Consider the following 70716-nt stretch of genomic DNA (forward strand, 5'->3'; position numbering starts at 1 on the left):
TGACATTTATTTAGATTTCCAGTGAAAAGCTCTATAAAATACAATAAATAATGTGGGCTGTAAAAGGTAGACATTCTAGCTGCATATGTTACAGACAGGATACGTATGGTCCAGGTCATCAGAACCGCAATCTTTGTAATCAGACATGTAGACTTCAAATTCCAAAGGTGAGACAGCTGCTCTGGATCGGAAATAACCCCACTTCCTCCATTTCTCCGCCGTGTCTTACGCTGCTTCCAGAGTTTGTCCAGCGGGTAACAAATGAGTGCAAACGGGACTCTGAGCTATTAGTGTCTGGGTACTGTGAGCATGCAAGTTTGCTGTTGCTGTTATTATAAGTAAAAGTCGAACATGAGGTCACACTTTCCCATCTTCTGTTTATACACCAAATCAAACTTCTCGTTCATGGAGACAGTGAAGATGTCCTTCCACAGCCCGACTCTTCCTAGAACACAAACGAGCAGAATGTGCTGAATTCACTTGCTGTCAGGCCAGTTACCAAACCACAGGAAATGGATCTGGAAGGTTCCAGATCTATTCCCGGACCCCTCTGAACCTGGCCTATTGGGGCAGGATGGGCCATGTGGACTACAGACCAGCTGAACCCTCTTCCCTGAGTCTGGTCATCCCGACGCGCTTTCCGCCCAGCACCACAAGTGTGCAGAGCTGCGGGCCTTGCCCATCCACCACTGAATCCCCAGCCAGGCACAAAGCGGGTGGGTCACAACACCCCAGAGGACAGACAGTGTCTGTGGGACAGATCTGCGGCTCCGGGCACCACGTGGATCTGGGTCCTCGTGACACCACTACTCACTCACAGCTCAACAGCTCCACCAAGGCAGGATTTGCTTCTGGAGAATTTTAAAACGAAAAAGAAAATCATCCAAAAAGGTAGAACATTTTATGGTGAGCAGGAAGCCTCCTGACCAGGTCAAGGGTGAAGATTTCGAGAAGCCTGCTCGTGCATCGTCAGGGAGGAATTTAAAGGGAGAAAACGTCGGAGCTCCCAACTCAACATCAAAAGGAGCCCCGGGCCCCCGGCCACTCCATCGCAGCCACAGCTCAGCGAGGCTTGGTCAGAAAATGAGACCTCCGGGCTTCCCTGGTGGCGCAGTGGTTGAGAGTCCGCCTGCCGATGCAGGGGACGCGGGTTCGTGCCCCGGTCCAGGAGGATCCCGCATGCCGCGGAGCGGCTGGGCCCGTGAGCCATGGCCACTGAGCCTGCGCGTCCGGAGCCTGTGCTCCGCAACGGGAGAGGCCACAACAGTGAGAGGTCCGCGTACCGCAAAAAAAAAAAAACAGAAAAGAAAATGAGACCTCCTCCTGGCAGATGTGAGGGAGCCTGGAGAGTGCAGACTGAGGTGCAGGCACAGGCCCACCCATCCCTTTATGAAGGGAAGAGAGAGCTCAAAATGATGAAAACTGCTGAACCCACTTTCCTTAACTACAAAATCTTCAGTTGTTCTGGTCACATATGAATGGCGACTGTGAAGATGTCACAAGTGGGGGTCCCGCCCTCCCACCTACAGGAGCTGTGAACGCATCACCCGGAGAGCTGGGGCTGTGCTTTTATATAGCTGCCTCGGGGGACTGAAATGCCCATTTAGAATTCTATTCACCGTCAGCATCTCTGAGATCAGAGCTCTGACCGTCTCCAGCAAACATCCTTCGTTAGCTCTGTTATTAACAGTCGTCCTTGTCCTCGCAGGACCTCACATATGAAACTGCAACCCTGCAAATGCTGTGCTAACAGATCCAAAGTGGCAAGGATTTTCTCTTCGGTGATGAAAAATTATATGTCAGTGTTGGAGAGGAAAAAACTGTGCTTGCTACCCTCTAATGATACCTAAGGGACAAAACTAGAAGCTTCTAGACCAGTCACACCATAAATATATTTTTCCATGATTATTTTTCTCAGCTGAGGCAGCTGAGAGCTCATCAAAGGAGTCACCCACCTGGTTTAGGATTTGGAATCAAGACAGTGCAATTTATGCTGTGATATGAATCAAATCTAAGCAATGCAGCTGGCTACTCAAGCCCCTGCATTCTCACCAACGCAAGGAGGTCTTCTGAGCAAAGAGGCAATATGCTAAAAGAAAACAAAATCAAAGAACTGAAATAAAGCAAAACCAAGGTAAACGATGATAAAGCAAACACATCGGAAGGAGCATATGGGCACGCAGTATGTTCTCGACAATTCTTAACCACACAAATGAACCGAAAGGGGGGTTCTGGAGAAGGTCACACCCAAGGATAACAAAACACAGTGAAAGCAAAATAAAAAAGAGCAAATAAATTTTAAATAATAAACATTTGTGACGATGCAGCCAGGAATGAAACGGCAGGGTGAGGCGGCTTGTTAGTGTCTTCTTGGAGAGCGGCCCACCTGCCTTTACAGGAAGGCGCTCGCCCCCTGACCTTCAGAACAGCCCCGGGAGCCAAGCGGGTTGGCAGCCCCGACCCACCCTCCTTAGAGGAAGGACAAAAGGCCAGAGAAGCTCAAAGGCGTGGCCCGAGCTTGGCCAGGCCAGGCCGCAGCCCAGCTCTTCTCTCCGCTCCAGGCAGCTGCCTGCAGAGTCCGGCGTCGTTTCCGGGCCCTCCTCTCGGCACCGGCACCACCCGAGGGAGCTGGGAACCGGCCTCCGGTCCACAGCACCGAGTCAGGCGCGACTCTTGCTGAAGGGGTGCTCACAGGCCTGGGCCGGCACCCAGCAGTGCCGGGGAGTTTAATGCCCGAGCTCTCCACAGTCGAGCAGCCTCAAATACCACAAGCCCTGAGGGCACGGAGAGCAACCCAAGTGGGCCCGGGGAGGATTCCTGCCTGCAACACCTGCCTCACCTCGAACTGCTTCACGCGCAAGACACAGCTCTCGCACCAGGAGGGAGCGCCAGCCTCTGTGACGGCCGAGGCCTGCACCTCCAGCTCGCGCACGCGCTCTCTCTCTCACGCACACACACCAAACACACACCACACACACACGCGTGCGCACGCGCGCACACCACACACCCCTCCCCCGACGGGGCTGCTCCTCCCAGGCTGCTAGTTCCCCGGGGGATGGAGGGAAACGGCCCTTCCGCACACGGACTCTCTGCACCCTCTTCCCTCGACTCCCACGGGCCAGCTGGAACTCAAGGAGGCCACGTGCACGCGCTGCGCTTCTAAACATGACAGCCCCCAACCCATCCCCAGGGTCTGCCCTGTGGGGCATCTGGGAAGGCGCCCGCCTGAAACACCTCTTGCCCACAGAGCCTGAGACATCCCGGCAGACACACCCGCAAACTCCGGCACCGTGTGCGGGGTGACAAGACCAACTCCAGCAGGGACCTCCAGGGAGCCTCAGCAACACTTCGTGGGTTACCTTCCTGCCCCTCGAAGAACACAGGGCTCCGGAGAAATGAGGCTCAGGGCAGCGGAACCCTGACATGGGGGGACTGTGGTCCAGAAAGCGCGAGGACACCGGCAGGAAGGGGGAGGAGGCCCCCGGGGCCCCAGGCAGAGGCAGAGAGAAGGAGGGTGGGACAGGCGGGCGCGTACCCCGGCCCACAGGCAGGGCCTCGGCGTTGCAGCACTGGTCCACCAGCTGGTGGCAGTGCTCGATCAGGGACTCCAGCTGGGCCTTGTCACACGACACCCCCAGGAACCGGGCCAGCTGCTCCACCATCGTCACCAGGTCCTGGAAGACAAGAGCAGAGCGCGGGAGCCTGTCGGAGGTGGCGCCTTTACAGAACACGACTTCAGGGACTGTATCCACAGCCTTACTTAGGCCTCAAGACAAGCCTGAAACCGGCCTCGTCTGGAAATAAAATCCGGGTTAAGAAACTGCCCAAGGGCACTCAGCTCTCAAGTGGCAGACCTGGGATTCAAAGCCAGGTCCCACGGAGGCAGACGTGAGGTCCTGATACAGCTGCGGTCATTCTAAGCAGCAGCAGGAAGGAAAAGCACTTCGGAGCTGCGCCAGGAGCAAGAGCAGCTCGCTCTCTCCCGCCCGCCCCGCCCCGCCCCGCCATCGGCTGGGATCTCGACTGGCACTCGGGAGAACTGGGAGACCCCGGGACCCCAGACAGGCCTCAGGGCCGGCCCACCCCACCGGACAGGCGGAGCTGGCTTGGTGTGAAGCAAGATTCAGCTCTACTTGACTCGCTGACATAAAGCCACCTCTGGGCCCCATCGCCGCACCATTCCTGAGAGCGGAGCATTACGGGCGCAGCCCAGCAGCCTCCGGAGGGGCCCCGCCCACCTGCTCGCTCTGGCCCACGTCCCTCTGGGCAGACACCCGGACCCGCACCCCGACCTGCAGGGCCTGACAGCCGGGACCACGCTGGCTTCCATGCTGTTCCTTCAGCCTGTCAGGCAGGTTCTTTCTGGAACTTTAGTTTGCTGTGTCCGGTCTGGAATGTTCATCTCCAGGTGTCCACATGGGTCACTCCCTCACTTCTTTCAGGTCTCTGTCCCCATCAGTGCCGCTTTTCCTGACCTGCACCTAAACCTGCCACCACCCCTCCCCAGCACTTCCCTTTTCTGCTTTATTTTTCAGCATTTATCATCATCCAGTGCATTTCACTGTTTGTGTTTGTGGGGGGGGGGCGGGAGGAAGAGGCAGGGAGGCTGTGAAAACGCAGGCCACAGTGACACCGACCTGGACCAGGGAAACGGGGGCAGAACTGGGGAGAAACAGTCAGATAAGAGAGACGTTTTGAAGGTAGAGCCAACAGGATTTGGAAAATGAAGGCCAGGTGTGAGAGAGGGAGAAGTCAAGGATGAGTCCAGACTTCTGCGTGAGCAGCGAGGACAGAGCCGCTGCCCTGGATGCAGACGGGTGAAACTGCGGAGGACCCGAGGGGACACCTCCGGAGTTCGGTTTGGAGACGTTAAGTCTGCGATCTGCACCACACACCCTGGCAGAAAGGTGCAGTGGGTGGACGGAGATGAGCCTGGAGAGGGTCCAAATCGGACCTGGGGGCCCGAGGCCCGCCTGAGGCCACCAGGGGAGGGAGTGTGGATGGCGGAGACCAGAGCTGAGGTCTGGGGGCAGAGGCAGGGCTGCTGCCATGGAGGAGTCAAGGGGAGCGTCCAGGGATGCGGGGACGCAGGACCAAGCGTGACCGACTGCCTGTTGCCTGCTGCTAGGAGGGCGGGACCGTGGGACCCAGACACATGGGGGTCGTGGTGACCTTGACAGAGTAGCCTGGGGACTACTGCCTGGAGGCAGTGTGGCTGCCTGGAGGGGCTCAGGAGCAGAGACAAGTCTGAGGTCCCTCGGCAAAGAGGAGCTGAGGAAAGGGAAGGACGTTGCGGGGAGGAGGGCTGGGCTGGGGGAGGTTCGCACTGTCGCCCTGAGAAAGGAGGGGCATCAGCACTTCTGCGCGGGCAGCGGCAGGGTTCAGACCCGGCAGGGGGCAGCGGGGTTCCGCACGATGGTGCTGACACCGAGGCGGGACGGGACGTGCCGGCCCCCCTTCCAGACCTCGCTTTCCCGAGGGCACAGGAGAGGTCCTGCCTCGCTGCCCCAGCACCACCGCCCAGCCTGGCACATGCACTCAACCACCACCTAGTGCCCGTCACCCTCTGTGCCGGGCACTCAGGAACTCGTCACAGGAATGGATTCACAGGTACACCCGCCGGGGTTCTCAGCACTTTGAGAATTGCCACCCTAAGGCAAACAGGCTGGGACAAGAAATTCGGACTCTGCCATCTCAGCCCTTTGCCCCAAGCTGGTCACCTACGGAGAGGGTGCTGGGTGGCAGCAGGGTGAGTCCGGCTATCACTCCACTGCTGTTGAAGCAGAAAAACAATAAATGGGCCTCTCGAAAGCACCACATGCCACCAACCCAGAAGCTGTGCTTGGCCAGGGGCCAGGGCAGGGTAGAGGCCTGGGGGGCCAGCACCGGCTAGAGGCGAAACACTGGTCAGGGGGACCCTGGGCCCTCCTGGAACTCCTGAGTCCAGCTGTCACCCCTGATGCCCGGGGTCTTGGCGCTGCAGGCCCCGCCCACCCGCCCGCACTGGGGGCGGCGGCTGTGAGACTGAGGGCGGTGCCGGCAGCTGCCTCCCGTGGCGCTCACCCCCGTGGCACCACCGCTACGGCACTCACCCGGTGCATGTCTTCGTACTTGAGGAAAAGCACGTTCGAGTCCATACGGTGCTCCCAGAACTCCTGCACGTGCTCAAACCAGGAGCCGTAGCCCACTGTGGAGACAAGGGGACAGGTGACCAGTCACAGGGAGGGAGCGGGCATGTGTGAGGCGGCCTTGCTCCCCGCCTTCCCTGCCAGAAGGCTCCCCTCCTCTGCCCAGTAGCTATGTTTCAGGAAGCCCTGGGCTCCTCCAGCAGCCCCCCAGATGAGCCACGTGCCCTGGCCTCCTGCCCAAGCTCGGCCCCTGCCTCCCGGATGCCTAGAAGCCCCGACCCTTCCGTGGAAGTCTCTGTTCTCCGGGGGTACTGACGGTACCCGGCACCCACGAGTTCCTCTAACAAGGGGTGACCAGGAAGAGAATGACGCCCAGAGGAAGTGGGACACAGGACCCGTGAGTTTTGCTGTCGGGGCTAGGATGGGGTGTGGGAGGCTCCAGACAGAGCTGCGAATGGGGCTCGCCAGGCAAACGCGTCACAGCCAGAATCCTGGAACCAGGCAGAACCAGGAAGGCGCGGGGATGAAGGCGGGCAGCGGGCCCCGTCCTGGCACATGAGGTTGGGCCGGACGGGACGACAGGTCACACCCACACCCCAGCCCTCGCATTTCCCACGCTCCTTAGGGCCTTGGTGTGCGGTTGAGGTCACACAGGCAGAGACAGATCAGTGTGGCCCAGCTGCTTCACAACATTTTTCATAAAAACGATTGATTCTCACTGCCGATTCACACTGGTGTGCCCATCGCTGTGAGGACATCTCCCGAGGGGGCTTCCACATTAATCAGAGGAAGGTCTCGGCTGAAGAACATGGGGGCCCCTGGGCCTGCTGGGCATCGGGAAGCAGGTCCGGCTGCATAACAGGGGCCAGTCAGGGGTGGTGGCCCTGCTGCCTGTGTCCTCACTCGCCCGAGCGCCCGTCCAGCTCGCAAGCACTGGGCCCTGCAGTGGAGCTCCCGGCCTGGCGGCAAAGCCCCAAGGAGACTGGCACGGCGACATGGAGTGACCGGCACTGGGAGGGAGGCCCCGCGGACACGGGCAGGCCTCGAAGGATCAGTGAGGGCTGGGCAGGCAGCGGAGGGGAAGAGGCAGCAGGGGAAACGGCGCACAGAGGCAAGGCCTGCAAATGGGCCTTAAAGACATAAGAAGTGGCCGCGGGGGCCCGCGGAGCGGGTCAGAAGCAGCTGGCAAGGTCAGAGGGCGGAGGGCAAAGGACAAGGGCTCGGGACAGAAGCAGCCGGCCCCTCATCTCCTCGCTGGCCGTGAGACCCGGCGGGCCCTGAGCCTTTCTGCCGCCCCCCCAGGGCTGCCGCGGCGCGGAGAGCCCTGCGTACGGGAGGGCCTGCAGGGGCAGCGCCTGTGCGTCCTCCTCTCTGGTGGAAGGTTCCACGGGGTGGGACGGGCAAGGTGCCAGCGAGGGTCCTACTTGTAGCGCTGAGGCCCCTGGGTGGCAGGGCCGCTCCCGCCCCCGCACAGGCACACCTCAAGGTGCTGACAACCTCTCACACCTACACGCATGACCAAGGCTGGGAAAACGGGTGACCCAACGCCTGGGTCCCAGGCAGCGCGACCCGACAACGTCAGCCTGCCATCCCGCCAGCAGGTGGCAGCACAGCAGCAGCCTGGGCCCCGCAGCCCCACGAGAGGTCCTGAGGGATGGAGGCGCAGGTCAGGGGTCGCTGAGGGGCGGGCCCTGGGGACCAGATCAGAGCAGAAGGCCCTCTTCGGGCCAACTAGGCGCCCCTCCAATACTTCATGTGGAACGAAGGGGGGGAGCTCTGGAAGGGGAGGGGTAAGGGGACGGAAATGAACCAACACAGGGCAGGCTTCAGCCAAAGACCTTGCTGGGCGAATCCTGGCCCTCTCTGGGCCCCGGTGCTCCCACGGCAGAGTTCTAGCTGCGGGGCCCTGGACTCCAGGCCTGGCACATCCCCGCTCCGTGCACGCACAGGGCAGGACATAACAGCCAGGCCGGCCTTCCCGCTTTACAGGACAAGAGCGAGTCCAGAGAAGGAAGGGACCTGCGCAGCTCACGGACAGGCTGATGACCTCGGGGCCCCGAGCGGAGTCTCCCAAGTCTGGGCCCACAGCTGGCACGCAGACCAGGTGAGCCGCGCCCCGGGGCCGAGCAGTCCATTGGGCGTGGACACGGAGGTAAGAAAACGCCACTCCTTCCCAGAGAACACTCGCAGATAGACGGCCAGGGCTGCTGGGGACGGGGACGGGGGAGGCTGGACGGGCGGTGACTCGGGGACCGCGAGGACGTGAGGACAGGGTCGCTCGCACGGGGACAGGGGTGACAGGACAGTGGTCACACACAGGGACTCCTCCACCCTGCTCCTGTCCCCCAGGCACATGGCTCCAGGGCCCCCCAGCCCTGCAGTGCGCAGGTCACGACCCCCAACACAGGGCTCGGGCAGCGTGTCCTCGCCCTGTTAGCGAACAGCATCATTTCACTGCCCCTTCCGCACTTCATTCTTCAAGTTCTTCAGAACCTCGGACAGAGAAGGCAAGCCTCCTCGAGAGCCGGAATTGGGTGGGAGCAGAGAGTGAACAGGACTGGGGAGGATCAGTACATGGGCGCAGAGGCCTTGGCGGGACCACAGCCAGCGTGTGCAGCCTTGAACTTCAGTGCCGGGCAGTGCTGTGACCTTCACAGCGCGGAGAGGCCTGTACTAGACAACTTGTAACGGCTCTGGCCCGGGCAGGAGGCTTTCAGCCCTGCACCGCAGGGCAGTCTGCACTTGGGGGACACTGCTATCTACGACAGTGTCCCCATGCAAGTGACTGCTTCTACAAAGGCAGGGATGCACAGTGGGCCTCAGAAATATGGCTCTGGGAACCATGGGAGTGGCTTGCTCCGAATGCCTGGCAGACCCCGAGGGGCCTGAGCCAGGCGGTGGGTGGGCTGGGGGGAAGGGAGGCTGGACAGAGGCCTTCAGCAGGCGCCAGGGGCCTTAGGGTACAGCGCTGGGGCCACCGACGCCTGTCCCCTCGCACCGCCCCCCCCCCAGTCCCAGCTGAAGCAAAGACTCAAGGGCAGGGAAGAGAGGGCCTCCAGGCGGTGCGGGCGGCGCACCAAGGAGGACCTGGTCTTCAGCCAGGCTCGGGAGGCAGCTCCAGTCGGGCCACCCATTTAAATTTGGGGCGCTGTACTCCTGGACCGCCATTATGCACCCTACCCCACCCCGTCCCATGACCTCACCGCAGAACCCCTGACTGGGTTGGACAACAAATGGACCGCGAGGCTGAGGGTTACTTGAGCGCATCTGTACACTCCTCGGGTGCAGAGGAGTCTGGGTGCCGGTTTAATCAACAGGTACGTAAGACCCCTTTCAAAACCCTCCTGGGCGCAAACTCTAAACAGAAGGTGCCCAAAGAAGCCAGGGTTGGCGATGGGGGAGCCACCTGGGGGGTGCGGGGAACAGAACCGTAGTGAGGAGCTGCCAGCCCCACTGCCAAGGGGACGGCTCCCTCCCTGGCCCACTGCCTGGCCCACTCCGCCCCGGGGAGGGGAGACGTGGAAGGGCCCCGGCTCGCTCGGCCCAGCTCGCCCCTCTCCCCTGGGAACAGGCATCCTGCCCAGAACACTGCCTTCCCCCTCCCCCAAAGTGCACCCCGCCTGTCACACGGGCCTGGGGCTGGGGGCCAAGCCTGACCCGCAAGTCCAGCTAAAGGCCCACAGGGCTCTCACATGAAGCCACAGCCTCCACTCTGGCCTCAGGCACCGGTAACAGTGGTACCTGGGCCACTGTTTTCACTGCTCGGAATCTAGGCAGGAAGAGGGATGCTTCTAATGGGGAAACTTCTCAGAACCCCAAGGATGTGGCGAGAGAGAAGGGCTTCAGCGTTGGACACCCACTCTGTCTGGCACTAGCTCGACCTCGGACAAGCTTCCTGACAGCCCTCAGCCCCAGCTCCTCTGCCCGCCAGCGGGAAAGCAGGCCAAGCCCGCGGTTACTGTAGAACTGGGGGCACCGCGAAGGACACGCGGGTGCTCAGCGAGCAGTGAGCACCCCCGCTGTAACATCTCGCAGACACTTACACTTGTCGTTCATGAACCTCCGGCAGAACTCCTGGAATGTGCCTCGGTAGCTCATGGTCCGCAGGGAGCGGTGGAACTGGTAATAGGACACCACCAGGTCCTTGGGGTTCCGGGCCATGTATATGACCTGCAAGAGGGAGTGGCGGGGGGGACAGAGGGACGGACGAGGTCAGTCTGCGATCCTCCGTCCCAGGCAGGCCGCCCTGTGCAGGTTCCACGGACCTACAACCCACTCTTTTGACCCCGTTTCCAACAGCAAGGTCAGCCCCTCGTGCACCAAGGCGAAACGCTTTTTCTCTATCATTCCGTCTCAGCAGAGATGCACTCGTGCCCACGCAATAGCATCAGCTGGACAGCTACTTGAGTGTTTTAGTATATTTCTCTTCTCTAGCGCTCCTTTTTTTTTTAATCGAGGTATAGTTGCTGTACAATATTATATAAGTTACAGGTGCACAATATAGTGATTCACAACTTTTAAAGGTTATATTCATTCCATTTACAGTTATTATAAAATATTGGCTATACTCCCCAAGTTGTACAATATATCCTTGTAGCTTATTTTATACGTAATAGTTTGTATTTCTTAATGCCCTACCCCTATCCTGCCCCTCCCCGCTTCCCTCTCCCCACCGGTAACCACTAGTTTGTTCTCTGTATCTGTGAGTCTGCTGCTTTTTTTATTATACTCACTAGTTTGTTGTATTTTTTTTAGATTCCACATAAAAGTGGTGTCAAACAGTATTTGTCTATCCCTGTCTGACTTAGCATAGTGCTGTCCAAGTCCATCCATGCTGCTGCAGATGGCAACATTTTGTTCTTTCTCATGGCTGAGTAATATTCCACTGTCTACATAACCCACACTTCTTTATCCATGCATCCGCTGATGAATGCTCAGGCTGCTTCCATGTCTCGGCTATTGTAAGCAGTGCTGCTGTGACACTGGGGTGTCTCTAGCGCTACTTTAAAATCAGCGGAAGACAGAAAACTTACAGCCCTGACCCTGGTGATGAGAATTATAGGCCTCATACGTCTAATGCAGTTGAGAAAAAAGGAAAAAAATCAGAGACAGTGAAAGCAGCCATGAGTCCTCAGGCCTTCAATGGGCAGAGGCTGGGCTCTGGCTGGTCGAGTTCAGCTGTGAGGAAAAGCGAAAGTGAGAGGCATGGATCAAGTGCTAGAGACATGGGGCCAAGGACAGCCTCTCCGGCGCTCTTAGCACACCGAGGTTGTCTGGGAACTTGGGCCTGTGACAGACCACCGTTTGGACTGGCACATGGGCCGCTGGTTCCGGGAGCAGCGGGGAGCGGCGGGGCGCGGAGTTACCTTGGAGTCGCCGCTGTGGAGGTCTGAGGGCAGGAAGCGGTAAGGGAGGTGGCTTTTGATGAGGCGGGGGGACGTCAGCTCCTGCAGCAGGGCAGAGGGGAGGTGCTCAGAGGACACGCGCCCTTTCTCTGGGGCCCAGGCGGACAGGGCCACAGAGAGTCAGGACCGGCACCACCTGCACCCCGAACAACCTTCTCACCTGAGACAGGACCCCCCAGCCCTGCCCAGGCTGGACCCTGGGGGCAGACACGGGCCGACGCGGTCCCCGTCCTCGGCCCCCGTGGCCTGAGTCACAGTGTATCGTCAGGGGTCTGCTCAGAGGACGTGGGCCGCGATGGCAGCCCGGAGCGGTCGCAGAGAGGGGGCCCCGCAGTCAGCCTCAGCGCAGAACTCCTGCGGCTCCTGGACCGAACCGGTCCCTCCCTCGGCCAGCGCTCCGCTCCCAGGCCGTGACTCAGACGTGCCCCCCGCTCCCCGAGAGGCCCGGTCCCGTCCCACTTTGCTCCCGTCTGGCGTGGTCACCCTTCAACCACTAGGACTCTCGGTTTTCCTGTCCTGGGGGCTCCCTCACTGGGATCTCAGCTCTGTGAGGGCTGTGACATCACGGTCAGTTCAGTCCTCGGCGGGACCCCAAAGCCAAGAGCAGGGCAGCCCGCGGCAGGGGCCCACGCAGCTCTACTGGAAGGCTCAGCGCTGGGTCAACACGGGCTGCAGCACCGTGGCGGGCACAGGGGCGGGAGGGGCTGGACGCAGGTGGGCCAACGCTGGAGGCTGGGGTGCAGAGACCGGCTTATGCGGGACAACGACCCGGTGGTGGGGGGCATTCTCAGAGCTTATTTCAGGCTGCTCGTCTAGTGGGAGAAGGGACAGGCGGGCCACGCAGGAAATGAGGCCTGAACGAAGAGGTGGCAGAGGGGAGGATGGAGAGAAAAAACTCCAGATCTGTCTGAGGAGTAGAAAGGATGGGACTTGGGAATATGTTTTTTTCACTCCTGACACCAAATGTTCGATGCAAACACACCCCACCCAGCCCCCTCAACAGATGGGATGAGCCACAGCGGGAGGCCCCTCACCCCGACACTCCCCCCCATCTCCCCTACTCCTGGCATCTGCCTCCTTTCCCCCTCCAAGCCACCCACGTCACCCACTGGTTCAGTTCCAGGGTCACTGCCACCGGCTCAGGCCCATCAGTCTTCCCCCCTCCCACCAGCTACCTGGGGGTCCCGGGAGCTCACTGCTCTCCCTCCGCCCACAAGGCCCCCAGGAACCCCTCAGGAGCACCCGTCACTCAGGGTGCAACCGTGGAAAGGCCCCAAGTGGGCCGTGTGGGCTGCTGCCACCCGCCCAGGGCCCACCTTGATAATGTCCAGGCCCGGCTGCGGGTACTCCAGGACCGGGAGCTGCTCGTCGATGTTCATCAAGCCGATCTCATCAGGGTCGGCCCCCTGGCTCACCAAATAGACCACCTCCTGCAGCAGGCTGGTGCCTGGAGGGAGAGAAGCCCAGTGAGGGGCGCCCAGAGGAAGCCCAAGGGCCAGCCCCACTCTTGGGTCAGCACCTGCCACCCAGAAAAAGGGCTGAAGGGCCGCAGAGCTGGGGGGCGTGCAGCGTCCCAGGAGTGCCTCGAGTCTAGTGGAAGAACACCGGCCTAGGCGTGAGACCTTGGCCTGAACGCCACCTCTCGGGGTGACCGCGGGTGAGCCAGGTTTTCTGAGCTCCTGTTTTCTTGGCACTAAACGCAGGCAGGAGATTTCTCAAGGCTGTTGTGAGGAGTGAACAGGACACACAGTACCTGCCTCCCCAGGGCTCGAGGACTGTCATGAACGGACGATTCTCAGTCCTGGGTTTCCAGAAGCTGAATTTTCGTTTACCCAGGAGTGATGAAGGTCCAGGGGAATGACTCGCCAGCCAATAATGATTTACAATGAAAACTATGTCTACTGGTACCTGCTAAAGTGAAACACAGCTATGCCCTGTGACCGGAGAAATGTACAAGACAACACCGACAGACACGTACCAGAACGACCCTGCAGCGTTACTCAGAAGAGCAAACCTCGGAAACATCGGTCAGCAGCAGAATGAATAAGCCAGGATACTCAGACAACGGGACACTAGGCAGCAGTGGAAGCCAGACAGCAAAGGGCGTCTGCTGTGTGATTCTGCACGTCCCCATTCCTGTGGGTTCCGGAATGGGGAAGTAAGATGCAGTGACAGGTGAGGACAGCGCTTCTCCGGGGGAAGCTTATCGACTCAAAGAGGACATGAAGGAGTTTCTGGGGTGCCGGGATGGCTCTTTGCCTTGGTCTGGTGGCAGTTACATGGAAGTATGCACACACAAGGTATAATTCAATTCAAAGGAAACACCACCTGTCTGCCCAGCACTGTGGTCAGCAGAACCTGCTCCCCAAGAAAGATGGAGGGGGCCCAGCCAGCATGGAGATGGGACAACTCAGCCCAGGGACACCCTAGACCCTCAAAGACGGAGAGAGGCCCTCCAGGGAACAGGTGCACTCGTGTGTGTCAAGGGCGCCTCCCCGGCTCGTGGGGCCGCAGCTGCAGCCCTGCCTGCCAACTCCTTCCTCTCAGACCACCCCACGGGCTGTCCCAGCAACGCGGCTTGGACAGGTCCCCCATCCAGACTCGAGGACAGCCCTTCTGTGCCTTATGAACAGCGAATTTCAGATTCAGGGTGGATGGCTCCCAGCCTAGACCCTTCTGCAGCTTCCCAGTGTCCATACACTGGAGTCCGGTGGTCCCTTCACCTGTACTCTGCACCAGCCCCCTGGGGTGCGGGTTCCCCTCCCCCGGAGGCTCCCTGCTGGCCCTCACCCTGCAGCCCGTGCACAGTGGCTTCAAGTCGTCTCCTCCAGCAAGCTGGCCTTCCCGGACCCCCACGTCCCCCATTACTCATCCTCGCCCGGCGCGAATTGCTTACGACGCTCCCAATTACCACACCGACTGCAAGGCCTCACTCCAGAGGCGACAGCGCCGTCTCCCCGCCAACACCCCCGGGGCCCAGCACACAGGACACGGCAGGCAAACCCAACATCTCAGCATCTGTGCAGGAAGGAAAAGCAGGGGCCTGGGTCAGGACACGCAGTGGGCCGACCCCACAAGGGCAGAACCCCAGCAGCACCCTGGGGTGGCAGGAAGGGAGCCTGGGGAGAAAGGCAGCTCTCTGTGCTCCCCCAGCCCTTGCGCGGCCCCACTCCGTCCAGGCTTTCAGCTCCACTCTGGGACCGCGGCCAGCCAGGGCCTGCCCGGTCATCACCCCATCTGACCCCCCAGAAGAGACACGCTGGCCAGGTCCTCCTCCCCAACCACCCTGGTCCCTTCGCTTCGGGGGAATCGGTCTCTGCTGCTGATTCCTCATCTCCCCCCGCCCCCTGAAAGTGCTGCCCCCTCGTCTCCCAGCTGCACACACTCCCCCGGGGCCTCCAGCAGCCCCACCCCGAAGGCCAGCTCCACGCTGACCCCCGCACGCACCGACCCACATGGAACCTGCCGCCCAGCTCCCCGCCGGACCAGGTGCCCCTGCCTCCTGCCCCCCCAAAGCCCGCCTCGCCCACCTACCATCAAGGTGAGCGCAGAGCCAACCCTTCCATCGGGGGCGCTGCTGGAGGCCCCGCAGCCCTCTGCCCTGCTCAGCCTCCTTTCAGTCCAACAAAAGCGGCCAGGACCACCCGACCATCCCCACAGGGACTTCCGAGGGCTCCCCGCCCCTCTCAGGACCCCGCAGCTCCGAGGACCCTCCGAGGAGCAGAGCAAGGTCTTCAACCTGGCCTGCGGGCCTGCCGGCCACACTCCACGCCCCATGCCCGGCACCTCTCTCCCCGCCTCTCTTCCTTTTCCGAGCTCCTACCGGCCTCCTGGCTGGTCCCGTGCCCGGAGCCCTTTCCTCACTCCCTCAGGTCCTTCAGGTGTGAGCGCTCCCCTGACCAGCCACATGACGAGCACACTTCGCCCTGCCCCGGTCCCCACTGCAGCGACAGTCCGGGAACAGCCTGCACGGTCCTCTGCACGGTCCTCTGCGCGCTCCAACCCCGCCGCCCTCCACAGGGCACGAGCACGGTCCTCTGCGCGCTCCCACCCCGCCGCCCTCCACAGGGCACGAGCACGGTCCTCTGCGCGCTCCCACCCCGCCGCCCTCCACAGGGCACGAGCACGGTCCTCTGCGCGCTCCCACCCCGCCGCCCTCCACAGGGCACGAGTGGTTTTGTCTGGCTCTTTGCCGGGACAGCCAGCACATGGCCAGGCTCAGTTCACATTTTCTGAATGCACGAACAAACCCTGGGTTTGTTCAACGGGATATGTCGATCAAGGAAGACTCCTTGAGGAGACAGCTTTGCAGCAAAGGCCCTGAAGGAAGAAAGTGTTGTGGCGGCTCTTCAATCAGAAAGAACTTCTGTCCATCAACCACAGGACCCTCACACCAACCTAAGAGGTGGGGACCACCACCCCCATTTACAGATGAGGCTCCTGCGGCCTAACTGTACCCAAGGCTACAGAGCCTGCCCGCTCCTGCTGGTGAGGCCCGTCCACCCGGCAGCTCAGGGCAGCTGCACTGGGCGGGTCCGTGCTCTTAGAAATACGACTGTGCGAAGAGTTTCCACCAAAATAGGCCTCTCCCAGGGAGGTCTTCGGGACGCCCGCCCCTGCAGCCCCTGCAGGTAATGACCCAGACACACCTCGTTAGTATGTCTTACATCAATATCGACATGCCAGTTCCACAAGCCCCATCCACGCCTCCATTAAATATCAGCAACGGAAGACCAGCCTCGTTAGAGCCCACAGGAGGCGCCCTACCTGCGAGGCTGCACACGGCAGAGGGAGGGTTTACAAGCACCCCCGCATGAACAAGGAAGCTCAGAGATCAGGTTCCAGTGCAAGGTCACAGAGCCGGAAAGGGGAGCGCTACCCCGGAAGGGGAGCCCACATCCCCACCTCCCTACGCAGCCTCCCCAGCACCCCCAGGGAAGGGGGGACGGGTGGAGGGTCCTGTGCGAGGCCGTCGCGTTGCTGCAGCAGGACGCTGGGGGGCCTCCCCTCCCGCAGGTGCGTGCGGGCGAAGCGGGGCCTCAGCCCCCACCCCACCATCCCCCTGCGTCCGAAGCCCCTGGGGAGAGGCGCCCGGGAGGCCAGCCCGCCGCCCAGCAAGTCCGAGGTGAGGCGGGGCACAGCCAGGCTTTCAACCCGGGAACACACAGGGCTGCCGGGTGGGTGGGACTGCCTGGCAGGGAGTAACACAGGCCACACGCTTTCCAGCAGCTCGTTTTCAACTCAACAGACGTGACGCAATCCTTCACGGACCTGCTTCTGCTGACAGCAGTGAAATCACTCCCGGTGGCACCTCAGCGTCGGCAGTGACTCTGACACCAGCCCTCTGAGGCCAAGACCCGTAGAAAACCACCGGGGTTCCGGGCGGAACTCCCCCGGGATCCAAAGTCCAGTCCGACCTGCCACAAGGCTGGGGTGGAGCCCATCAAAATTCCCACCAGAACTCTGGGGACGGGGACGCCAGCACTCTAGGGTCAGAACCAATCAGAACTGAGCCCCCGACCACCAGGATCCCGGGGCTGGAACCCTTTGAAATTCTTTTTATTATTATTATTATTTATTTTCAGCTGTGTTGGGTCTTCGTTGCGGTGCGCGGGCTTCTCATTGCGGCGACTTCTCTTGTTGCGGAGCATAGGCTCTAGGCGCGCAGGCTCAGTAGTTGTGTTGCACAGGCTTAGTTGCTCCACAGCATGTGGGATCTTCCCGGACCAGGGCTTGAACCCGTGTCCCATGCATTGGGAGGCGGACTCTTAACCACTGGTCACCAGGAAAGACCTGGAATTCTTTTATTTTCACTTTTATTATTTACCAAAGTCACACGTGTACCTAGTTTAAAAGTCAAAAGACTCAGGACAGAAAATCCAGGTCCCCTCCCAACCCCACTCCCACGTCCAGAGCAAACCCTTGCTGATTCTTCGCTTACCCTCAGGTTTCTGACGGGCTTACATCATTGTTTCACGATCTGTGTGTTTTCATGGGCTACTGATTTCTGACTGAGCAAGACGACGACCCAGCCACGTTCCCTCCTGCAGGCTTCCCTCCCCGACACGGTCCCGGGACAATTTTCAGCCTAATTCAAAGTACACCGTGTAGTGACTACACTGCCTCTTTGCACAAGATTTTGTGTTTCCTTCGCTTGCTTGTTAGTGTTCTATGGACCTATTAAGAATTCCTTCTCCAGCTCTGTGGCAAACCCTCTCCGTACGGCCAAACGCAGGAGGTGTGCTCTAATCCCATTTATCTCTTGGGGTGGTGCCCCTGCCCCTCAGCGCCCCACGACTGTCTTCCTGCAATCTCCCTCGGGCTGGATGGACTGCGTCCTTGACCCGTGTGCCCCTCGCTGGTGTCCATGCACACGGTGGCAGAGTCCACCCCGAGGTGCCTCCTGACTGTGACAACTGTGTGGGACGGTATGTGACTACAAGTGCCTGTTTCTACCTCACCCGGGACCGGCAGTTGGGCTGGGTATGGAATTCCAGGCTGGGGACCACGTCCCTTCAGAACCCTGAACGCACTGTTCCCGTCGTCTAGCTGCCCATGCTGCGTCGAGAACTCTGAGGTCCTCCGTTCCTAGTCCTTTGAACGTGGCCGTTCTTCCGGAAGCTTTGCAATCTTCTCTGTATCTCAGGTTTGAAATTTCACAGCTAAGTGCTGCAGCAGGGTCTCTTACTCAATCACGGTGCCTGGGGGCACATTCAGACACAAGGGGAGTCTTTAACTCCCTCCTGGAGTTCTGGAAATCCTGGTTTCAGTCACTTTCTCTCTCCCATTCTCCCTGTTCTCTCCTTCTGCAGCTCAGATCTTCCACTTTTTCTTCTCTTTTTGCTCCCATTTGTCATCAATTTGTAAAAATTTTTGCTCTACTTTCTGGGATATTTCCTCTGCTTGACCACCCAAACCTCACAACTGAGTTCTTAAAATTTCAACTACAATACCTGTCTTCACTCTCTGACGACATTACAGAGTTAGGAGTGCAGGTGGTAGGACTTCCCTGGTGGCGCAGTGGTTAAGAATCCACCTGCCAATGCAGGGGACACAGGTTCGATCCCTGGTCTGGAAAGATCCCACATGCCATGGAGCAACTAAGCCCATGAGCCACAACTACTGAGCCTGCGCTCTAGAGCCCACAAGCCACAACTACTGAGCCCGTGTGCCACAACTACTGAAACTCACACGCCTAGAGCCCACGCTCCACAACAAGAGAAGCCAACGCAATGAGAAGCCCGCGCACCACAATGAAGAGTAGCCCCCGCTCGCAACTAGAGAAAGCCCGCGTGCAGCAACGAAGACCCAACGCACCAAATTAATTAATTAATTTTTTAAAAAAATCAATCATAGTCCTACATACTAGGGATTTGCAACTAGAAGCAGAATTTAAAATAAAAAAAAACAAAGGAGTGCGGGTGGTGTTTTGTTTTTCGGTTTTCTTCTGCTCTGTACATTGTCTTTGATTCCGCCAAGCTCCTTTTGCTGCTTTTTGTTTTGTTCGGTTTTTGCAGGTCTCTGTCCTTCACGTTGGAGACGTTAAGATCTGAAGACCTTGAGTCCATCCACAGGTTAAGAACGAGCCACCGGACGCAGCCATCTGCGTCCAGGCTTGTCCAGGACAAGGCTTGTTGACTGCAGGGCTTCATGTGTCTGTAAACACAGCCCAGCCTGGGTGCCCTCACAGCTGAGATGGGAGATGCCCACACGCAAGTATTTGTAAGTCTTTTCTTTGGGGTCAGTTTCTCCAGAGAAGATGACTCCACTCTCTGTCCTGGGGGACCACAGGTATCCCAGAAGCCAAGGAGGGGAGGGCGCTGGGAACCTCCCTTTCAAGCATGTAGCTTTCATTCGACCCCCATTTCCAATTCAGCACTGTACCCCAGCCTGTAGCTCTGCATGGCATCCCCAAGCCCACAGCTTCTCTGGATCAACTTCCCCCAAAGAAACCCGTCTTTGTAACAGCTGCCTGCTCTCAGCCTCCGCGTATCACGGCGGCCACCCTGAGGGGCATGATTCCTGGGGCCCTGCAGCGAAGGGGTTCACGTGCTGGCTGCGCTGCCCTCTGCTGGCATTAGGTTCTCTACCTGCTAAGTCAGCTAACACTGAGCCACCACATCTGAGCTTCCAAACAGTCACCACCTCTCCTTCTCCCTGGGAGGAGGGCCTCAGAGCTTCCTACTCCTCGAGCGTCACGTAGTGAGGTTTGAAGAGGAAGCGGCGATGAGCAGGCGTGCTCAAGTCTGCCCCACGGGCACTCTACAGGCACCGGACGTCAAGGTGTCACAGCCGGGGTCAGTCCAGCTCCCTCAGAAACAGCAACAGCTGCGCACCTGAAGCTGCAGCCCACGGAGCTGCCAAACCAGCCGGGCCTGGGGTCCTGCAGGCCCCTCACCAGGGGTGGGATGTGCTAACCCAGCAGACACTGAGAAGGCCTCCAGGACGCGCCCCTTGGAAAGGAAGGAGCAAAGGGAGCTGCTCTCCTTGAGCACCTCCCCATCCTGGGAACATTCACAGGGGCTGTCTCAGCTCCCGAGACAATCCTGACACTCAGGGGACACGGAGCCCAACAAGGACGGGCACAGCTCCCGTCTCAGGCTGCAGTGGACGGGAACCGGGACAAGAGGCCCAGGCTGGCTCACACGAGGCGCCCTGCAGGCCCCCAGGGACAGCTGAGGACAGTGCTCAGCGTGCCAGGCGCTGTGCCAGGAGCTCACACGGCCCCTCCCCATCTGAGCCACACAGGCCGCTCAGCGGCCTCTGCCGCCACATCTCACACACGACAAAGCAGACTTGGAAGCGAACTGCCTGGGGCCACAGACGCGAGTGGGCTGTGAACCCAGGACCCAGAACAGTCTGACTCCAGAACCAGAGTGCTTCGACACACCACACCACACCACATGCACGCACGCACACACACACGCCACGCCCATGTGCCCCCCACACACATACACACAGACACCACACGCACGCAGCACAGACACCACACCCATATACCATACACACCCCACACACACGCACACACACACCCCCCACACATATACACACACACCACACACGGCTCACACAGCAAGTGGGCAGCAAAGCCAAGGCCACAAGCCACACGTTCTCATTTCCAGGCTGAAGCTCTAACCGCAGACCCCACCACTTCCCAGCTGCGGATGGAGCAAGGGTGAGACAGAGGGAGGCGGGGCTGCACCCTGGAAAGTGAGCCTGGCCTGTGCTCTGTGCCCTGCTGGACACAGAGGGGAAACAGACTTGTCTACTGGGTGTGACTGTCCCTCCTGTGGGGCGATGCCAGATGCTGTGACACAGCTGGACTGACGGCGAGGCTGCCCATCCCCAGACAGCCCTGGCTGCCACAGTCCCTGCTGCTGACGCCTGGCATCTGGGGCCCACATTCCCAGCCGCGCTCTGCAGCGACTGGGGGGGCCTGACGAAGCCACCAGGCTCCAGCCTTCAATTTCCTTAGGGTGAAATTCTCCCGGGCCTTGAGCTCTCGGGTTCCTGGGTTCAGAGATGCGGACACACACTCAGGACCCCGCACACAGCCCCCTACCGAGAGGCTGCTGATCCCTCAGGCAGAGCGGGCGGCTCCCCCAGGAGGGAGAGGCCCCACCTCCAGGAGGGTCTGGCAAAGTCTGGGAAGGCTCTTCTTAAACAGCAGCCTTCGACCTGGGACCCAAAGGACAGGAGCACGGACCAGCGAGATGCAGCGCATCAGGGAGGGGCTGGGGGTACAGCGGTAGGAGCCCCAGTTCTCCACCCTGCCCCACCCACACTGTCTCCCTGAGACTTCACAGCCCCTCCCAGAAGAGGGTCCCCACGATCGCGGGCACGGCAGGGACTGGCTGTAGCCAGGGAGGCGAAGGCACAGAGCTTTGCACGCTCCCACTTGCTCTTCTGTGCTTCTAGCATTGCCAAGGGAAGGACACTCCCAGCCTAGCCTCCTGGTCCAGGGACACCTGATGAGAACCGCCCAGCCGCGACCAGCCTGCTGCAGGGCCCCCAGGCAGCCCGCAGATGCACGGGCTGGGATCAGGACGGCGGACCCTGGGCTACAGTAATAACCGCTGTCTTTAGGCGCTGAGTCTGGGCGGTCTCTTACACAGCCACAGGCAGAAAATGCTCCGGGTGGAGCCGGAATGAAAGAGAAGAAATGAAATTAAGGGCTAGCAGCGTATCAGGCTTTCCACGCCCATCATCACGTCCGGTCCTCCCAGCAGCCCAGAGAGACACCACCCCATCTGAAAAGGAGCACACCGAGACTCAGGAAGGCTGAGCGCCTTGCCCCAAATCGGATTCAGGCCTAGGTCATTACAACGCCTCCTCCAGCGGACCCTGTCAGCGCCCACCATCCCACCTCGGCGCCCTGGAGCGCGGTGGGCAGACCCCACACGAGGAGCTCCTGCACCCGCTCTCCCTGGGCCCCAAGCACCCTCCACTGCTGGGAAGCGGGAGCTGACGGATGAGGCCCGGCCCCCACCTCTTGAGGGAGACCCCCGTGCTGTGCCCACCCGTCTCCCGAGGGTACCGCTCCTGGCTTCCTCTTTGCCGCACCTCCTGAGACCACCTCCCACCTCACTCCTCCACGCCGAGCCTCGCTTCCAGGTCTCCAGGCCCCAGGCTCACGCCCTCCTCGTGCCGGGCCTCGCCCCTCCCATGGGGGAGGCAAGACCACATGGGCACGAGCTTCAAGAGGCCACATCTGAAATCCCGGCTCGGCCGCTTCCTGAGGCCTGGACCCCAGGAAGACTCAGCCCGTCCCAGCAGGTCTACCCACCACACCCCAGGGGAGGACCGCCCACGGATCAAACGCCAGGACCCACGTGCTGGGGTCCCGGAGCCAGCCCCCGGGGGCTCTGCCCCCAGGACCCGGGCCCGTTTCTCCTCGGGCCTCAGTTCCTCACCTGATAAGGGACATCTCTGGCCGTGAGGCTCTGAGGATGACAGGACACCCCCCCCCCGCCCCCGTTCCCGGCACAGAGACGGGCCGCGCTCTCAGCTCCCAGTCTGCCTGAGGCTTGAGAAGGATCAATGCAGACTCGAGCATCTGTGCCATCACCCCGCCCACGGCCTGCCGCTGGTGGGAGTGGGGGCCCAGGAGACCCTGGCTCATCCCAGGCTGAGCTGAGCCTCATGAGAGCCACCTGGAAGCCCAAGCCTCTCTGGCTCTCCAGCCCCTCTGGGAATGACTTGTGTAGCTTCCGGAAACCCCAGGAAGTCTGCAAAGCATGTTTTGGGGGGGCTTCTGCCTCCTGACGGCCCCTGCACTTGCCCTAACGTGCTCCAGAAGCCCCAGCTGGATCCCCACCCCCTGCTAACAGCAGAGCATCACTCTGTCCAGACCCTGTCCGACCCCCCAGAAGCTGCAGACATGCCCACCGCCTCACCTGACCATCAGGACAGCGGGAAGCAGTGCCGCCCCAGCCAGGGTGCAGAGAGCTGGGAGGAGCGCGGCCCAACACTAACCGGCAACGGCCAGACAAGCTGCCAGGCCCCACCCGACTCAAGTCCGTCAGAGAGCTGAAGCTGCGGGGCAGCCAAGAGGCTGGAACCCCAGGAGGACGGGCCAGGGGGAGGAGAGGCCAGGCGCCACGCACGCAGGAAAGAAGAATCCAGCTGGAATTTCCCCAAGGTGCAAAGGCTGACGGCGGGCTTGCAGAGCAAGAGACACAAGGGGAGAGCTGGGACCAAGCAGACGCTCTTCTGCAGACCTACTAGGTGCTCGTGAGAAGGACAAGGGGTGGCAGGGTGGAGACAGCGTTCCTCAACATCATGGCTGCAGGAAAAGGAAAGAAACCTGCTGGGACTCTTCTCCTCTATGGGAAGAACGCATTAAGCCACTGGGGGAGGGGCAGCAAAACCTGTTACCCCCCAGGGCGCTGGTGAAGACCCAACACGCTGGAGACTGGGTGAAAGAAAAGAACTCTGCCCCTGCGGGAGAGGTAGGAACTTGCCCCTGGGCTCTGAGACCCCCAAATGCTGAAAGAGGAACAGGAAACTCTTTCCTGCGCAAGACCCACCATCAAAGCAGAGCTGGCTGCCACTAAGGGCGTCACTGAGAAAGCCCTACCAAGACCCAGGAACCCAGGGCCTGCCTAAGGCTGCAGCTGGACCAGGTGACAGAGGACCTCCCCTCTCAGCCAGCAGCAGAGCAACCAGAAACAGCAGTCCACCCCTGAGGTAGGGGACAGGGTGTGGGGAGAAACCCCTCTGAGACTCAGACCAAAAGCTGAGGGTAGGGCAGAAACACTGAGGAAAGACCCTCTGGAAATTCAGCTTCCCACGCGAAGCACAAGGTGATGCTATAGGAATTAAAACCAGTCGTCACTCAAGTGCCCAGAGGGACAACAGAATCCAAACACAGCCCTCCTCCTACCAGACTGACTCACCACCTACACTAATGGCAAGAAAAGCCAGGCCCATTTCCAAGCATAAATACAACTGACTCCAATCTCTAATGTGGGCACACTGTGTCCAGCATTCAATCAAAAAGTACTACACATTAAGAAAAGGAAAAAAAAATTATATATATATATATATATATACACACACACACACACACACACACATATATATCCCAGTCAAGAAACAAAACAATCAACAGAATCAGACTTTAAAATTAATCTGATTAAAATGTTAAAGGATTTCATGGAGAAGATGGACAAAATGCATAAACAGATGAATATTTCAGCAGAGAGATGGAAGCTACCAAAACAATGAGATACTAGAGGAAAAATAAAAACACAGTAACAGAAATACAGAATGCTTTCAGTGAGCTCATCAGTAGACCTGACACAGTGGAAGAATCAGTTAACACATTACTGACTGGGGGATTTTTGCAGAAACTAATGTCTGTGGCCATAATACACCTCTGGTCAAAAATGTGTTGAGCTGAAGATTGGTCAACAGAAATTACCCAAGCTGAAATACAAGGAGAAAAGAAGGGTGAAAAAATAGAATATACAAGAGCTATAGGATAGTATCAAACAATCTAACACATGTGTAATTGGAATCCCAAAAGAAGAGAAGACAGAAGAAATATTCATAGGGATAATGGCTGAGAATTCATCCAAAAGTAGAAAAGGCATCAAACCATAGATCCAAGAAGCTCAGAGAACCCCAAGCAGAATAAGCATCCCCCTCCCTGAAAAAATACATACCTAGACACATAATATTCAAGTGCTGAAAATCAAAGATAAAGAGAAAATCTTGAAGGCAACCAGGGGATAAAAAGGGCCATTCCAAAAGGAACAAAGAATCACAGCTGACTTTTCAACAGAAGCGATGCAAGCCAGGAGACAATGGAGTGGCAGCTCTAAAGTGCTGAAAGATAGGAGGGAGGCACGGGAGGATGTTCAGTCCCACAATGAACTGATGAGAGGAGCTGGAAAATGGGAAGTCCTCATCAGGTAATCAGAGGGAAGGAAAAGGAGAGGAAGAGAGGGGAGCGGAAGAGCACACCAGACAGAGGGAGAAAGACTGGAGGGAAGAAGGAAGCAGGCGTGTTCAGACAGTCCTATGTGGCTGGTGAGAAAGGGGGCAGAACAGGTGAAATCAGACCACAGGACGATGGGCTACAGAGTGGAGTTTACCGTTGACTGAAGGCAATGGGGGGGGGCAGTGAAGAGGTGTAACGAGGGACTGCCCGAGGTCAGGTTTGTGTTTCTAAGAGGTCACCTCCGCTGCAGAGTGAAAGGTGAACCAAGGGGGGAGGCCATGCAATAGTCCAGGTCAGACAGGAAGGGTCCCATGACTGTCTCGAGGGCTGAGGGCGCAGACGGACCTGAGAGCTTTTACTGGGTGCAGGAGCCACAGAAGCAAGTAACAAAGTGCACGTGGGGGCGGAGGGTGGGGGAGTGCGGAGGAGCCGTCACTGTCTGGGGGAATGAGAAATGAGAAGCCCGGATGAGACCCTGGAGCTTAGAGTGGGGCCGGGGGTCTCTTCCTGTTCCACTGGTATCAGAAAGATGCTCCTCCCGGAGGCCCTGCTCCTTCCTCCAGAATCCCCATACAGCGATGAGAAGAATGTTCCCCTGGCCAACCCAGGCGCTTGGACTTGCCCCCTCCTTCCCCAATTGCAAGCCCTCTTCATTATGTGCAAACATGCTGAGTAAGAGCGAAGGGAAGGAAGGGGGAGGAGGGAGGGAGAGGGGAGAGGGGAGAGGGGAGAGGAAGTCGGCAGTTGTCCTGCTCACACCTCCTGGTACCTCTTCAGGCGTCTGCACGCTCTCCCGGGGGGCAGGGAACTGAGCGCTGGGTTGGGGAGCACTCATCACCCTGTGTTGCTGGAAGGGAGGGACGGTCACCCTGATCTTGGCACAAACGTGAGCTCAGGGTGGGTGGCAAGTCCCTCCCTAAAACCTCGCAGGCTGCTTCCTGATCCGCATTTGAGACCAGGCTCCTCCCCAGACTGTGGGAAAGTGCAGTGCAGTAACTGCATGTGAAAACCTGGGGAGCGTCTGGCACAGAATGCATGCTGGGTGGGCGCCGGTTCCCATCCCCACTGTCCCTCTGCCAGCTCTTCCCGTGGCTGCTTCCTCTCCACCATCTACAAGTGAAAACTGTACGCTCACATGCCGATACCACCCTTTCCCCTCACTGGGCCTGTTTCTATCCAAAAAAGGAAACAGTCGCAAGAACACAGGACTGTTCTGAGGCTCAAACAAGGGAGAGGGAGTAGCTGCGATTGGTAATCCCACCTGCCCTCGTGGCCGGCTCCCTGCCCACCTCCTCCATGCAGGCCCCCAGTGATCCTCCTCCTGCCTGGGCCCCTGACCTGACCCTGGGAATGACCACCCTGGCCTGTCAGACGGCTTTCGGCATCAGGGGCCTGGCTTCCCAGTATCACTGCAGGCTCCTTGAGGACAGCATCACCTCATTCATGACACTTCCCGAGCCCCCCTCTCCTGGGCATGGTGACACACACAGTCAAAGAAAACGAAGAGCTCTTCCAGCCTGGGGCCTGTGGGCCTCCCCGCCCCAGGGTGTCTTAACATTTAAGACTTACATGAACCCATCAGGCCCAACCCTCTCATATTTCATGAGCAAACGGCAGTCGCACAGTGACAGGGCTAGAGCTGGCGCCAGATGCTCCCCCCTCCCCAGCAGTGATGCGCTGCTTCCCTCCTCATCAGTGGCAGGAGAACGAGGATGCACTTCAAGACAGGTGGGAACCAAAAGGAAAGGGAAGTCAGGAGGTGGGCGCTCTGGCCGAGCCACGGAGCATGTTCCAGAGCCAGTCTCCACGACCTCGGGGACCCCGGGGGCAGACACAAGACGTCTCCCAGACACAACTGGGTTCAACACTCAACATCCTGGGACCAAAGAGGCTATAAGAACGGATGACGACCAACAAGCGACAATGAGAAGGGTCCCCCTCAGAAGGCACAAGGGGCTCCCACTGCTGGCATTGCGGTGTGAACCAGCGTGAGGATGGACATAGCTGACATCCGTGCTGTGCAACACGAGAGCCACTAGCCATGCGGCTCCTGAGCTCGTGAAATGTGGCGACTGCCACCGGGGAACTGAATCTCTAATTTTATTTCATTTCAATTCATTAAACTTCAATACCCACCTGTGTCTAGAGGCTCCTGTATCAGACAGCACAGTCCTAACCTGTCACCCGAGCTCAAACGTCAGAAACAGAAAAAAGTTCTAGAAGTAGTGGAGTGCTGTGGGAAAAAAGCAGGATCCACTTATTACTACCTTTACCACCAGACGTCCCCTGCCCTGTGAACCCCAGTTCCCCACCAGAGGGGGCAGGGTGGACAAGGGACCCTGGGGCCACCTGCAAGTTCACTAAGACCTCCTAGACTTGGGCACTGGAAACCCAAGGGGCCCCGTGGTCCCCTGCAAGGCAAGGAGGGGCCTCTGCTAGACCTGACTACTCACCCCAGTCCCAGCACCGACCACCCTACAGCTGCCTGTCCCCCAGCGGACTGAGCGCTCACTGAGGGCAGGCACCAGATGGGACTCTGCTCTGCACCCCCGGCACCTAGGAAAGCGTCTGGGCACCGCGGGCGCTCAGGGAGTGAAAGCTGGCATCAACAGCACGAGCCTATCCTGTGCTTACGGTGCATCCGGGACGGGACGAAGCCCTCGCCCATCATCTCACTCATCCGCACAGCCACCCGGCAAGGCGCTGAGGTGGTCTCTCCTATCCCCGAGGAAAGCCCAGCTCAGAGGGGTGATGTCATCTGTCCGGGGCCATCCAGCAGGTAAGTAGCACAGCTGTGTTCAAACCCAGGCCCTCCAGCTCCAAAGCCAGGCTCTGAGTCTCTCAGCACCAGTGCCCCCTACAAATCCACCTGGTGGGGAGGAGAAGTGGGGGAGGGAAGGGACGGGAAGGGAGAGGAAGCGGGAACTGGGCCACCTGAAGTTCACTGACTCAGACCAGTGACAAAAACCCTAACATCCCAAAGTGCCCTGCGGCTTCCATCCCAAAGCGCACAAGAGAAGGTGGGAGCCTCCCTCCGCCTTGAGGCCCGAGTCTGGCTGTCCTCCTCCGGAGGGGAAGGGGCAAGGCTGGCTGCGGGCCAGGGGACCTGACTAGACTGACTGTCCTTCAGCAGCTGTGTGACTCTGAGCAAGTTCCTGCCTTCTCTGAGCCTCTGGATTAACATGGCAGAGCACCTGGCACACGGGACTCGCCAAGGGGCCGCTTCATTGTTCCTAGGGCATCCCAGGTCCCATCGCAAAGCGTGAATGGCCTGTGTTCAAAGTAACAGTCCCTCCAAGGATCCCAGAGCCAGAGTCGCCTCTGCAGCTATGCAATTTATGATGTGGATTTCACAGCAGGGGAAGAACGGGCTCAGAATCACCCAAGGGCGACGACTTGGGAGAACCCAGATCCTGCCCCCGCAGACCGCCCCTCCTGCTGCATCAGCTGCCGCTGGAGATGACTTCCAGGGCCCTCGTCCTCTGGTTGAGAGAAAACCTTTCGGGCAGATCTTTGGGACCAATTCTTCAGTCCCCTTCATGATCATTTCGTGTAATGAACTTTACAGGCAGTGTGGGTTGGGGGAACGGGGGCTCTTCAGAAGCACTGGTTTCAGCTAGTGCAGGTCATCCTTCCTGAGAAAACTTCTCACCTATCCTGTCACCATCCCACAAACTGGATGAGAAGGATGGACTGGGCCAAGGTCGAGAACCAGGAAGAAAGCAAAGAAGGAACAGAAGATACTGGCCTACACAAAACCCAGGACTCTGCTTCTCCTTTACTCCTGGGCTCGTGGTCAGCTCAAACAAGCCTCATACCGGGCACGTGAGCTTGAGCACGTAACTTCACCTCCCAGAGGCTCCGTGCCCGACCTGTGAAAGGGGAGACCACCTCTGATCAGAGAGCTCTGAAGCGAGTTTGCTGCGATGACGAACACACACAGAGCGACACAGCACGGCAGGCAGTCAGCTGTGCAGTTACTACTGTCATTTGCTCCTGGCTTACGTAGTTCTAACAAGGGAGTCTTCAGGTTGCCCAGCCCTCAGGTAGAAGGTAAAAGATAAAAGGAGCAGGCAGGGGGCAGACGGACAAACAACGAGGGCCTGGAAAGGCTATAAGGTCTGTGGAAAACATTTTTTAAGTTTTAAAAAGGAGGCTCCCTGGGGCTCTGTGCAAAGGGACCCCACACAAGGATCTCTGGCCACCGTTGGATTCTCCGTCACCAAAAGAAAGAGCCACATGTTTACTCTCCTTGTGAAAAACTCTAGGATATGTTTTTGTTTGTCTCTGAAAGATGCAAGTTACAAACAAGATGTGAGTTTTGGTTACCTAGAAAACTTCCTTAAACCTACACCTCATTCCCCATCGAGGTGCCCAGAAAGAACCCCAGCAGGCCCCCAGTGCAGGGCCCCTCTAAAGGATCCCCCAGAAGCCCCAAGTACATGCTTTTCAGCTAAGCTCTAAGCCTGGTCCCCCCGCAACCTGCCAGCTACTTAACTTCTCACCCTCCATCTCCTTGCCATGAAATGGAGGGAGGACACAGAACCACAACCGCTCATCTGCAATTCCGAAATCCTCAAGAACACCCCACACCAAGTTTCTCACAATTCATGTGGAGGCAAACCCTGCCCTAAACTAACATGAGACAATTTTTAGTCTTTATTGATCCCACTTAACGTGAGGGTTCAAAGTACAGCCCCACCACACCCAGCTGGGTGGGGGGGTGGTCTTACATGTAGGAATGGTATCTGTGGCTCTAAAATCTGACCAATTCTGAATCCCCATACCTCCTTCCTGTCCTTCTTCCCAAGGCTGGCTCAGCAGCACCTCCAGACTTTTCCCCACCCTCCACTGACAGCCCCTTCTCCAAGCTTCCTCGGAGGACCGGGCGTACTCCTCGGGTGTCTGGGACCCTGCACAGCTGGGACAGCCAAGTGTACAGCTCTTCCCGCAACCTACCACCCTGCTCCTCCAACACGACCTCCAGGCTGCCCCCCTCCACACCAGGCGTCAGACGCACTGCACTGTCTGGATTCAGGCGTCTCCCTGCCTCTCCAATGCAGCGGCAGCAATCGAAACCCGCAGGAACGATCAAACAGGAAAGCTGCTTCTTTTCCCTACGAACCTCAGAGGGCAGTACACGATAATGTCTTATATCAGGTCCCGGGCACAGACCAGCCTGGCTTTAAATCTCTGCTCTGCCACTCATCAGCTGTGTGACCTTGGGCAAGCAACTTCCCCTCTCTGAGCCTCAGTTCCTAGACTGTAAAGTGGGGATGATCACCTCTACCTTACACGACTGTCATGAAAATGACATCAGTTAATGCTGGGACATGTGAATGCCCTGGGTTCTGCCCGACACCAGGGTGATGGAGGCGGCCCTGAAACAAGGGAACACACCAGGCACGCATTCCGGGCACGGCCAGTCCCATCCCCCACCCGGTGCCCACGCAGGAAATGAGGGACGCACACAGCCCTGCTGCCCCTTTTATCCCCTTCCCCAGATCACCACCAGGACTCTGCACTCATCAAAGGCTGAACCGGGCCCAGGAACAGAGAGGTTAAGTGACTGTCCAAGGTCACACAGCCAGCTGGACAACGGGAGAGGAAGCAGGGAAGGGTGGTGGGCCTGGGCCTATCCTCCTGGCAGCTCCTGCCAAACCGGCTCCATCCCCACGGGACGCTAGCTGGCCATGGGCACCGGGGCCCACCTCCAAATACTGGTTTCCCCAAACGCTGGCCGACCACCCCCCACCCCGCCCGGTCGGGTTCTGGGCACCGCGCCCTCGCCCTCCGCCCCCGACGGGAAGCCCCCGGCGCTGGCGCATCGTCTACGCGGGCGCGCCGCAGAGCCGGGCGGGGTCTGCCCGGGGCTCACCGGACTTGGGGTAGGTGACGATCCACACGTCGCTGGGCCGCACCGGGAAGTTGGCGATCTCCTCCATCTTCCCGCGGCAGAAGGGCGGTAGCCGCACGCCATGGAACTCGAAGTACTTGCTCTCGAACTCGCCCGGCGTGCTGGGGGTCTCGGCCTCGCTCTCCGCCATGCCGCCGCCGCCGCCGCCGCCACAGCCCGGCCCCGCAGCCGCGCCGCCCGCTCCCGGCCCGCGCCCCTCACCCGCGCCCTCAACCGCGCCCGCCACCCCCAGCCGCCGCGCGGCGCTCTGCAGGCGTGACGTCACGGCGCCGCCCGGCCCGCGCCCCGCCTCAACCGGCGCTGGCGAAGGCACTCCGTGGCCGTGACGTCACGACGCCGCGGCGCCCAAGCCGGCGTGGAAGCTGCGCTCCGCGGGTATGACGTCATGGCCCCGCCCGACGCGCGCCGGCTGCCCTCCGCAGACTTGCGGTAGTGGGGCCTCCGGGCCCGACCCGCCCCACACCCGGCAGCAGCCACCCACCCGCCCCGAGGGCCGACCAAGACCTCAGTCCGCCGTCCTCCTCCCAGCCCTCCGTCCACATCACCTCCATCACGCGTACATTCACTAACCTAGTGACTCCGTCATTCAGCAAGCGTTCAACACAGAAATACTCCAGCTAGAAGTGACCTTGAAGATTAATTCATTTATTCAACAAATATTTCGGGAACATCCGATCTGTACCAGACTCTGGTCGAGGTTCGCGACCAGTGAGACTGGCTCCTCTTGGAGCTTACATTTGTGAGCAACCGAGATAATTTCAGATCGTAATGGGAGCTGTGAATGAGATGCTTCACAATATCCTGAGGGCGGAAAGGGGGCTGTTAATTGCAGATTCCCAGGGCCAAGCCGCAGACCTCCGGCTATCCAAGGCTCTTGGGATCGTGCCCCGCAAATCTGCATTTCAAAAGTACTTCTTATGCAGACCACATTTTGAGAACAAGAGGATTCTATAGAAGCTTTAGTACAACCCCTCAACCATTCAGTCAAGAAACAGATGCAGGCATACCTCATTTTATTGTGTTTTGCAGATGTTCTGTTTTTTTACAAATTGAACGTTTGTGACAACCCTGCATTGTCAAATGATGGTTAGCAATTTTTAGCAATAAAGTACTTGTTAATTAAGTCATGTACATTCTTTTTTTATAAGAAATTATGCTATTGCACATTTAATAGACTACAGTACAGTGTAAACATAATTCGTGTGACTAGCTTTATGGCAGTATTCACCTCATTGCAGTGGTCTGGAACCATTCCTGCAATATCTCTGAGGTATGCCTGTATTAAGCACCTACTGTATGCCTAGGGGAACACAAAGATGAAAATGATAATGTCCTGGTCTAATTCTCTGAGGTTCAGTGTCCCTGGCTTTGAAAAGGGAACAATAATCTCTACCCCTAGGTACTGTAGTTGAGAGGACAGAGGAAACTACACCAGCAAGGATCCAGAGCAGAGCAGGTGGACAGGACCTACTTGCTCTCTCTCCTTCTTCCCCTGGACTGAGACACTTGCAGTCTGGCAAGGGGGCCACACACGTGGGCTGAGAGGCGTGGGCCACATGTACACGGTGGATGGAGAGAACAAGGAGATCATTAACTCACCCGTGCCCCCTGCAGTGGAAGCGCAGAGCCCTAACCACTGGACCGCCAGGGGAAGTCCCAAGGATGTCTTTACAAAAATGAAAGAGAAGATTCCAAGCACCAAGACACTGTTAAGAACAATTAGGTAATGGCACAAAGACAGGTAGCCAAAGGCTAGAGGAATTGAGTGAATGAATGAGCTGATGTCTCAGGTGAGGTTCTCACTATGGAAGAGCGAGGGAGGACGCTTGCTCTTTCTAGATTGGGGTCTCAGGTATTGACATGAATTTATTATTTGAAAAACTATCTATTTCTTATCTTTGCTGAAAAGGACTTTAGGTTCTGTATTCCAGCAATAGTAGGCACAGTCAGTGTCCAAATCTTGGTTTCTAAATACTTCCCACCAAAAGGAACCAGGATTTCTTGGAGAAAAGACTAATTCCACAGCTGGGCAAAGAAAGTGCAAGATGAGCCTAAAATATCTTTGGGGCAAAAAAAAAAAATAAGAAACTGTTTAAAATGATGGGAATAGGTCAAAAGAACGCAGGAGCTAGTCTGAAAGATCAAATGAGGAGCACTTTGCACATGTTAGAAAAGAATTGGAAACAATTCAAATGTCCATCAACATTAGGCTGGATAAATTGTGATGTATTCATACAATGGAATTCTTACTACATAGTAATTTAAAAAAAGAATTACTGGTATATGCAACAACACAGGTGAATTTCACAGTCAAAATGATGAGCGAAAGAAGCCAAACACAAAAGGCAATATGTTCTATGATTCCATCCATATACAATTCAAGGACAAACAAAACTAATCTACGGTCAGAGGTCAGAAAAGTGTTTAATTTGGGGCAGCGGGAGGGGGTTGACTGGGAATAGACATAAGAGTACCCTCCAGAGTATTGGAAACATTATATCTCGCTCTCAGTGATGGCCACAAGGTGATATACGCATAAGTATAGATGAATATAGATGTGGATATAGATACAGATGCAGACACAGGGTCTGCTTCATGGTCATGCAACCAGGGGAGTCAGAAGGGCCCTGCACTTGGGGTTTAATGCTCTGTGTGTGGTCAGCATCTTAAAATTCTTAATAATTTTATCTTGGAACTTGTGCTTTATAAATGAAGTCTGATGATCAATGAGGCATGTGCCGAGGGCTTGGAGCCTTGGCTCATGGGAGGTCCCACCTCCTGCCACCTTCCAAGGTCTTGACTGTTCACTTCTCTGTTCTCTAGTGTCCCAACCCCATGGCCATGGGGACTTGGGGCCAGCGCCAAGAGGGTCAGGTCTGTTGTTGACACCCCATGGCATCTCAGAGTGGGGCATGATAGAAACCATCCCTGTCTTTCTCTGTCCTAAACTGGCGGCACCCTGGTACATTTGGTGGGTGAATCAACAAAGGTGAACCTCTCTCCCACCATCAGTTCAGGTATCCATTCCTCTGGTGGGGATGTTGCAATTCCCTTGGGACATCAGGCCAGTGGGAAGGGGTGATGCCTGGCTTGAGGTCTTCGCTCCCAGCCAGGGCAAGATGCCTCAGCCCCACAGCTGACAGGAGGACATGGACAGCCAATGGGCTGCTCTGGAAGTCATGGGCTGGGTCCCCCAGGCTCCTGTGAAGGTCTGCAGGTACCCCATGAGTACTCCGGTTTTGGAGAGAGTGGCATTAAATAGAAATTAAAAACACCATGATAGGCTGAGAGATTGTGGAAGAAAGCAAAAAGTTTTATATTTTAGTAATTTTAATGGCATGTTTTAATGCCATTACATTAACGGCTCTACATTTTAATCTTGCACTGGGACCTGCAAATTATGTCCTATAAAGTTGTACATGTCAAAAAATTATTGAGGCGTACACAAGATTTGTGTATGTACTCTGTACCTAAATAACAATTTACTTTGTGTATGCATATCTGTATTTAAGCTAAACAAAAATATTTTTAATGGGTATACGTTAAAATGAATTAGGAAAGGAACAGTGGGAAAAAAGAACTTCCATACTGAAACTAAGAAAAACAAATGAATGAATGAGGAAAAAAGAAAAAGGTCTTTTCAGTAAAATGGCAACTAAGAAATATAGAAGGAATGATGGAGTTATAAAATCACCATTTTGCAGTCATAATAATAATAATGAATCAGATAAGTATATCATGTGAAGCGAAAACCATCAATGGGTGAAGGATCGTCGGGGAAAATGTATCTTTCCAATCTCAGCGCATCTACCCACATATTACTTATCAATAACAAAGGAAAAAGGATAACTTTATAGAGAAGAAATCTGGCAGACACCATGTTTACCAAATGATCAAAATTAACATCATCAGTTTGCATGGCAAACTGACACCTGTGCCTCCTGATATGATGTACTGAGAAGGACACAGAATCACTTATGTGGTTTTCCCACCCAAAATTCATATCCTGAATCTAATAATGAGGACAAAATACAAGACCTAAGCCAAGGGACAGTCTGTAAAACAACTGACCAGTACTCTTCAAAAATGTCGACGTCATGAAAGACGAAGAAAAGTTGAAAGAACTGTTCTAGATAAAAGGAGACTAAAAATAATCGACAAGGACGTTCCTGGGACAATTTGCAACATATGAATATTGACTCTATATTAGCTGGTAATATTATATTAATTTTAAATTTCATGAGTTTTGAAACTGTACTGTGGGTATGTAAAAGAATGTTCTTTTTCTTGGGGGTTACATGCTGAAGTATTTGGGAGTGTATAATTATGTCTGCAAATTATTTTCAAACGGTTCTGCCGAAAAAAAAAAAAGTAACAATTATGACACTCTGAGTGCATGTGTATATATACATTGAGAGAGAAGGAAAATGTGGCAGATGCCACAGTTGGTGAATGTAGGTGATGGTATAATTTCATTGTTGTATTAGTTTTCTATTACTGCTGTAATGAATTACCACAAACTGAGTGGCTTAAAACAACACGAATTTATTATCTTACAGTTCTATGTAGGTCATATGTCTAATGCACGTGTCACTATGCTAAAATCAAGGTGTCGGCAAAGCGCCGTTCGTTTCTGGAGGCTCTAGGGATGAAGCCAGTTTCTTGCCTTTTCCAGCCGCTAGAGGCCGCCCACTTCCTTGGCTCGTGGTCAGTCCCTTCCTCCATCTTCAAGGCCATAAATGCCGGGTTTAGTCTTTCTCACATCATATTACTCTGATACTGACTCTCCTTCTATCTACCTCTTCCACTTTTAAGGTCCCTTATAATTATATTAGGTCTACCCAATAAATAATCCAGAATAATCTATTTTCAGGTCAGCTGATTAGCAACCTTAATTCCATCTGCAACCTTAATTCCCTTTGACATATAGCATATTCATAGGTTCTGGGCATTGGAACATGGACATATTTTGATGGGGGGAGGTTTTATTCTGCCTACCACGGTTGTATTACTTCTTGTACCTTTTCTTTGGGTTTAATTGTTTCAGAATAGAAATCTAAAGAATTTAACGTAGAAAACCCTGTTTTCTGTTAATGTAGAAAACCCTGAGAACTCTACCAAAAAAGCTACTAGAGTGAATAAATGAGTTTAGCAAGCTCATAAGACACAAGGCCAACAAACAAAAATCAATTCTATTTCTACATACTAGCAACAAACAATTGAAAATCGAAATTTTCAAGATACCATTTGCAATAGCATCAAAAAACATTAAGTGCTTGGGAATAAATCTAAGAAAACGTGCAAGATTTGTATAACAAAAGCTGCAAAACATTGAGGAGATAAATTAAAGAAAACCTAAAGAAATGGAGACATATACCCTGTGCATCAGTTGGAAGGCTCAACATTGTTAAGATGCCTGTTCCTCTCAAAATTCATGTACAGAGTCTATGCACCCCCAAGCAAAGTCCCAATGGGCTTTTTTGTAGAAATTAACAAGCTGGTTCTAAAATCTATATGGAAAAGCAAAATAATTAGAATAGTCAAAACTATTTTGAAAAAGAATAGCAAAGTTGGAAGGCTCACACTACCACACTACCTGATTTCAAGACTTACTATAAAGCTATGTACCTTAAAACTATAAATCAAGACAGTGTGGGATTGGCATAAGCATAGACATAAATAAATGGAAGGACGGAGAGCCCGGAAATAGACACACATATATATGATTGATTCATTTTTGACAAAGGTATCCTTAAAGAGCAGGAAATAGAAGCTTCTTATGAGCCAAAACTGTCCACCAAGGCCTGGTCTTCCCCATGGGTAGTGAATGTCCCTTATCAGGGGGTATTTAAGAGGCTGGATAGTCTTTTGTCCTGCAGAGACTCTTCCTAAGTAATATGGATCTGGAAGTTCCCTGCCCTCTGAGATCCCTAAGGCTGCGGCTGCAAAGAGGCAGGGAAGCCGGCGCCGGCCGCTGTCCGCGGTGCTGAAAGCACCCAGCTCACCAGATCCTAACGCCCTCCCAATCTGGCACTCTGGGTAGCCACAACACCCAGGGGCCCTGGTTGTGCTTTGTTTTATGTTCTATGTTGATGCATATTTTCCTATTTGTATGCACTATCAAATCTTTAAGGTTACGTTCTCTTTTATTAAGGAAATGTCAAACAAATACAAAATTAAAGAGTATATTACGATGAACTTCTATATCAATGTGTACCCATCACCCACTGTCAACTGTTACCAACTCAGGTTTCATCAGCTCTCACCCACCCCTCCCCACTCAGATTATTTTGAAGCAACTCATGTATTATATCACTTCTTTCACAAACATTTTGACAGAGATCTCTAAAAGATAAGAACTCTTTGAAAACACATTCCCAATACATTAACACAACTAAAAAGCAATGATTATTTCTTAACATCACCAAATATCCAGCTAGTGTACATTCTCAGATTTATGGGTGGGATGCTAATCTCAGAGGGTTTGAGGTATCTGTGGATGCCTAACGCGGCCAGGATTTAGTGCTGGGGCAGAGGTCACCCACGAGCATCACGTGACCCCAGACACAGACTGGCACATACCAGCCTGCTTGCCACAGGTGACATTAAGGAAGTCTGAGTCACAGGGTGACTGGCTCAGGCAGGTGGTCATACCCACAGGATGGCCCCTGAGGACACCAGTGCCCAGGGACTACAAGCTCCAACCACATTCCTGCCCAGACAGGTCTAGTTCAAGATCAGAATTTCTGCAGAAGAATCTTGAGCACCAATATTTCTACCCAGCATTCTAGTGTGAAGACAGGATGGGACCACAGCCTGGCCTGGGCTAGAACTCTAGCTCTACCACTGACTTGCTGTGGGACCTGGGACAAGGCACGTCACAACTCTGAGCCTCAGATTCCTTGTCTGTTTAACTTGCTACCCACAACCTGCCTCTGCATCTGCAGTCCCCACTCCTGGAATGGCTCTCTGCCAATCTAAATTCTAGGCTTCCGTACAGACTCAGTTCAGAAACCTATTTCTCTGTGGCTAATCCCCTCCTGGAATCATCTCTCTTCCCTCTGACCACAGTGGTATTAACTGTCTATGTTATGGGCTCAGAGCAGAGCTGGAAGCCCCTTAGAAGCCAACTAGTGATTTTAAAGACAAAGAAATGAGGAATTGATCGAGGAAAGAACTCGCCCAGCATCGTAGAGCAGGTGCACAAGGAAGCTGTGTTGCTCCAGGGATCTTTCTGCTGTCTGGAGCGCCCTTGGACATTTCCAGCTCTACCACTTACCAATGCACATAACCTCTCTGTGCCTCGGTTTCCTCACCCATAAAATGGTGGAGAATAATGCTTACCTCCCAGAGGTGCTGTGAGAATTAACTGAGATGATTGGCTTGAAAACTGTAAGTGGTGTGCACATGTGAGGGTTAGATTCCCTATTACCTCCACAGATACAGCAATAGAGGCATGTGAGCTCCTCGGGGCAGAGATCTGCCTCAGGCATCAGGACACACACAGCAGACAACTGGCATTCAGAAAGCCAGGGCGGGGGGCTTGCAGCCAGCCCAGAAACGCGGCTCAAGAATGGAGCCACACGGCTCTACCAGGCCCCAGGGCCCTGAGAGGTCCTTGGCTGGGACCCCAGGAGAAAGAGGAGGGTGGCGGCCCCATGACTTTAGCACCCATGATGGGACACCATGGTGCAGGGTCCAGGAGGGCTCTGACATCATAAAGGTCCTGGCCCCCATCTCAGCTCCCCTGACTTTTGTCTGGACTCTCCCCCACCCAGGGGCAGTATGAGGTACCAAGGGGGCCCAGAGGTCCTCCTAGTCGGATGCCTAACACAAAGCAGAAGTGCAGCTAATGCACTGTCACTCCCTGCTCTCCCTTTCTGAGCAGCAATCCCTCCCATATGATGTAGTCCGCAAGGAGCGTTTAATTTTCTCAAGTAAATATTCCACGAGGTATGTGCTGTTGTGTCCATTTTATACAGGGGGAAACTGAGGCTCTGACAGGTAAGGGGATTTCCCTAGGTCACTTCAATGCTAAGCTGCAGACATGGGACTCAAACCTGAGTCGACCTGAATTCAGAACCCAGGATCCCTCCTCTGCTCTGTAACACCTCAGGGCTGTGTCAGGAGGCCGTAAAGGTAACGAATCAGGGAGCTCTGACCTGGATCAGCTCCTGGGCTGTCTGCTTTGTCCGCTGAACCATCTTTAGGCTAAAGGAAGAGCAAAGCACTGTTGGTGGATGGTGGCCCGGTGAAGTCCACAGGGGCTGCTCAAACCAAGCTCACTCATTCTGAGGCCACATCAATAGGGTGCAGTGACCAGGAGGTGGGAGGTGAAAGGCGATTCAGGCCCGGCGCTGGTCATATCATACTGAGGGCAGGGCTGGACCCCATGTGCCTAGAGGGACTTGGACAAGCAAGGGGCTGGAGCTTACTGAGCAGACTGCCTGGGTTGGGGATGTCCCTGAGGAGTGGTTGTAGGACATGGGCTGTTCTCCATGGGGAAGAGCAGCCTCAGAGGGACCAGGTCACCACCTTTCCATCTCTGCCAGGCTGCCCCCAGGCAGAGGGTGCAGGCAGGGTCCATGGGCTCAAGAGTGCAGAGCTGGGATCCATGGGGAAAGCCACATGAGACAACGTCTAGAGCTAAATAAAAGAGAAAGCAGGAGAGTCCTTATGAACTGTGAAGTACCATGAGTGATGCTTGGGAAAAGTCTCTGCAATTTTCAAGCTGAGAATAGATGACCTTGACACATGAGCCACAAATAATAAAGACCAAAGAGAAGTCCTCAGAGTATTATAAGCAGCTGAGATATTCAGCCAGGTAAGCCAGGAACACTTAACAACATGCAGCTGAGTGAAGGAGGATGATGGAGCGGAAGGTGGGATTCTCTCTCCCCGTCTAAGACACAAAACAAAGAAATGGGGACAAAGGTGGCCCCAGGGCAAGCCCCAAAGAACTGACGAGAGAGGGGGTAATGAGGGGAGGCCTGATGCCCATGGGAATAGAGGCCTGTGTCCTTGATGGGGACAAAGGACAAGGGAGCAAGGATATACTCAGAGGCCTCCTGAGGCTCTAAATCCTTAACCTGGAGACCCACGTGGCCAGGCCTCCCTCTCCATTGGCAGAGGAAATCCCAAACCCAGAACGTGGGAGTGGGGACAAAGCACACCAGCCCTGGTCAGAGAGGACCGCCAGGGCCCGGAGATTACCTGACTCGAGGGGGGACAGCCCCCTTCCTGCTGCAGGGGTGAGCACCTGTGCCTGCCCCCATGCAGCTGACAGCAGGAGGGGGAAAAGGCCAGCGCAGGCCCCTCGGCTCGTGGAGACGGGTTGGGAGCTGGAGACCCTCCTGCAGGTCCTCACTCTCCGTCCCTCTCCTCTCTCCCTCTCACCTCCACCCCCATCCCCAGGCCCTCCTGGATGCCACTCACTCTTCACTCACCTTCTTGTTTCTCTGCTCTCGACCCTCCAATGACTGCCCAATCCAAACCCCTTATCACGGCGACGGTGCCCTCCATGCCCCACCCACAGTGCACCCCGTCACTCTCATGGTCCAGCTACACTGGCTGCTCGGTTTCTTGAACAGACCACCTTCATTCTCAACCCAGGGCCTTGGCCCTCGCTGTTCCCTCTGCTCGTAAAGCTTTTCCCCAGCTCTCACTTCTCATCTCAGGTCTCACCTCAAATACCACCTCCTCCAAGAAGCCTTCCCAGACCACCTGGTCCCATGTTGCTCCTCCTGAAAACCTCCCCACCGTCATTCTCAGCCTCCTGTCTCCTCACAGCACTGCCACTCCTCGGGATGATCTTATTTTCCCATTTTCCCATTTGCTGTTTAGCATCTGCTCTTGCACCCAAACCAGAATGTAAGTTTTGTTTACAGCTGTGTCCCCAGAGCCTATAACTCATTAAGTGTAAGTCAAGTGCATGGATGAATATGTCTTTTGCTCACATATTTACCCCTTTGCTCCTTTTTCTCTCACACCCGCCTGCCTTTCTCCGCCCTCCCCACCCCTCCTCGGGCTGAATGTCTCTACAGAGTCTGGCCAGGGGCGTAGTGTGGGCTCTGCTCTGAGGACAGGAACAGCAGCCACTCCTAGGAGAGGCCGGAGGCGTGTGGGCCCCAGCATCCTCTGTGCCCGAGAGGGGGAGGGGCGGGGCGGGGCTGGAGGCACTGCTGCCCCCTAACCCTCCCTGAGGAACAAGGGGCGGGGAGCGCTGTGTGGTGGCATCCCGGGGCCTTTGGAACCCCAGCAGAAGCACACGCAGCTGGGATTCTGAGAAGATTTTAATCCCTCTCTCCTCCCGCCCTCTCGTCTCCAGTCAGGGGTTCCCTGCCGATGGACCCAGAGGAAGTCAGAGGTCAAGGTTTCTAGAGTGACGTAGACCATGGGTCACCCCCGAGGGCTGGTGCAGGACAGAGAAAGGATGTGAAGGGAGGCACACCCCACCCCATCATTGCAACCTGCTCCCCAATCTGATATGAGCACGTGGCATTTTTCCATCTTCTGTGAAGTGTCTTGCAAGCAGCTCTACAACGGCACCCAAAGCCCTCTTCTCAGGAGGTTCCGCCCCCAGCGCCCCCATATGGAAATCCCAGAACCAAGATGTGTGTCTCACCTCCCGCCTTCCTTTCTCCCACTGATGACACAGACGCAGGGTGACCTGGGCACATGGCGACCCGGGGTGGACTGAGGCTGCACCTTGCCCAGAAAAGAAGTACCCGGGGCCCCAGGAGCGGGGGCTACAGAAGGACTCGGGGGCCCTCTTCCAGCCCTTGGAGGCCAGCTGCCCACAAGGCCTGGGACAAGAGTCTGTCCTCTCGGTCCTCCATGTGGCTGACAATTCCAGTGCCCACCCTGGGCTAGGGGCCAGGCTCTGAGCTCAGGAGATGGGTCAGGACTCACGGACTCAGGGCAGATGTAGGCACAGGACCAGGGCCACGATGGAATTCAGGAGAGGCCAGTCACTGGGCTGGTCCAACTTGGTCTCCTCAGGCCTGATGGGCGGGTCTGGGCTCCTTGGCCAGGTCCTTGGGAGGAGCAGCCTCAGGCTGGAGGGGGCTGGCGACCAGTAGCTGCAGAGGAAGAGGATGTCGGCGAATGTGGTTTTCAGAGCTTGGGGTTGGGTGAAGCCTGGATCTCTCTTCTCCCAGACCTTGCAATAAGCCCTTTTTCTGGCTGAGCGGGGATTGCAGAAAGGTTCCAGGGTGCCACTCCCTGGGAGCGCTGCACTGATTTCCACTGGGTGTGGGAGGACTGCCGGGGTCTCCAGCCAGAAGGGAGGGCAGGTCGGGGAGAGGTGGGCAGCCCCAACCCAGACCCCACACAGGGCCCGTGGAGATGTCTGGAAGGATGGCAGAAGGACCGGTGGGGACCTGGCAGAGCAGGGAGATGCACTCGTCCTCCGTGAGCTCAGGCCGTCTCTGTGAAGCAGGCAGAGTGACTCCCCCCAGACTGACCGATGCGATGGGTCAGCTGCTGCATCTAGCCCATCACAGGTCTGGCCCACAGCAGGGACCAAACACGCGTGCTGGGGGCTGCGCGGATGGAGGGACAGGGAAACGGATGGTGGGACTGCCTGTCCAGGGTCCGGGGAAACAGCTGGCGCCTTCCCTTCCCAGCTCAGCCACTCCTGTTCTGCCCCGGTCTGCCCGTCTCACCTGCCCGGCCTGAGGAGCTGGTCCTTCATCCTGGAATAGACTTTGAGGACCAAGTTCCTCAGCAAGCCCCGCATCCACCGCAGGTCGCCGGCATGTCGGGCAGCCACGTCACCACCCTGGAGGGAGAGGCGGCCACAGCTCCACCACCCGGCCAAGCCCAAGCGAGCAGCGCCCCCAAGCCCACCGTCCCCACGGGTCCAGAGCAGAGCCGGGGGCCCTGCAACGAGGCGCCAGGGCTAAAGGAAAGGGAAGGGGGTGTTGGCTCCACCGCAGAGCAGGCTGAACACAGGCACCTGCAGAGGCCTGAGGGGGCAGGGACTGATCCCCGATGAACTCTGAACTTGGTGGAGGCCGCTGGGCCCTTTGGGTCATCAGCTCCACAGGGCACAAGTGGGAAGCCCAGGGGTGGAAAGGGCGGGGCTTTGGGGTCAGGCTGGCTTGGGATGCAGCCCGCTCCCCTGTTCATCAGCTGTGTGACCTGGGTGGGTCAGGGAACCTCTCTGGGCCTCAGTTTCTCACAGCCAAGTGAGGATCATTACCTCACCTCCTCCATGTTTCTGTCCCTTCCTCTCTCTCCTCCTCAGACCAGCCCCTGCCCTCCATCCTCCACGCCCCTTCATCCACTACCCTCTCGGCAGCCAGCAACTTTCTAGACACACATCTGACCTTGGTCCTCTCTTGCTCAGCGCCCTCCCATGGCTGCCGTGGCCACTCATGACCAGCAGAGGGCAGCATCATCCAGCTGTGGCTGAGGGGATACCTGGCCAGGCACCGTCTCAGACTTACTGGACACTGCAGGGCCTCCCCTCCCAATGTACTGCCCTTCAAGGGGCCTCTAAACCAGGGCCTCAAACTGGGCAGACAGTCAGTCCACAGGGTGTAGCGTCACAGTGGACTGTCCCCTCATTTGTTCTGGACCTTCTGCCTCTATTATTGCAGCCTACACGTTGAGATTGTAGGTTACAGAAAATACCAAATATGAATTTCCCTGCGGTCTGGGCGGGCCTCCCCATCAATGCTCATAAGTGGATTTTTTTTAACTGCAAAGGCTAGCACTTGCATTTATCCTTTTTGATTTCAACCTGTGGTTTCAGTCTAGAAGCTCTCAGCATAAGAGAAATTCATGTCAGCAGAAAGCTGTCTGCCAGCTTTGGGTCACCAGCAATTTAGACAGCAGGGATGAGCTAGTCATTAACTCAGCATGGAGCAGGACAGAGACCTGTGGCTCACTGTCGTAGACCTTCTTGTAGGGAATAGAGACGTTTTACAAATACAGATCTCTCCATGACACTTTCCTGCCCAAACCCTTCACTGCCTTCATGCAACCATCAGGATAAAGACCACACCCCTCACCTGGCTACAGACTCCTGCCTGTCCAGCCCTTGCCAGCCTCCTCAGCCCCACCTTGTACACACTCCACATTTTGGCCCCAGCCACAGCAGCCCCCCTTTCTGTTCCTCAGATGAGCCTTACTCCCTTCTGCCTTCTGCCCCAGGACCTTTGCACGTGCTCTTTCATCCATCTGGAACACTTTTCCCTTCCTTCTTTGCCTAGAGGACTCTTACTCATCCTTCAGATGATAGCTCAAAAGATATCTCCCCTAGGTAACCTTTCCTGACCAGATAGACCCTCTTGTGAACTGTCCCAGTTCACAGCCAGTGTAGACCTCTCCTAGGAATCTACAGCCAGGGTAGACCTCTCTAGGTATCCCTAGGCACAGCTGGAGCGCACAGGGGAATGTGTGATGATCGGTGGGCTGTGAGCTCCACAAGGCAAGGAACTGGGTCTGAGTCAGTGCTGCCTCCCAGCTCCCAGCCCAGACTTGGCCCTTGGTAGACCCTCAATAGCTATTGATGGAATGAACGAACAAACAATGCAGAGTGATCCATTAACCAACAGAGTTAGAACCGTTAGTGAGGGCCTAACTACAGCCAATCTGCCCTGGAAAGGCCTCGTTTTGTAGAAAAGGAATCTGAGGCCCAGAGAGGTCAAGATACCTGGCCCGGGCCACACAGTTAATCTGAGGCAGACCAGCCCCTAGAGTTATCCTCAGAAACATCACATTTTCTCTGAGGCTCTGACAGGTGCAACAGTGGGCCAAAGATCCTAGAGGCAGGAGGGGCCAGGCACTGACCGGGCGGCCCTGTTTCCAACAGATGGATGGGTCACAGCTGCTACCCCGCCTTCCCATCAGTCCTGTCTTGTAGAGGAGACCACCAGACTCCTCGAGGTCATGCAGCCAACAGCAGGCAGTGTCGGGACACCAGCCGGGCTCTGCCCCCCGCAGTGTTCTGGCCGCCCTTCCTGCCACGGGCACTGGTCTCAACGAGCCAGGCCCTTCCCAGTACCCCTGGCCAGGCCTCACCTTCTGCTCTGGAAGTAGACATACTCAAAGGGCCGTGTGCAAGGTATGTTAGCGCCCACCCAGGGCCCGCCTGGCAGAAGGAAGCCCTGGTGCGGGGGTCCCTCAGACAGGCTTTCTTCAGTGCTACAAGAGAGGCCATGGTGGCCCACCCCTTCCCCCAGCCACCCCCTCAAGGTCACCCTTAGGGAAGATAGCCCGAGCCCCTCTCTACCTCGCACAGGCCATGAAGGACACCCCACCCTCAGCCGGTCTGCAGAGGAAGCAGCTGCATTTACGGAACCCCTACCAGGCTCCCTTGTTATTCCTGAAATGACAGAGTGCACCCCTTTCGCAGATGAGCAGACTGAGGCTCAGAGTGAAGTGACTCGCCCAAGCCCATTGCCGGGAAGTGGCAGGGCCAGGATGGACCCAAGGCCTGTCAGGCTCCCCACGCTGCTTCCATCTCTCCTGCCCCTCTGGAAAGTCTGCTATGGCCCCCAGGGTGGGACAAGTGTCCCCCCATACTTCCCTGGCTAACAGCAACACATCAGCGGTATTAATAACAGCAGCCGTGACCACGTGACCACTTCCCGAGCCCCCAGCCCCTTAATGGACCAGAGCGTAAGGGCCCGGCATCCTGGCCGGGGCAGAGCCGGAGCCCGAATCCCGGCCTCCAGACCACGGCTCGGCCACGCACACACCACCAGCCTCGACTCGGGGTTCACGAACAACAGTCCCAGGACCCGGCACCCCATTATCTGCCGTGTGGCCTAGGACGAGTCCCTTCCTGTTCCTGAGCCTAGGTCACCTCCTCTGAAAAATGGGAACACGGGCAGGACCTACCTCCCTGGGGAAGGTGAGGATCAAGGGATGTGTGTAAGGGCGGGGCCTGAGGGGCGGTCTCTGCCCCATCTGAGAGGCTCTCTGGTGCCCCCATGTGGCTGCAGAGACACTGCCAGAGTCCCAGAGCCCCAAGCTTGGGCCTCAGGGGCTCAGCGCAGATCCAGGCCCCCTTCTGCGTGCCCTGTGTGGTGTCCTGCGCAGAAAGAGGTGCCCTCCTTATCCCTTTGCCCACCCCCTTGTCCCTGCTCTGGCCTCGACCACCATCATCTCTCCACCCAGCCTCCCACCGTGTCAGCCTGTCCCCTCCTGGCTAAGTACAGCAAACACTAGACCCAGAGTTCAGAGCAGTAGCGAACTCTGAAAAGGAGGGGTCGCCCCCCACCCCGGGGGCTCTCCATCTCTCCTCCTGCAGCTTTCAAGGCCGCCTGCCCCACCCTCCCAGCCTCCCCAGGCTCATCTCTGCTACCCCACCCCTCCCTCAGCCACAGGGGCCTCCAACTCTCCCCCACCAAACCCAGGACATTTGCACCTGCTGTGCCCGCTACCTGGATGCTCACCTTCCCCCTCTTTTGCTTGGCCAACTCCTCCTTTCAAGTCTCACTTAGATGCCACTCAAACTCCCACTCCCACCACGATTACATGTGCCTATCCTTTCCTGTTGAGGCAATTGTGACCTTTAGGTCACGGAGCAAGAGAGCTGACTAAATGGTTTGTTAGCTGTGTGGCCTTGGGCAAGTCACTTAAGCTCTCTGTGCTATGGTTTCCTCAACTGTACAATGGGGACAATTCAGTACCATCCTCAGAGAATTATTGGGGGGGGGATGAAATGAGTCCATCTCCATCTGGAGAGTCCAGAACCTTCTGTGTGTGCCTCTCCTCTGTCCCTCAGCACCTCTTGCCCTTCCCTGGGCAGTGGGCAAAGACCTGGCTTTCTCAGACACAGACATGTGCTTGAATCCCCCAATTGCAGGCTCTGAGACCTTGGTGAGCCCCTTCCCCTCTCTGAGCTTCAGTTTCCTCATCAGTGAAATGGACTAAGGAAAATGGGCCCCCGTTGTGGTGAGGAGTGAAGGGGGCAGCATGAAAGGAGCCCCAGCTCCACGCCTAGCACTTAGATTGTCGATAAATGAGTCCTCTTTCAGACCACGAGAACCTGCAGGGCAGGGCCCCTGGCCTTGGGCTCCTGCGTGCAGGGCACCTGGTAGGTGAGCAAGTATAGGACGGGAGGGGCAGTAGCAGCCTCCAGCTCCGGGGAGAGCTACTCAAAGCCGAGCACATCCCTGACCAGCACACTGGGCACTGGCCTCTGTCACAGTCAGCATCCCGGGTCCCATCCGTTGGGGCTGGGGGCTCCTTAGATGCCAACGTCCACAGCACTGGCTCCCTGGTGAGTCCTGGGTCGGGGAGAGGAGGGATACAACAGGTCAGCACATCTGGAGCCTCCCGGTGACAGTGGCCTACCCAGCTCTGGGGACCCGGTTGCCACAGGAGGGATGGACCCGTGGCTTGCCCTGAATGACTCCGTCCTGTGCTCCCCGGCCCTGCCCTGCCCCCCGATTCCTACGCACCTGCTAGTGGTTAACAGACCCCAGGCCCTGAAGACTCAGCCCAAGGTTCAGATCCTGTGGTCACCACCTGCTATAGCTCTGTGACCTAACAGCTCCATGCTTGGTTTCCCTCCCTGGGAGAGGGGGAAATTAAGACCTACTGCAGACGGCTGTTCCGAGAATTAGATGTGATAAATACAGAAAGCTCAAGCCCAGGTCTGGGCACGATATGTGCTCAGCAAATGCTTCCAGCTGCCGTGTGTTTGGGGCTGTAGAGCAGGGGTCAGGGCAAGGGCTCTGGAGCCAGACGGCCTGAGTTCAAACCTCAGTTCTACCACTTTGAAGAGCATTGCCCTGTGGCATGACATCCAAGCTCTCCAGCTAAGAAACCTCTCTGGCCCACCCAGTACTCTGTCACTCACACTCACACACACACACACACACACACACACACACACACACACACACGCTCTCCTGCAGCCCCACTGAGGTATGTGCCCTCAAGGTACCAGGCTCTGTTCCTTTGCGCTTGCCCTTCTTCCCTCTGCCTAGAGTGCCCTCTTCCTTTCCATCCTCAATCTCTCTATAGTCTTCATCACTAGTTAAAACCCAGCTTATATGTCACCACCTCCAGGAAGCCCTCCTTGCCCACCTAACCCATTGGGCTGGGTTAGGTGCCCCCGCTGGGCTCCCACGGCCCTGAGCATCCCTCCATCACCCTGAGGAGATGCTCTCTCTGGATCTGTCTCCCTCGCACCAGGTGGTGGGCAGCTTGAGAGTAGGACACATGTGTGATTCCTCTCTGTGTCCCCAGCTCAGGCCAAACATAGAGCAGACGCTGAGGAAGAGAATGAGTGAGCCGAGGTCGCTAAAAACTCAAACAGCTGAAAAGCGGGGTTCACCTGGCACTCACGTGGGGGGGATCCCCAGCTACTGTGGAGGCTGCCACCTACCGCATCTCTCCAGGAACCTCAGGGCGTCCAGGTAGCCTTGTCTGCAGTTGTCGGCCACTCCCTGCCAACACACAGGTCAGGGTGGGATGGGGAAGGCCTGGACCTGCCCCTCGAGTTGGTGGTCACAGGCCAGAGACTCATCTTCAACTGCAAGTGATCCCAGGGCAGCCTATGCTTCCCAAGAGACGCCTCAGCAGGGCTCAAGGACCCTGAGGGTCCCTGCCCAGCACTGGGCAGAGAGGGTCCCAGGACTTCAGGTGGAGCAGATCTGCTTGAATGGCCTTCTTCCCCGCAGCCTCGTTCACTTTCTGGCTCTGAGACTCCCTGGCTGCGGGCTCTTGCTCCAGACGCTACTCTCTGGCCTCAGTTCCATCCCCTGAGAAACAGGCCTGGCCAGAGATTCCTGGTTCCCTGAAGATCAGTACATGGTGGTTCCCTTTGCCCTTTGATGCTCACTGCCAGAACTGCCAGGACCAGCCTGAGATGGAAGAGGAGTGCCGGAGCCCAGCCCTGTCTGTCTCAAACAGAGCCCCACTCGTGGGGGAAAAGTACCCGCAGGTCCAGGAAGGAGCTCTGCCTTCCCTTTCTGTGTGACCTCCAGACATCCACACTGTCTTTCTGAGAGCCTTGCCTTCCTTGTCTATAAAATAGGGCTGAGATTTTCTGTCCACCCCATGGGCGTAGGGAGGATCAGCTTAAATGAACAGGACCTTGTTTCATAAATTACAAAATACTGCAGGACCATAAGAGGTGTGAAGGAATAGGGGAGGGCCAGGATGTGATTGGGGTGGAGGAACGTGTGATGACGGTAAACTGTTGGCAAGAAATACTTCCAGAAATACCAAGGGGCAAAAAGCAGGAAATGCAGGTCTACTGTCCATCGTTTTCTGTGCTTGCGCCTTGCCACCATACAGAGAGTCAATTTGGCCACTGTCTAGGGCAGCATTTAAGAGCGTGGGTCTGGGCTAGCTGAGGATTTGAAGCCTGGCTCTGCTGCTTCCAGGCTGTGTGACTTTGAAGAAGTTGCTTAACCTCTCTGAGCCTTGGTATCCTCCCCCAAGAAACTGAGGTGACAACAGTACCTTGTCACAGAGCCTGACCCAGAAGAGCATCGGCAGAGGCCTGGCTTAAACCGAAGTTCAGCAGAGTTGGCCTTGGTGCACTGCCTTGAAGTGGGGGACGAGTAAGGGTACAACTGGAGCCCAGGCTGAGTTCAAGGGCTTGGCTGTGAGACTCAGGACATGTGTCCTGACTGCCCTGAGGCTGTGGGGAGGGCTCAGGGGCACAGAGTCTGACTCAAGGGGGCACTAGATCACAGCCAAACCTCTAACACCTTCAAGGCCGTTCACGGGGTCCCGACCTACCTCGGGGCTGGAGGTGACCCCCGGGAAGAAGTTCTTGGTGCAGATCTGGAAGGTGGCATTGAAGGCGTTCAGCTCATGCATGCTGGCCAAGCTGCTCTGGGGGCAGATGTCCACTGTCCCGTGGAAGGGAAACACGGTGATGGTGGAGGGGGAGTCCACAAGGGCAAGTTGTTGCTCAGAGCGCCGTCGATGTAGCGCTGCAGTTCAGGGGGCCGTGCTGCTCTCAGGGTGCCCTCTGCCCACACAGCCCCGAAGCCACCCCAGGAAACACGCTGTAGCCAGTCACCTCTAGCTGCCCCAAACCACTAAGTGGACCCCAGTCCAGGATGCTCTGAGCACCCCGGGAGCAGCGGGGGGAGGGGCCCTGGCACACAGTAAGTCTTCCAGGAGCACTGTTTTCTCCACCCACACACCTCTCAGCAGTAGGGACCCGGGCGGCCCAGAGTACAAGGCAGGGCCCGGTCATTGAGCCCCCAAAGCGCACTTACCTCCCCTCTGAACTCGGGGAGAATCATCCCACAGTAGAAAGGGAAGGATAAGGTGCAGACCAAGGCCTGGGGAAAAAAGTCAGTGGCAACACGATTGTTCAGAACCTGCTCTGGGCATGGTGTCTAACCCGAGAGCAGTCTGCACCCGTGGGTGTCAGGAGTGCTGTGTCCAGGGAGGGGGGCTGAGGGCCAGGGAGGCGTCGCCACATCCCAGCCAAGTTCTCAAAGTTAAGAAGGGATCTGAGGGAATTCCCTGGCGGTCCAGTGGTTAGAGCTCCACACGTCCACTGCTGGGCGCACAGGTTCGATCCCTGGTGGGGGAAGTAAGATCTCGGAAGCCGTGAGGCACAGCAAAAAAAAAAAAAAAGGGGGGGGGGATTTGAACACAGGTTCATCTTGACACCCGCCCTCCTCTTCCTACTGACAGGACCCTTGCTGACTCAGGACTGCTGCAGAAACCTTTCCCCCAAGGACAGACAGGCATCAAGTACCATTTCTCCTTCATCCAACATCCAGGAATTCCCCACTGAGAATCTAGTTATGTCTCCCAAAGTGCGTTCCCTGGACACTGGTCCTACCACGGGTACCTCAAACAACAAATCCTGATTCTCTCCCTACTTGGAAAACATGGTCTACTCTTCCCAGTAGAGGCTCTGACAAGTCCTGCAGTGAAAAAGATGCTTAACAGAGACCCTGACGCTAGTGACTAGTGACGTTTGGGGCTGGAGAATTCTCTGATGGGGGAAGGGCCGCTGTCCTGTGCACTGCAGGACGTTTAGCAACCGTCCCTGGTCTGTATCCTCGAGATGCCAGTACTTAGTGCCCATGTGCACATCCTGGGGATGGGCCAGGATCTTCCAGGAGCATTTCACCCAGGACCCGAGACCCAGATTTGACAAGTGGATGCTAGCCTACTTGGGTCTGGAGTGGACTCTGCCACTGAGGCTTGGGACAAGTCACTGCCTCTCTCTGGGCCTCAGTTTCCCCACCTGTAAGTCGGGGAAATTGAGCTACATCACAGACCTCAACCTTTTCAAGAATGAGGGTCTCACTTCACGCACACACCTGGGGAGTCGCCTGGCAATTGTTTTAGCATCCACTGACGGAGAAAATACCGAACGACCAAGAGCTGCTGTGAATTCAGCGACACTGGGGTAAAGGTGAGCAGTGTATTGGTCACAACAAATACTGGAAAATGCTTGTCCCTGTGTGTCCAAAGCGATCCGTTTACCTCCATCACAGGCTTGCATGGTGTGGACCCAGGTCTGGGGCCTCCACCCGTTCCCTTCCACGTGCCCAATGCCCAGCATGGAGCCTGGGCACAGCAGGTCCTGACTCTGTCTAGAGGCAACAGGGCCGTGGGCCTGGGGGGCAGGCATAGGGACCAGAGAGTCCACCCAAGTCCCACTTTAAGAAGTCCAGAAGCATGATTTGCACAGAGTATTTATAAAAAGACTTCAGACGACCAACTCTGAGGCTTTGCCTGTAAGACATTGGAGTCCGAGCTACTCCGGACAAATGGGACTTGAGGGGCTGGAAGCGCCGTCCAAAGGCCCCCGCTGCTCGGTGTGTGCAGGGCGGAGGGACAGACAGAGACCAGCAGAGGCCCACGGAGAAGCGGGCAGGGGCTGGGATGGCTCCCCAGGCCTCCTTCAGGACGCAGGGTCCAACCTCCTTATTTGTCCTCAGAAGACCAAGGGTGGAAGGTCCCCCCTCAAGTGCCTTTCCAGGGCCAGGCACTGAGCAAGGTCTTTTCCCATGCAGCCCCCCAAACCTATGAAGCAGGACTAGTATCCCTTTTCACAGATGAAGGGACTGGAGCCCAGAGATGCCAGGGGGCTCGCTCAAGTAACACAGCCAGTTAGGGCCAAGCTGGGCCAGGGGGCTGGGCCTCCAGGCCTGGGCTGCCCCCAAAATGCTGCCCTAATCCTGCAAGGGAAGAGGGGACCAACTCTTCACAGCATCACCAAGACTCGGCCCCCAGAAGGGGGGAAACCAGCCCTGGGGGTGACCCTGCTAACAGGTCAGCCTCAGGGGCCCCGGGACTGTCCGGTGAGCAGGGCAGGTCCCCACATGACAGCCCTGGGACTGGGATTACTTCTGAGTGCGGTGACCCAGAGCTTCAGCCTGCACTCCCACCCCCAACGAAGCCCACTCTTAGGGTGCCAGGTGCCACTGCTTCCCGTCACATAGCTGGGGCGCTGGCCACACTTCCATACCCCAGCCCCAGCCTTGAGGAGGGGCCAGGAACAGCTACCTGACCCTGCCCCCCACCCAAGATGGAACAAAGGGGACTCCTGGCCCGGGGAACTCCCCTGAGACGAGAGCTGGGGCTCTGAGTGGACAGTAACACCCATTTGATAGATCTAAGCACCAAAGCCAACCTTCCTTCCTTCCTTTATCTCTTGTGCCCCACCTCCATCCAAAAAGACCGTATGGGGGAATTCCCTGGTGGGCCAGTGGTTAAGACTCTGAGCTCTCACTGCCAAGGTCCCGGGTTCAATCCCTGGTCCAGGAACTAAGATCCCACAAGCCACACAGCGTGGCCGGGAAAAAAAAAAAAAAAGAAAAAACGACTTATGAGGACTTGTAAAATATATCCACGATGTGATTTTATTATTATTTTTTTTTTTGATGAAAGAAATGGGGACAAGGGCAAGTACTGGAGGTGAAATCGAGGTTGACGATGAGACACAGCAGCAGACGGGGTGTCTGAGCTTCATCCTGAGAGAGCAGGAGGGTGTTTTAGATGGAATCTCGAAGGCAAGACCCAGAAATGTGAACACTGAGCGGCTGCAGTCTCAGGGCCTCTTGGGGAAGCCTAGGCTGGCCCAGACCCAACACCCTTTTCCCTGCACCCTGCCCTTCCCTCACTGTGTTCACCCCCGAAAGGGAATCAGTCAGGGAAGGCTGCCTTGAAGGGAGGGAGGATGGTGGGAGGCAGAGATTCAAGAGGGACTTTCTAGAGCAAAGGCACAGAGATGGGAAAGCATAAGGTGTGTCCGGGACTCAGTGAGGGGCCTGTGGGAGGGACCAGAGGGCGTGGAGGGCAGTGATTCCAGATGAGCCTGCTGAGGCAGGTGGGGCTTTAGTGGGGAGGATAAGAGCGGACAGGGGTCTGGGCAGAGGGCATGGGTGTCAGCAGCGGGGCCCAGGCTGTGTCAGAACAGATGACAGTCGGTTTGCCCTCTGTGGCCCAAGGCCCAAGGCTCCAGGAAGGTGTCCACGGCAGCTGACGGCCAGGCTCAGCTTCCTGGGCTTCCCCTCTGCCTCCAGCCTCCCTCACCCTGAGCGGAATGCGGGCGGGTCGGGGTGGAAGGCCGGGCTCAGCAGGGCTGCGCGTGCCCTGCCCCCCTGGGAGCTTGTTTCTGCATCTGTGGAAAGGGAATAGCAATGCTGCCTCCAACTGGCCAGTGCCTGTTTATGAAAGATGGTGAGGTCACCGTCACCACCACCCGCTCCCTGTGGTGGGACGCACCACGGGGAGCTTGACTTAGGAGGCCTCAGGGATGCGGGAGGAAGAAGGGCCGGGACAGAGCCCTTCAGTCTCACCAGCCGTCAAGGCCAATGGCAACCTGCTTGTAAGGAGAGGCGTGGCTGAAGCAGGGCCACCTTTGTGTGCCGGCGGGACGGCAGGGGTGGGGCGGGCAGAGCCCGTTGGTGGGCAGCACAGACCACTGGGAAAGTGCCCCTAGAGCGGGCGACTGAGAGCCCGTGTCTCTGTGCCCTGCCAGGTGCCTGGTCCCATGCAGAAGGGCGCCCACAAGCCCCCGCTGAATAGACTCCAGGATGGGCCAGCCAGGGGCAAGCGCCTGTTTCCAGCACAGGACCAGGCAAAGTGAGACCCCTACAGAGAGGCGTGTCCTTCTCCTGGCCCCAGGTCAGCACCCAGTCCTCTCCCCACATCTCTCCCTGGAAGAGACAGCCCTCGCCCAGCCCAGCCCCAGCTCCTGACACACCCACCCCGTCCCTCTTGGAGCTGCACCTCCAGCCTGGAATTTTCCATCACCTACAGCAACCTCCGCCCGCCACTTCTCCACTCCCTCCCATCCTCTCCCAGTGCCAGAGGTGGAGCATCACTGAGCCTCCCGCACTGTCTCACTGCCAACTCCTCAATCATCTCACCTCTTCCCTCCTTCCCTGGGACCCAGCAGGCAGGGGCCTCATCACCTCTCACCCCATCACCCGTAGCCTCCCACGCCCATGGCAAGGCGGCTCACAAACCTCCCCCGAGCGCCTTGCCGTCCCCCTCCTGCAGGTGTGAACCCAGCTCCTCCGAGACAGAACGCCCCCATGTGCTTCCAGATCCCTTCAGCCTGGCTGAACCCAGCCCCCCACCCCGCCCCTGCCACCGGGTCCTGCTGCTGTCTCGGTAGAGGGCTTGTAGATGTGGAGCTGATTGGAGCCCGGGGCGGCACACCTGAGCTGTTTCCCGACTCAGACCTCCCAGGCTGGGCCCCCACAGGCAAGTCACTTCCCCTCTCTGAGCCTGTTTCCTCACCAGACTGGGGCTGATAATGTCTACCTGTATCACTGCCAGCAGACCATGGGCCTTCCAAATCATCAGAAGGGTCACACACATACGCAGCAAAGAACAACTCAGACCATAGAAGGAAAGATTTAAAAAGACGCAACACAAACGAAAACAAAGCACAAGAAAGAACCAAACTCATCAGATGCAGACGCAGCATCAAAGACTCTCTGGCTGCTGCAAGAGGAGCAGATGTACATGGACCAGCAAGGGCCATGCCTTCGAGGAAGAAGCGTGGTACTGTGGTGTGCATAGGATTGCACCTCTTGGGTGATTTTTTTTATAAAGGAGGATAATAGGGGATATAAACACATGAGACTATAAGGATCGAACCTCTCTGGGAAGATCCACAAGGAACTAGAACGCTGGTGCCCCTGGGGAGCAGAGCTGGAGGGATTTACCAGGGGAGGCAGGAAAGGGGTAGGGGCTTAAGAGGTACAAAGTACTATATATAAAATAAATAAGCTACAAGGATATATTGTACAACACAGAGAATATAGCCAATGTTTTATAATAACTCTAAATGGAGTATAACCTTGAAAATTGTGAATCATTATATTGCACACCTATCATTTATATAATATTGTAAATAAACTGTACCTCAGTAAAAAAAGGAAAACATAAAAGGCTGTATCCTTGGAGCAGCTTCTGGGAGCTGGGAGGGCAAGCAGAAGGCGTATTCTAAGAACAGGAAAGGGGGTGGGAGCCTCCAATCGCCCGGGTCCAGCTCGCAGGTCAGCTAGCGGTCACGTCTTTTTTTTTTTTTAAATGTTTATTTATTTATTTATTTCTGGCCGTGCTGGGTCTTTGTTGCTGCCCGCGGGCTTTCTCTAGTTATGATGAGCAGGGGCTACTCTGCGTTGTGGTGTGCAGGTTTCTCATTGCAATGGCTTCTCTTGTTGCAGAGCATGGGCTCTAGGCATGCCGGCTTCAGTAGTTGTGGCACGTGGGCTTAGTAGTTGTGGCTCACGGGGTCTAGAGCGCAGGCTCAGTAGCTGTGGTGCATGGGCTTAGTTGCTCCGCGGCATGTGGGATCTTCCCGGACCAGGGCTCAAACCCGTGTACCCTGCATTGGCAGGTGGATTCTTAACCACTGCGCCAGCAGGGAAGTCCCAGTACCATACTGTTTTGATGACAGAAGCTTTGTAGTATAGTTTGAAGTCAGGGAGTATGATACCTCCAGCTCTGTTCTTCTTTCTCAAGATTGTTTTGGCTATTTGGTGTCTTTTGTGTTTCCATACAAATTTTAAAATTATTTGTTCTGTGAAACGCACATATTTATACAGTTCTGTGAAAATGCCATTGGTATTTTGATAGGGATTGCATTGAAATGAATCCGTAGATTACCTTGGGCTCCAAGGAATCGGCCTTGAATTAGAAATGTGTTGATGGTGCTGAGCTATCTGGACTGGGTTCGTGACTAAACCCAGTTGAGGCCTCTATATAAACTTTAAGATTCTGGTGGGTGCCTGTGGAAACCTACTTATCTTGCAGCTGCCCAAGGCAAGCCTTGTAAGTAAGTGCCCTTGCTTATTAAACCTGCCACGTATCAATCTGGAGTGGCCTACCTCTTTCTTTGGTCTCTCCCTGCCCCCCAAGTTGGGGTCCAGCCTCAGATTATACCTGAGGAGGCTGGGAAGCAACAGCAATGTGGACCCCTCACTCAGCCATCCACAGCAGCTGATACCCTTAACCTAAGGAGACCAGCAGGCACAGGTGTCATGATCACACCTGTCCCTCCACAAGGTTGTTGTGGGGACTGACTCTGAGGGGTATAAGTACCCACAGAGGATCTCATAAATATTTGGGGAAATGAATTGTCCTCTAAATCAAGCAGAGAGAGGTTTGGGCATCAAAATCCAGATCTTAATGTAAGTGTGATCCCCCCCGGACGTGGTTTCTGGGTAGCAGAATAAAAGGGGTGCAACTGGAGGCTAGGACTAGTGTAGTAGGCAACAGGGACGATGATGGTAGTGGGGCTGGGATTAAGATGGCCAGAGTGGAAGACATTCAGGAGGGAGAAGAGGCAGGACCCATGACTGAAGAGACTGGGGGTGGGGGGGAGCAATCTGGATGACACCCAGGTTTCTGCTCTGTGTGACTGGGTGGACAACAGTGTCATGGGCTGAGATGGGGATCTGGGAGACAGAGCAGACTTGGGACAGGTGATGAATTCAGCTCCGGGCATGTCTCTGGTGTCTGGGAAACGTCTAGGTCAGGCCCCCCATTTCTAGCTGAGGCAGGTGAGACCCAAGAGAGTGACGTGCCCCACTCCACACAGCAAGGTGCTGACCCCACTTGGGGGGGCTTTCCTGCCCCACTTCCTCACTATTGTTTAAAAGGTCTCGTGAGCAGAACAGAGCGTGGCTTCTATAAACGGAAACTGGCTCCCCTAACCTGCTCCCAGATACAGCCCCGTCAGGACACGTGCATGGCTCATGGCTGCAGCCAGGTGACGGTGCATGAAGTCCATGGTACTGACCTCTCCGTTCGGGTCTATACTTGAAAATTTCCATAAGACGAAGTTCCATCCAGACACGCCTTGTGCGTGAGCGAATATCCTGTTATTCACCCACTGAACCTCTCTGTCGGCGCTGCTCCGGGGTTGGGCTCTACTTTTCTTGGGCTCTTTGTCTGCCCTTCTGTCCGGCTCAGGAACTGAGCGGCCTTGGGAAGCCTGAGTCAGCAGCATCCTCGCCTCAGCGACTGTGGGCCTCGGGGCTCACCCTGTCCTGAACCGACTCACCTAGCCTGCTGGCAAGTAACCCCAGGCTGTCTCTAGAATGGACCCCAGCTGGGGGCAATCAGAGGTCCCGGCTGACTCTGGCCCCTGGGGAGAAATCGAACCACATCAGACAAAGCCCAGGACCGCCTTACCCCACAGGCATAGCCATGCTGGGCCCCGGAGAAGCTCTGCCTGGAACCCCAAGGGACTCTGAGATCCAGGGACCCAGCTCACGCTCCAGTCCCCTTAACATTATCCCGGTTGGTCATCCAGCCTTGCTTGAGCGCCCCTGTGGATGGGGAACTTCCTTCTGATAAAGGAGCCCTCTTTCCCATGAGAGAAATCTATTAGAGTCTAACTCCCCGCACCTGCCGCTGCTGGTTCCAGCTCAGCCCTCGGAGGCCTCAGAACAGATTCACTCCTGCCCAGGGACAGCCTTGCAGAGACAGGTACCCAGGACCTCAAACAGGTCCTTCTACCACTGCGTCTCGGTCCATGTCTGGGTGGGTCTCCTGAGAGTGTTCCAGGTGGTCAGTGCCCCCCTAAGATGCAGGACCCAGCACAGAAACTCCCGCTCCTGGGATAGCCGTAGTGCTGACTTACCTCCTTCATTATGGACACTCCGCTTCTGTTAATGTGGCCCAGGGTCTCATCAGCCTTTGGTAAACCTTATCATACTGATGTCTGACAGGCAGTTTCCAGCCATTTAAATGCCACTTTGTTATAAAGCAGAAACTAACACACCGTTGTAAAGCAATTATACTCCAATAAAGATGTTAAAAAAAAAAAAAGTAAAAAGAGAGAGGTAAGATTACTTTTAATAATGTATTTTATTTAACTCAATATATCTAAAATATTATCGCTTCCACTTGCAATAAATATAAACAAGAATTTATAAGAGATTTTATTCTTTTTTTCCCCTAAGCCTTCTAAATCTTTTGCTTTTAAAACACATCTCAATTAGGATATTAAATTTTCAGCAAGCCGTGTTTCAAGTGCTCAGTAGCACAAGTGGCTGGCGGTGATCACATCGGACAGTGCAGGTCTAGAACCCAAGAAAGAAAGAAACTGACATCTCCTGGCATGTACTGCTTCCTAGACCCCTGGTGTCTCTGAGAGGAGGGAGTGGGTGGCTGCCCCCAGGGAGCCCGCCATCCATGGAGGAAGACACACAAGCAGGGATGACGGGCTGGGACGAGCTGGGATGGCCAGTGTGGGTTCAGAAGGGTGGAGTTCAGGGGCCAGCCGTTCCATGGAGACATGTCCAGGGATTCCAGAGGAAGAGCAATGTTTGAGCTGGGCTTGGAGATTGAACAAGGATTCATCAGGTAGGGAAAAGAGGACAGGCACAGAGGGAAGAGCATGAGCAAAGGCACCGGGGCAGGGAGGAGGGAAGGATGAGAATCCAGTGTAGCCCGTGTGGGCAGGAGGGGGGGCGGGGCGGCAGGAGGCCTGGGTGTCAGGCTGAGTTTCTGTGTATTTTGTGCTTCAGGAACTGGATTTTGCAAACCTTGGGGTGGCTGTCCAAGGTCTCCCGGAGATAGTCACCAGGAGGCCAGTCTTGTACAGAAGCGCATCCACAGAGCTCCGGAGGCTGGTCACCACGTCCCACCAACCCTCCCTTCTCAATCGTGGTCCCGCCTCTTTGCTCCCCAGTCCAGCCATCCTCTCTCCAGTGTCTACTGCTGTCAGAGCTCCACCAGCCGGCCTGCCCCGCCCTCTCCCATCTCCCCAGTGAATTATTTGGGGAATGACCTTTATCTCTTGTGGTCTTCCTTGGCAGAGGTCAAGAATCCTTCGATGGGCTTCCCTGGTGGTGCAATGGTTAAGAATCCGCCTGCCAATGCAGGGGACATGGGATCGAGCCCTGGTCCGGGAAGATCCCACATGCCGCACAGCAGCTAAGCCCGTGCACCACAACTACTGAGCCTGCACTCTAGAGCCCGTGCTCCACAACAAGAGAAGGCACCGCAATGAGAAGCCCGCGCACCGCAACGAAGAGTAGCCCCCGCTCTCCGCAACTAGAGAAAGCCCGCACGCAGCAACGAAGACCCAAGGCAGCCAAAGATAAATAAATAAAATAAAATAAATAAATAAATAAGAATCCTCTGAGTTGGTTTCCTACGGTCCCTGGCTTTTGCTCCTGCTTTTAAGAAGTAAACTAATCTGGTGAATTCTTGTGTGATGACCGCTGATCCCTGAGGACGCCCGGATGCTGGCGCCAATCCCAGCCTGGTCCCGCCTTCCCCGAGGGACCCAGGGAGCCACATGCCCTGCTCCGTCCTCCTGAGTGCTTATGAATCTCAGGCACAGAGGAGGTGGCCGTGCCTGCAGCTCCTCTCCCTCCGGCCTCTGTGGGTGACAGGGCAGCCCGCCCCATCTCAGGGCTGTTTCTGGAGACAGATTCTTGCCAGAAACTCCAGCCCAGGGGGTCTCGTGCTCCCTGAGGCTCTATATGCTCCCTGGGGCAGCTACTCATGTGCTGGTGTCTCAGATGACCTCATCCTTCACATCTGTGCCCTGCCAGCCGGGTCAGCCCAGGGCTTCTGGTGCGAGTCAGCTGCCTTCTCTTGCAGAAAGCAGGCCAGCTGTTCCCACTCAGCGTGCCCCTCCTGAAGGCTGGTCTGTGAAGGCTTTCCTTCTTCCAAGACCCGTCATCACAGCGACCACCATTCAGAGTTATTCCGAGCTTTGCCGTTGGCGGGGATTCCTCTCCGATGTTTTCAAAGCGGGGAGCGTGTTCTCAAGGCTGGCTTTGCCTCCTCTTTCCTCTGTAGCTCTCCTCCAAGTTTCTTCAAGGGGAACCTGTTGCTGTCATTGAAAATGCCTCCAGGTCACTTTAAATAGATACGAGGGGTTTTTGAAAGTAAAATTCTGTGTCTGTGTGCCAACGCACATTGTGGAAACACACATTCCAGTCTTTTCAGTGTACCGTACATGGTTCCAATTTTTTAAATTGGATTTCAAGCTGGGGCGGGCGGGGACCGCATCAGAAGCCCTTTCCCCAAACCCCGTGGTCCCTGCGCACCCTCCACCCCAACACACACGTGGGTTCTGACATCTCCGCACCACCCCCACCTGGGCCCAGCCCCACCCCCCACCCCGTCACCTGGCGGGCTGATGGCCGGCACCAAGGTGAGCCCTGCAGGCACACTGAGGACGAGGGCTGGGGGCCATCGCGCACAGACACTCACGGTGAGAGGAAGGGGCCAGTGATAATGGTGGCCAGGGGGCCGAGGGAGTGACGGGGCAGCGCTGATCTGACAGTCTGTGGAAGGTGGGCTTGACCAAGGTGGTGGAGGCAGCTGGGGTGGGAGCTGCATGTGGACCCCACCCTGTTGTAAACGTGCATTTCCTTTTTTTTTGCTTTACGATGTTGTGTTAGTTTCTGCTGTACAGTGAAGTGAATCAGTTCTCTGTATACACATATCCCCTCCCTCTTGGACCTCCCTCCCCCCGACCCTCATCCCACCCTTGTAGGTCATCACAGAGCACGGAGCTGAGCTCCCTGCGCTGTACCGCAGGTTCCCACTAGCTCTCTGTCGTACACAGGGTAGTTAAACACGCATTTCTGGCTTCTTCCTGTCAGGCCCCAGGGAAGCCGTCCAGCAGAGAGATCACCCCCTCCCAGCGCAGTCCTGTCCTCACAGCACACTGCTGGTGGGGCTGCCCTCTCCTGGTCCCTGGGGGGCCGGCCCTGCCTTGGGGCTGGGACCCGATTCTCCTGCTGCGAGGCTGGCTGTCCTGGTGAGCAAGACAGGCTGGCCACGAGGCCCGAGGTGAGGCTGAGGACCCTCACGCATTCCTTCAACAGAGTCACTGAGTCCCCTTGGCCTGCCCCAGGGCCTGCGCCGGGCACTGGGGACAGAGATGTGGACCAGCCCACCTGTGTACCTGCCTCCAGGGGGGAGGTGGGGTAACTAAGATGTGCATGTGTAAATCCAAGAAAATGTCACCTCCTCTGAGAAGCCCTCCCTGACCTCCTTTCCTCCTCCCCAACTGAGGTGGCCTTTCCCTTGGTGAAGAAGGAATCTGACTGCCTGGGTTCAAGCTCTGGCTCTACCTCTTGCTGGCTGTGGGCCCTGGGTCAGTCATTCCACCTCTGAGCCTCTGTTTCCTCATCTGTAAAAGGGGGTAGCAATATTACTTACCTCATAGAGTTATCGCAAGCATTAAGCAAAATCCAGGTACATCTCCTAGCATAGGGACCATTACATAGCATGCTCTCAATGGCATTAATACTAGCGACTATTATTGTTGTTGTTGTTGTTATTAAAATCACTATCGCCCTGTTATAGGACTTCCTATCCTTGATTATACATGTATGTGTCTTGGCCACTAGCCCATAAGCTTCCAGAGAGCAGGAACCACGAAGCATTCATTTCTGCATCTCCAGCAAATTTCCTGGCAAACAAAAATATTAATAGTAATAACAATGGGATTGACCTATATACACTACTATGTATAAAACAGATAACTAACGAGAACCTACTGTATAGCCCAGAGGACTCTACTGAATGCTCTGTGGTGACCTAAATGGGAAGGAAATCCAAAAAAGACGGGATATATGTATACGTGTAACTGGTTCACTTTGCTCTACAGCAGAAACTAACAGTGTTGTAAAGCAACTATACTCCAAAAAAAATTAATTAAAAAATGTTAAAAGGATAATAAAAGATAAACAAAATGATTCTGTACAATGCTGAAGAAGAAATAGCAGCAGTAACAATAACCGTCACACCATCAGTTACCATTTCTTGAGCATCTGCTCCCTGTCGGACACTGTTCCAGGCACTCCAGGTGGACTTTCATTCATCTCAGCGACCCTCCCAGGAAGGGGGCCTCACCCCCATTTCTCGGCCCTGCCCCAGGTCACAGAGCTGGTACTTATGACCCCTATGCCATCCGCAAACCACAGTAGGTCTGGGGCAAGGTGGGGGGCCTCTGTGAGGAGGCCTGGGTCCTGATCAGCCCCCATGCACCCCCGAGGGCTGACTGGACCCTGCCCCTGAGGACATCACCCTGTCTGGGTGTCAGGGTGCTTGCTGGCCCAGAGGGCACGGGGGTGGAGCGGGGGTCTGTCCTCCCTCCTACACAATTTCCGGCTCCGGGCCCTCCACCCCGAATGACATTTGGGGCCTGTGGACGTTCCCTCTACACCCGATCCTGGGCACTGCCACTCCCAAGCGGGATGCAGTGAGGCCCCTCCCATGCCCAGCTGCAAATGTCCTGATGGGGTGGGGCTATGGCCCTGAGCCGGCAAGGGGCTGGCCCGGAGTCACATGGCAAAACCCAAGTTGCCTCTGATTCTGCCTGAGGGGGGGCATCGGAGGGGCTTCCAGAAGCCCCTGGAGGAGGTGCTGGGATGAGGTTGGGCCCGCCTGGGCCTCTCTCTGCTCCCGCCCGTTGCAGAGCTTTGCTTCATGTCAGCCTCGAGGCACAGACCTGGACAGTGGGTGGGTCTTCACCCTCTTGGGGTCACAGACACTTTAAGAGTTTAAAGAAAGCCCCTGAGACTTCCCCGGCGGTCCAGTGGTTAGGACTCCACACTTCCATTGCAGGGGGCACAGGTTCGATCCCTGGCCAGGGGACTAAGATTCCACATGCCATTCGGTGCAGCCAAAAGATAATAAGTAAAAATAGGGAAAACGAGCCAACAAGCCCCGGGCCTTCCACACAGACTCACCACTGGGGCCACAGCATCAGGGACCCCGAGACCTGTCCCCAGCCAGCTCAGAACCCGTCTGCGGCGAGTCCTCAGGGCCTCACCCCAAAAACACACTCACGTGCGTGGGAACAAAACTACCTGTGCCTCCTCTGCGTACGTGTAAAGAAGGCTGGTGGAGGCCTCCTGGTTTCTGGACATCTCTCTGCATAGCAGGTGTGTGGATGGAGCGCTCTTTGGAAGAGGAAATGTCCAGAAGGGTTGAATTGAGGGTGTTCCCCTTTCCCACCTGAATGTCCTGCACTAGTTCCTGAGAGGAACAAGCAGGGGTTCACTCGTCAGGGGATTGGGGTGCGGCAATGGGGTCGTGTCTCTCCTCTAACACAAATCTTAGATACCTAATAAGATGCAGAGTGTTCAGACACCACCATTTCCCCACCACATTCCACATTCGGGGAGACTTGGATCTCTGCACTTTGTGCTGAGTTGACCACTGAGCCCCCAGGTGCCGTGTGCTGAGCACACACCCATTTTACAGAGGCAGAAACTGAGGCTCAGCAAGGGTGTGTGACCTGCCCAGGTCACAGTAATCAGCAGACCAACTGGGCTCTGCCTGGCCCCCTGGCTTGGTGAGGGGAGTGGAGGAGGGCTGGGGAAAAGACCCCTGAGAGAGAACAAAGAGTGGCTGCAGCTCAGCCCGGAAAGCACAGGTAGGGGGTGAAGATGCAGCGAGACCAGCCCACAGCCCGGGGCGGTGTTTGAAGCGCTCCGACTTCCCTCCACCGTGTACAGGCTGGACCTCGGCAGCCTTCCTGCATCCTGAGGCCAGCCCTACCTGGTCTGGACCTTCGGGTCTCCCTCATCTCCCCTCACTCATCTCGGAAGCCCCTCTGCCAGGATAAGGCCTCAGAGGTTACTTGGAGGGAGGTCCACAGGCATGACAGGATCCAGTGGAGCCAGGGTCACGGCCACACCCGCTCCAATGTGTGGAAAGAGTCAGAGCTGTCGCAACCCTAGGTTTGCACTTGATTGCCAAAGAGGGGCTGATTCCGTGGCTCAGGCATTGGCTTCTAAATACTGAAGAGGACGGTAAGTGATGGGGGAGGGACGGGAGGCTGGCCGGTGCCTTCACGTGCCCCTCCCCTCACTGCTCCAAACCTACACCTCTCCGCAAGGTGACAGTCACGCCCTCCCCAAAGCCCCCGACACATGAAACAGCAATCGGTTCCTCCTCCTTGGGAAAAAGATGGGGACGCTGCCAGCTGACTCACTGTGTCCCATCCTGCAGGCGCCTCTCGGAAGGACAGCTGTCACACTGTTGCTGTTGGTTAAACATGTAACACGTACAGATTTTCGGTGAGAAGTCCTTGTCTCAAAACCGTGCCAGCCTGTGCTTGGCTGGATCTTCTAAGGACGAGTGGCCTCACTGTGCACAGTCAGTAGTGCCCGGTGTGGGCCATCCCCCAGTGGCTGTTTCGTGCCACACCACCCCTGCCCCCACCAGAAGAGCTGGGGGTGCCCCAGAGGGCCAGATGTGCTTTAAAAAGTAGAGCACAGGACTTCCCTGGTGGCGCAGTGGTTAAGAACCTGCCTGCCAATGCAGGGGACACGGGTTCGAGCCCTGGTCTGGGAAGATCCCACATACCGCGGAGCAACTAAGCCCGTGCGCCACGACTACTGAGCCCGCGCTCTAGAGTCCGCGAGCCACAACTACTGAGTCCACGTGCCACAATTACTGAAGCCTGTGCGCCTAGAGGCCATGCTCCACAACAAGAGAAGCCACCGCAGTGAGAAGCCCGCGCACCGCAACGAAGAGTAGCCCCTGCTCGCAGCAACTAGGGAAAGCCCGCGCGCAGCAACGAAGACCCAGCACAGCCACAAATAAATAAATAAATAAATTTATATCTATAAAAGCAGAGTGCTAGGCAACGCTGTGCGGAGAGCACTGAGGTGTGGGGAGAACCGGGGGCAGGTCGGTCATCCTTTGAAGGGCCCCCGGGCTCTGAGCCTCTGAAACACGGCCTCTGTTAAAAGAAGGAGAATTAGGTAATTAGGTCTCTGGAACGCACCCCTGATTTTGACAAACCCTCACCCACCTGCCTCAGGCCCTGCCACTTAGCAGGTGACCTGGGTTCCTCCCTCAGAAACCAAGCTCTGAGTCAGGGTCTCCCTCCACTTCGCTCTCTTTGACAGCTAGAAAACTGCAGCCAATCTTTGCCCCTCTCCCGGCAGGTCCTTCATCCCTGCTGAGCCCCTTCCCACCCTGGCGCCCTCCCCATGGTCCTTAGCAATGCGCCCCCGCCCCATCCGCAGCCTCCGCCCTGCTGTTGTGCCCTGGAGATGCTGCATCCCACCAAGAGGCAGCCTCCTTGTTCCTCCCTCTGCTTCCAGGCTGTCTCTCCTCCCTCCGTCCAACCTCCTATTGCTTTGGCTCCCAGGCCTACTTCCCCATCCTGACCTGTCCCTGTCACTGTCAACACCCGCTGCTGGCCTCATGTCCTGGCTCGCTGCTTCCTCTCCACCCCGCTCTGGTCTCCATTCCCGGACACTGTACGTCCACATTCCACTGTCTCAGTCCCCGTGGGCTCCTCCGATGCCCTTGCCCTCCACCCCATGCCCGTGCCACACGCTCACCGCATCACCACCACGAACGGCTCCACGCCAGGACCCCATTCCAATCCTCTCACCCCAGGACCCTCACCCTCTCCTCTGCAAGCTGCTCCCCAGCTCCAGCGATGCTCCAGCCCCATGGACCGCCCAGACACTCACCTTACAGCTTTGCCACGAACCCACAGCTCCTTTCAGTCCCTCACTGCCCTGCTTCCTCAGCTTACATTCTTCTGGTCCGCTCGTTCAAAGACAAACTGAAGAATATTAAAACTGTTCAGTTTGGGGGACTTCCCTGGCAGTCCAGTGGTTAAGACTCCACACTTCCCACGCAGGGGGCACGGGTTCAATCCCTGGTCAGGGAACTAAGACCCCGCATGCCATGCGGCACGTCCAAAAATAAAGCAATAAAAATAAAAATGTTGAGTTTTTTGAGCAAAAACCAATTCCACTGGAGGAGTGCCAAAGGGGGAGTGGCTAGGAGCACCCCACCCACAGGAACTGGGGCGGGACCTCGTAGAGAAGACTTGGGACGCAAAGCCAAGCCAACGAGGACAGTGCTCAGTGGGCTGTACCCTGAGCCGTGGCCTTCCATGGGAAGCCCCGTGGGCTGCGTGTGATTGGCTGTCCTCAGGCTTCCATCTCTTCCCCTCGAGGCGTTTATAGGCTTAGGTCTGGGTTTAGATTTGGCTGCCAATCTAATCTAGGCGAACCTGCGGGCTCCCATTCAATGAAGGAGCGCGGTCTCAGTCGCTCAGCATCTCCAGACAGCTCTGCACCTTCTCCATTTATCTTCACCTCTAGGCACCGTCCTTATAACCCGCACCCTCCTCCCCACTCTCATCAGTGACCTGGTTCTTTCCAGAAAGCAGGCAATCCCTTCCCTGCTGACAACACTCACGCCCGTCCCCACGGCGCCTGTCCCCATCACAGTGGCTGATGGCTCCCCAGCGCGTCCAGAGGCAGTTGCTCCCTCGGCACCCTCCTCCTCCCACCGGGTCCTCTTCTCTAAGCACTGGCTCCATCGACCTCCGCTTCATCTTCCATACCATCCGCGCCTCTCTCCTCGACCCACACTGCTGCACGCAAACACACGTTAAAACCAGCCTCTTCTAAAAGGCCCTCCCTCGACTGACCCCCACCTCTCCCTCCACCTTCTTCAGAGAGCTGACGCCCCTGGCAGACCCCATGCTTTCCCCCACCCAAACCCCCTGAGATTTTTGTCCCTCCCCGACACCCCGAGTCCCACGGCCACCTTCGAGATGGTCTTGTCTGCGTTGCCAAAGCCTGTGGGCAGTTACCTGCTCTCACTGTTCGTCTCAAGGTGTCTAGGACACCTGCTCTCTCCTTCCTCCCAGACCTCCATGAGGGACCACTGCAGGCTCTGTCTTCCCTGTTTCTCCGTTTACCCATCCTGGACGTTCTCCTCTAGTCTCGTGACTTTAAATGTCACCTCTACCCCAGCAACCCTCAAATCGTGTGCTCTGGCTTCTGCCCTGGCCTCCAGACCCGCACATCCAACTGTCGACTTGACATCTCACCTGCTGGTCCAGCAGCCTCTCCAGCTCAACGTGGCCAAGGCAGGATCCCCAGCTGTCTCTCCAAATCCTTCCCTGTCCCCTCTTTCCCTTCACACTCATCTCCAATCCACCAGTAAGTCCACTTTTCTCTACCTCCAGGGTACTCCTCAACTGCGTCCGCTTCTCTCCATTGCCATCTCTACCCCACTAGTCCGAGCTGCCCCCCTCTCCTGGGTGCCTGCAGGGCCCCTAAGCGACCTGCCCACCCCCAGTTCCTCCTCCCCTCAGAGCCCCTTCTCTGCAAGTCGCCCCCAACCTGCTTCTCCTGGAGCCAATGGCCCCTTCTTAGAAGAATGTTTTTAAACATGTGAAATAAAATTCATAGACTCACAAAGGACACCACTTACTTTCAGCTACAATTATAAAAGTACATTTTAATTATGATAGCATAATCGATGTGCTCCTTTGTTCATACATTAAATAAGATCTAGGGAATTCCCTGGCAGTCCAGTAGTTAGGACTCCGTACTTCCATTGTATGGGACACAGGTTCAGTCCCTGGTAGGGGAACTAAGATCCGGCAAGCGGTGTGGTGTGGCCAAAAATAAATAAATAAATAATAAATTAATTAATAAATACTTATTTTAAAAAAATGATCTAGCAGGGGGTCTTTTCAGACACCATAATTTCAAAGTAATAAGCGTAAATATTATCTTGAAATTCACAACCATCATATGATGTAGAAAGATCTGTGATTTCTATTGGGAACAAAGTCACAGGTCCTCGTAAGAGCATTACTGTCGTTTGTTTCCCATATCTGTGTCTGAAGGAAATCCCACATTTCAGGTGGAGGTTCTGCAAATGAAGATGTATTAATACCTCTTTCCCACCCAAGTTTACAAGCCTAATGAATCCTATCCACTGAGGTTTGGACTCCAGGCAGATCTTCCCAATTTGTTAATAAGACTGTGTCCCTCCCCTGCCTGAGCCCTTGAGGGCTTCCTACTGCCACAAGAATCAGATCTAGACTCCATACTGGGCCCTCCCAGGCCCCTGGTCGCCCAACACAGCCCCACTGCCGGCAACTCCCTCCCCTGTCCCCTTCTCCATCTTCCAGCCTTGAGGAGCTTTGCCCAGACTTGAAATTTGTGGATCTTATTAATCCAGCTCAGCTGTGTCTCCTTCTGGCTCCTCCCTCCCCCTTATTTTCATAAGGCTCATCCCTCGTACCCCGCATGTTTTTGGGGCACTGACATTCCGAGAAGTTTTCTCTGGTCACCCCAGTAAATGACTTCCCCTGACACTGTCTAGTTTATTTATTGTGATCACTGCTTCTTTTCTTTTTAAAAAAATTTATTTTATTGACATAGTTGATTTACAATGCTGTGTTTATTTCTGCTGTAAAGCCAAGTGATTTAGTTATACATATGTATATATTCTTTTTCATATTCTTTTCCGTTATGGTTTATCACAGGATATTGAATATAGTTCCCTGTGCTCTACAGTAGGACCTTGTTGCTTACCTGTTTTATATATAGTAGTTTGTATCTGCTAATCCCAAACTCTGAGTTGATCATCCCCCCGCCCCCTTTCCCCTCTGGTAACCATGAGTTTGTTTTCCACGTCTGTGAGTCTGTTTGTATTTCGTAGATAAGTTCATTTGTGTCATATTTTAGATTCCACATATAAGTGATAGCATATGACATTTGTCTTTCTCTGATTTACTTCACTTATAGTATGATCATCTCTAGGTCCATCCATGTTGCTGCCAATGGCATTATTTCATTCTTTTTTATGGCTCAGTAATATTCCATCGCATATATCTACCACATCCTCTTTATCCATTCATCTGAATTTAGGTTGTTTCCACGTCTTGCGTATGCACAGTTTCTGTCTGCTTCCATGTAGAAATGGACAATAGCCAGGTCATATATAAAAAGAGAAATCTGACCCACAACCTGCAACAACCAGCCCAGGACACCAATCTATCATGTACGGTAGCCAGCCCCGGACACCTGCTGGGTAAGTTAGACTTGTAGGAAGTCAGACCACTATCTCCAGGAACCAGCCCAGAAAGTCAAACAATAACCCCATGACCATCGACCTCAAAGGACCAGGATCTGATTAATCATGGACAGCTTCCCTCATTTTTGTCCCTGCTTCCAACTTAGTACTGAAGAAAGCCAAATACACTCAAAAACGGTTAAAATGGTAAATTTTATGTTCTGTATATTTTATCATGACTGAAAAAAAAAGTGACTTAGAGCCAGAGCTGGGAAGCTGGGTGAGGGGCGGGGCTGAGGGGTGAAGTGAGGGGCACACGGGGCCGGTAGTGTGGTTAGGAAATGGCAGGCCAGGTGTATGGGGGTGGAAGGGCCACGGAGGGCAGGATGGTGCTAGGGTCAAGGCATCCGGCCTCCCACAGGCTCATCCTCAGGCACTGGGGGTTGGTAACCGGGTGAAGGAGGCCTTTCGCCATCCTGCCCTGCACTGTAGGAAGGGGTGACTGGAGCCAGCACAGCCAGGGCAGAGGTGGGGGGGTGGGGAGGCTCTCTGGATGTCCAGTCCCATGGAGGAAACAAACCCCAGAGTTCCCGGCACCTCCCACTCCCTTCCTTCTTCACAGCCGTTATGTTCTAGAAATTCACCAGTTCATCAGTGAATTCCAAATCGCTGCTCCTAGGGGAAATACAAGGTGGGGTTCCTGTGAGCTTCCGGTCACAACATTTTCATCAAGTGATCAACATACAACCTTGTGTGATGGGTGTTTCTGTTTAAAGAAACCTTGTGTGATATACACTGATAATTCATTAACACTGAACTCACGGCCACCAGCACTATTACTCGTGCCGGAACGAAGCTCACCTGACACACGCATTTTCTCCGTAAGGCTGTCACAGCCTCTTGAGCTTGGCAACACCAGATGGTTCTTAGCCCTAGGCTTGGGGCCCTTTTTTTTTTTTTTTGACTGCGTTGGGTCTTCGTTGCTGCACGCGGGCTCTCTCTAGCTGCGGTGAGCGGGGGCCACTCTTCGTGGCGGTGCGCAGGCTTCTCACAGCAGTGGCCTCTCCTGCCACTCAGCACAGGCCCTAGGTACACGGGCCTCAGCAGTTGTGGCACGTGGGCTCAGTCGTTGTGGCACACTGGCTCAGCTGCTCCGCGGCACGTGGGATCTTCCTGGACCAGGGCTCGAACCCACGTCCTCTGCATTGGCAGGCGGATTCCCAACCACTGCACCACCAGGGAAGCCCCCTTTATTTTCGGGGGGGGCCCATTTTAAACAGCAAAGTCACCACGTAAAAGCACCAAAATGTGAAATAAACAAATAAACCAGCCACGAGAAGGACCCTTGTTTATAGCAGGGACCGAAACAAGTGGCCTCGTTTGACAACGGCTGGGAATGTGCGTATTGGGCAACTCCGATTTTTTGGCTGCTCTGCAGACGTCCATGAATGGCCGAAAACGAGCTGTGAGTATTAATCTGGAGTTACAAATATGCTTCAGCAAGTAGGCGAGTTTGCAAATAGACAACCCATAAACAATGAGACGCTCTGAGCATTTGTTTAT

At 55.9% G+C, this 70716-nt stretch overlaps 2 protein-coding genes across 3 annotated transcripts; both read right to left on the reverse strand.

Annotated features, from left to right (window-relative positions):
* Nucleotides 1–332: 332 nt before the first annotated feature.
* SULT4A1 (sulfotransferase family 4A member 1) lies at nucleotides 333–31027 on the reverse strand (the record flags this gene model as incomplete). Of its 2 annotated transcripts, none has more annotated exons than XM_082666278.1 (7): nucleotides 333–445; nucleotides 3536–3674; nucleotides 6093–6187; nucleotides 10172–10298; nucleotides 11495–11575; nucleotides 12850–12980; nucleotides 30859–31027. In XM_082666278.1, the coding sequence occupies 7 exons, from the start codon at nucleotides 31025–31027 to the stop codon at nucleotides 333–335; spliced, it is 855 nt and encodes a 284-aa protein (XP_082522404.1). The 2 variants fall into 2 exon arrangements, with proteins under 2 accessions (XP_082522404.1, XP_082522405.1); XM_082666279.1 differs by lacking the exon at nucleotides 333–445 and adding an exon at nucleotides 2049–2089.
* A 10785-nt stretch (nucleotides 31028–41812) lies between these two features.
* On the reverse strand, nucleotides 41813–51339 carry PNPLA5 (patatin like domain 5, triacylglycerol lipase; the record flags this gene model as incomplete). Its single annotated transcript, XM_082666201.1, is given in 12 exon segments — nucleotides 41813–41978; nucleotides 42564–42651; nucleotides 42654–42679; nucleotides 44988–45051; nucleotides 46987–47008; nucleotides 47012–47058; nucleotides 47061–47144; nucleotides 48251–48311; nucleotides 49615–49775; nucleotides 49778–49811; nucleotides 50103–50168; nucleotides 51334–51339. Coding segments are annotated over 12 exon segments (825 nt in total).
* Nucleotides 51340–70716: the final 19377 nt, after the last annotated feature.

The sequence above is a fragment of the Grampus griseus genome, assembly GCF_964374135.1.
Source record: "Grampus griseus genome assembly, chromosome: 11".
NCBI classification, from domain to species: domain Eukaryota; kingdom Metazoa; phylum Chordata; class Mammalia; order Artiodactyla; family Delphinidae; genus Grampus; species Grampus griseus.